Source organism: Rutilus rutilus, assembly GCF_951802725.1.
Source record: "Rutilus rutilus genome assembly, chromosome: 24".
NCBI lineage: Eukaryota > Metazoa > Chordata > Actinopteri > Cypriniformes > Leuciscidae > Rutilus > Rutilus rutilus.
Genome location: NC_140228.1, coordinates 1,069,399 through 1,141,487, shown reverse-complemented (window position 1 = coordinate 1,141,487; position 72,089 = coordinate 1,069,399). Strand labels below are relative to the sequence as shown.

General features: G+C 42.4%; 1 protein-coding gene and 1 long non-coding RNA gene across 5 annotated transcripts; one reads left to right on the top strand and one right to left on the bottom strand.

Moving 5' to 3' along the window:
• The first annotated feature begins 22,215 nt into the window (after window positions 1–22,215).
• Window positions 22,216–23,616, top strand: LOC311284301. Its single transcript, XR_014626185.1, has 3 exons — window positions 22,216–22,878; window positions 22,971–23,085; window positions 23,251–23,616. It is a non-coding gene; the product is annotated as an uncharacterized lncRNA (long non-coding RNA).
• Window positions 23,617–27,891: 4,275 nt separating this feature from the next.
• Window positions 27,892–58,513, bottom strand: LOC311284201 (uncharacterized protein). 4 transcript variants are annotated; one of them, XM_084399102.1, is made up of 8 exons: window positions 58,485–58,513; window positions 57,844–57,914; window positions 38,201–38,247; window positions 37,918–38,102; window positions 32,145–32,299; window positions 31,531–31,976; window positions 31,188–31,396; window positions 27,892–28,360 (listed from the first exon to the last, which is right to left on the bottom strand). In XM_084399102.1, exons 2-8 carry the CDS (start codon window positions 57,861–57,863, stop codon window positions 28,190–28,192), a joined length of 1,233 nt encoding a protein of 410 aa, XP_084255228.1. In that variant the 5' UTR covers window positions 57,864–57,914; window positions 58,485–58,513; the 3' UTR covers window positions 27,892–28,189. The 4 variants fall into 4 exon arrangements, with proteins under 4 accessions (XP_084255228.1, XP_084255231.1, XP_084255229.1 ...); XM_084399105.1 differs by lacking the exon at window positions 57,844–57,914 and adding an exon at window positions 39,000–39,087; XM_084399103.1 differs by lacking the exon at window positions 57,844–57,914 and having other exon boundaries at window positions 58,485–58,507.
• Window positions 58,514–72,089: the final 13,576 nt, after the last annotated feature.

Genomic DNA, 72,089 nt, shown 5'->3' with positions numbered 1-72,089 from the left:
GAGGAAGGGGGGGCAGAAGGAGAGAGGACATGTGAGGCACGCGGCGCGTGAGAGAGGTCGCGGGAGAAAGAGAGAGAGACAGAGAGACAGAGAAGACTTCAGCTTTGTTTGCACCGTTAGTCTGTTGAATTGCAGTTCTATTGTGGAAGGAGCAAGAGTGAAACCTTACAGTGTGTGGTGAATACACAAGTGTGGGAATTGTGTTTTGCTGTTCACTCGCAGTCACAGCTGTCCATTAACCTCTTCTCTGCCTGAGCCCTGTGAGTGTACAGCTGCGCTGGTGAAATACTATTAACCTCTTCTCTGCCTGAGCCCTGTGAGTGTACAGCTGCGCTGGTGAAATACTATTAAAGTCCGCGTGAACCGGAAGTGTTGTGACGTATTTCCAAGTGAAACGGAATATTGAACAGAGGGCAGGGTTTTAGTTTCAGCGCTCCTCCTCTCCATCTCTCGCTCATAGCAGACTAACGGTTTGAGGGGAGTGGTTAAGCGTTTTTCAACCCAAGCCATCAAGCCTACGTCATCAGAAAAGGAACGCCATTTCAGTCACAACAGTTATTTGCAACTTCCGGTTCACGGGGACTTTAACCTCTTCTCTGTCCGAGCCCCGAAGAAGAGAACGCTGAAGCTGTGAATTATGTTTATTCCTCTCTCTGTCTGAAACTGCTGAGTTACGTTCATTTATGTCCATAGCTCTCTCTGTCCGAGTCCCGAAGAAGAGAACGCGGAAGCTGTGAATTATGTTCATTCCTCTCTCTGTCTGAAACTGCTGAGTTACGTTCATTTATGTCCATAGCTCTCTCTGTCCAAGCCCAGAAGAAGAGATTTTTTTAATTTTTTTTATTTTTATTTTTCCACAAATTGTGCTTGCCAAATTGGCCTATAATATCCAAGGAAAACATGTCTAGTAATTGTGCAGTTAATTCTCATACTGTATTTTCAGTTTTGGAATATTTATCCTCTCCCCAAATTTGTCACTAATAAAACCCAATAAAAATTATTTAAAGAAAAGGCTTATATTTACCTTTTAATAGTTTGTTTACATCTACCTTGTAAATATCTTTTTTTTAATTAAAAAGGTTACAATTACAACAACAATTCAAGTGTAATCTTTCTTTGTAAAAACTAAAGTATACATTTTATCATACATATTTCAAAGTTAAGGATTTGATTGATTATTTGATTACTTTATTTTTGACAAAACATACTATATTTAACATATGATCAAAAATTGGCAAACAAAAGCTTATTTGAGGTGGCAGATATTTTACAGTAAAAATGTATAATCTATCCAAAACTAATCAACGAAATGTTGTCTTTCATATGTCTGTAACATAGGTCTTTCATTTTTATTATAAGAAATATAAATGTTAATTTGCAGTTTAATACGTTGCTTATACAAATACATTTTATTTCAACATATTTCAGTCGATTTTTACTCAGTATAGCAATACAGTTTGCTAAAAGCGAAACATTCATTCACACACAGAAACGCCTGACTGTAATGTTGTTTTTACGAAATATTAGGGCATTTAAATGTTAATTTGCAGTTTAATACGTTGCTTATACAAATAGCCTACATTTTATTTCAACATATTTCAGTCGATTTTTACTCATCTCAGTATAGCAATACAGTTTGCTAAAACATCATCATTCATTCACACACAGAAAGGCGATTTAAATTTAAACTGTCTTTTTGCGAGCTGTGGTAAACAGCGCGCATCTCTGCGGCTGCCGTTGATTCATTCAGAGAAACGCGATTAACTTGAGAAGGAAAAAAAACTTACTACAGTATCAGCTCAGTCAGATCCTCGCTCCTCGCAATACCCACACTCTGAGGTAGATTTTCCATTATTATTATTCCTCACAGTGCTGCCAGATGGTGTAAACAAGTAGGCTACAATGGTCTGATTAAACTTGTCTCGAGCTGATATGGGGGGCGTTCACAGGTTTTCAGGATTGCCTCAGTAATTTGCGTTTGAATAGCACGCGCTCTCCGTGGGCGGAGTCACATTACATTTGAAAAAGCTCTAATGAGCTCAACTGGAATCGCTTTCTTTTAATACAGATTTCACAAGATGAGAATATTTGGTTTTTTATATAAATTACCTCATTTAAAAGAAGAGAATGCCTGTGTGTCTGTATGCCTGTTTGACTGAGTATTCGCTGATTTATGGTTCATTTTCGGACATGTTTCGGAATTGACTTCACTGACAGAGAGAAGGCAGAACTCACTTCGTGTTTATTTTTCTTTATTTGGCAAAAAGCACAACACTTTGTTTTTATTGTGAGTATACACAAAAAAATACACACTTAACAGGATCGATTGATGTATGAAAGTGGCTTGTAACATCAAAGTCAACAGAGTATTTCGGGTCTCAATTCAACTGATAAGGAAAAAAACAAGCAAATCACGCCGGCGTGATTGCCGACCTCAGAGGGTTAAGATTGAGCCACTGTCACATGGACTATATTAACGATGTCTTTAATACATTTTCTGGGCCAGCAAGTTTCAAACCCTTAGAAGCCTATGGAGGAGTGATCCAGCTCTCAGATTTAATCAAAAATGTCTTAATTTGTGTTCCGAAGATGAACGAAGGTCTTACGGGGTTGGAACAACATGAGGATGAGTAATTACTGACAGAATTTTCATTTTTGGGTGAACTAACCCTTTAATCTCTAGCACAGACTATATGACATGCTATTTACTACAGACCCTTCTTGTTTGGTGAGTTGACATAAAAAGTGGGGCAAAAAAGTATTTATTCAGCCACCAATTGTGCAAGTTCTCCCACTTAAAAAGATGAGAGAGGCCTGTAATTTTCATTCATAGGTACACATCAACTATGAGAGACAAAATGAGGAAAAAAAAATCCAGAAAATCACATTGTAGGATTTTTAATGAATTAATTGGTAAATTCCTCAGTAAAAGTATTTGGTCACCTACAAACAAGCAAGATTTCTGGCTCTCACAGACCTGTAACTTCTTCTTTAAGAGGGTCCTCTGTCCTGCACATGTTTGAACTCGTTATCAGTATAAAAGACACCCGTCCACAACCTCAAACAGTCACACTCCAAACACCACTATGGCCAAGACCAAAGAGCTGTCAAAGGACGCCAGAAACAAAATTGTAGACCTGCACCAGGCTGGGAAGACTGAATCTGCAATAGGTAAGCAGCTTGGTTTGAAGAAATCAACTGTGGGAGCAATTATTAGAAAATGGAATGACAGAGGTCAAACGTTTTCTGTAAGTCTACACAAGGTTTCCACACACTGTTGCTGGTATTTTGGCCCATTCCTCCATGCAGATCTCCTCTAGAGCAGTGATGTTTTGGGGCTGTCGCTGGGCAACACGGACTTTCAACTCCCTCCAAAGATTTTCTTTCGGGTTGAGATCTGGAGACTGGCTAGGCCACTACAGGACCTTGAAATGCTTCTTACGAAGCCACTCCTTTGTTGCTCGGGCAGTGTGTTTGGGATCATTGTCATGCTGAAAGACCCAGCCACGTTTCATCTCCAATGCCCTTGCTGATGGAAGGAGGTTTTCACTCAAAATCTCACGATACATGGCCCCATTCATTCTTTCCTTTACACGGATCAGTCGTCCTGGTCCCTTTGCAGAAAAACAGCCCCAAAGCATGATTTTTCCACCCCCATGTGTAACCGGTCTGCTGCCAACCGCTGTCACGATACTCTTTTCTCTGCGTTGTGTTTAATAAGGACCAGGACACTGTTACTGCGGTTCATCACAATGACGATGTTTATTCAGTCACACCCAACATGGGCTTTCACCAACTGTGGATCTGTGGATTAAGTCAAGTCAAGTCATCTTCATTTATATAGCGCTTTTAACAACGCAGATTGTCTCAAAGCAGCTTTACAGAGATAAGCGTATAATTTAAGGTAACAGAGATTGTTTCGGCTTTACAGCAGAGTTAAGTTATTTCCATCTAAAGTTAGTTTTAATTGATTTGGTTCCGTCGCAATGATCATTTGTTATTAAATTAGGGGCCGCTAAGACGACACCATTCTCTCTACACAGACTTTAAACGCGAACCTGTGAGAAACGCTGATGGCGGTCACATGCGCATTTAGAATGGGTTCTATAGTTATGTGCGTTAGAATATACGCAGGTTTGGAATTCCCTACAAGCCAAGCCTAAACAAAATACTTGTCTTTCCTTATAAATTTTGATAAGGAATTTTATTTTATTTGTTGCTTTGGGGTAGGACCGCAAGACGAATTTTCCCGACAACGCCTTATCTGTAGAGTGGTAGTGGGATCCTCCATAGGGAGAGACTAGTTGGCACTTCAGCACTGCGTTGTCATCGGTCCAGGTGAAGGTCCTTCGTCAGATCTGGATACGGCCTGGATCCGGCAGGCTGCAGGAAAAACCTTGGGATAAACACAGACACTAAAATTAGCGTAGATGCCATTCTTCTCATGATGTAACGAGTACATCAGGATTTTTGGGAAGTGTTCCCGGTTCCAGCTGACCTAATCTATGCAGCATAACATTAAATTATAGAAGTCTATAATGTATGTAGTAATGTATTATGTGAAAGCTAGGTCAAAGAGATGTGTCTTTAATCTGGCTTTGAACTGACAGAGTGTGTCTGCTTCCCGGACAATGGTAGGAAGACTGTTCCAGAGTTTTGGTGCTAAATAGGAAAAGGATCTACCGCCAGCAGTCGATTTTGATATTCTAGGTATTATCAACTGGCCGGAATTTTGAGATCGTAATAGACGTGACGGACTATAATGCGTTAAGAGCTCGCTCAAGTACTGCGGAGCTAAACCATTGAGTGCTTTGTAAGTAATCAGCAATATTTTAAAATTTATGCGATGTTTAATAGGGGTTTACAGCAATAAAGTTGATAAACGTCGTGTGAGCATCTCATTATTGCATCACCTCTCCCCAGCATGTGCAATGCGAACTCAATGCAACAATTATGCTAACTACACAACATTAACACAATATAGAAAATAAAACACAATAAAAGTGAAATACCTGTGGATTACAGCAATAAAGTTGATAAACGTCGTGTGAGCATCTCATTATTGCATCACCTGAATGATACAACACTAGTTTAGCTGATTAATGACTCAAAACCTAGCTAATTCAGATTACAAAGCTCACACGATATATCTTCAAATTATTGATCCACACACACATATAACATACAACAGAACATACTAGACAGTCTCCGTACTGTTTACAAAGGATTATCAAATCGATTTACACACTTTACAAACTTAATTTGCTCACAAATCGAAGAGCTCTGCAAAACGCTTACCTCTCCCCAGCATGTGCAATGCGAACTAAAGAGAGAGGTGCGCGCGCACACTCAAAATGGCACCAATGCAGCAACAGAAAAACATGTCAAAATAAAAGTCTCTAATGTGAATAGCAGAAACAACATATATTGCTCAAAGAAAATAAGGATTATTTAATAAGGATAAAATATAAAATAAGGATTTTAGTGGAAAAGACAACAATACATTAAACTTGAATTGTACTTATAACTCGTTACATTCACCCCTTCCAGATTTCACTAAAATCCGTACTGGATCCAAATCAAATAACAACTGGTACAGGTCTGCAAATGAAACATTCATTAGTTCAACTTGTCAGTTACCCACAAATAGGTCAAGAAAAACCCCAGGGTGATCAAACCTAAGATTATCTTGGAACAATACGGTGCCTTGTACACCATAAAATGACCTGACCCTAGTGTTTCATATTTGGAATCAAAATGTGTCTTCGCATCATACAAAAACAAAACACAGCAGAATACTCTTTAAAACAAAGAAAGGAATGACCCAGTTCTCTTTTTCAGATTACTTCCTACACCTTGGAGGTAAAAGGGTTTCTGAGCCATCGACTCGATTAATCTGTTCACTTTCTTAACAACTCTACCTGCCCTTGTCCTAACACCCTGAACGTCAGTAACTGGAACTTGGATGTCAGTGTCAGTCTGAATGTCAGTCAGAACTTGTGGTTGTGTATGTGTATCTGTGTCACAGTCAATGTTAACATCAAGAGATGATGGACTGGATTCAGCTCCACTCTGAGAGAAATCTCTGCTCTTATTCTCTTCAATGTGCAACTGATCACTGGACTCCATTTCATTCGGACTGCAATGGTCTGTTTCCACAGCTTCCTCATCATCAAAATCTGAAACTACAGAACTTTCAAAGTCTACGTTCACCCATCTCCTGGTTCTCTCCTCCAGATCTGTTGGTTCAAAGTCATCCGCACAAGACTCATTTCTGACGCTACGTGACTCACACTCTGAATCTTCCACAGAGGGCGGAAGACTTTCCTCCTCATCAGGTTTTTCAACAGGTAGGAAACTAATGTCTAAAACCAGGTTCCTGTGCACAATCTTCACTTTCCCTTTCTCATCCTCTAGCTTGTAAATGTGCTTCTGCAGATTCCTGTCTACTACAGTGTACACCACAGGGTCCCACTTATCCGCTAGTTTCCTCTTTCCTCTTTCTCCTTTATTCGCCACCAGCACACGGTCCCCAATATTCAGACACATCCCTCTGACTTTCTTGTTGTAACCTTTTGCCTGTTTCCTCTGCTCTTTTTCAGAATGTCGCTGCGCAATCTCAGCCGCCTCATGGAGGTATGACATCAATGACTTCAGGTAAGTACCATGATCAACAACCACAGGGTCATGCAGCACCTGTCTGAACATAACATCCACCGGCAGCCTTGGTACACGACCAAACATGAGTTGAAATGGAGCAAACCCAGTTGTCTCATGGACTGTAGCGTTGTAAGCAAAAGTTAGCGTTTGTATTTGCTCTGGCCATTTGTGCTTTTCTTTTAGAGGCAGGGTTCGGAGCATACTTCCCAAGGTCCGATTAAACCTCTCTACACCTCCGTTTCCCATGGGGTGGTATGCAGTGATGTGAGACTTTGCGACTCCTGATAGCTTCAACAACTCCTTTAGAAGGGTACTCTCGAAGTTGGCTCCCTGGTCGGTGTGGATGCGACTCGGGAATCCGTACACACAGAATACACGATTCCACAGCTTCCTTGTGTTGATTTAAAAATCTGGCTTTCCCCTGTTGTTTAATTTCATGGAAACAGACACCAGTGATTTTGCCAAGAGATCTCTTATTTATTTATAAGACATATAAGACATAGGAGAGACAATGGACTGATCTAAGGTCTTGATTCAGCTTCTCAGCCATCTTCTCTGATCTTTCGGACAACAGGCTTGGTTTTTATACGGTGACCATAAAAAAACTAAATCTCCATAGGAACACATGCTTTCAGCAAAAGAACATATGGTTTCCATTAATGTTGGAATGTATATCCCCTGCATGCACATTACAGTCTTTCCAGCACACAAAGTCAGCACACACTCAAAGTCCCCCAAAGTCTCTCTCCCCACATCTTCACAACATAAATTGAGTACAAATGATTATGAATGTATATAAAAAGTATATAAAAGAGACACATAATACTACTGATTATGATTATTAATAAAAAGTAATAATAATACTAAAAACAACAGTAAATGATGAAATTTGAGTCTTCAGTCCCTCCACTGGAACTACGGCCGATAGTTCCAAACCATCATTCCCAGGTTGCGACCCTATAGAAGTGATAGTGAGGAGGAAAAGCAGACCAAGAAATAGATATAAAGAATAGAAGACTAGAAACAGAAAAGAAGAGAAACAAAACAAAACAAAGAACAATACAACAAAGAACCCCCATGTCATGTCCCCGTACTATGTGTTAATTTAACATCTATGTGTAAGCATTTAAAAATGAACCCCAATCATCTAAGAAAAGAAAAACTAATAAGTCTTCTGCCAGTGCCTTGACTCGTTAATTACTTAACTCCTCAAGTTCCTGGCCAAAACAACAACTAAAATAAACGTTGATGTTAAAGGATCCTATCCCTTGGGGTAGAAAATCAGTAAGCGAGTGTTCATTGTTTGTGAGGTTGTGTTTTGTATGTAGTGTAGAGTGTGTAAAATCTCTTTTTTTTTTACACAGAATTCCCATTCTTGGTTCTATCAATATGTCTCGTATTGAGAATAACTTACAACCATCTCTAATCAATGTCAATGGACTTGATCCCTGAAATGGAAGCAGAGAAATAATTAAACATCACTTCTTTATTCCCAATCTTTAAAGCTAATGGATGAACAGTGTTCAATATCAGGCCACAAGCCATCATTATCATTTTGTTCATTCACTAAGCAAGGTTTAACTTGTGACCAATGATACCATCTGTCTGTTCCTACACCCTTTCCTTTAAGGCAAACACTTGTATCAGTTGTTAAAAGTATCTCATATGGTCCCTCCCATCTAGGCTCTAAACCTTTCCTAGCAATGCGTTTGACCATAACGAAACTGCCTAACTCAGGAATGTGTGGAATATCAGTAGTGGTATGTTTTTCATCCCATTGCTGTTGAGCTTCTCGCACTTTCTTATTATTGTCTTTGGTAGCTTTGTCCAGCATTGTTAGATAGCGTCGTAACTTCTCTTGGAACAAAGTAGAATCTCCTCCTGTTCCCGCAGGTGGCGGAGCATCAGGAGGTAGGACCATTGCTCTTCCAGTCATCAGTTCAAAAGGAGTTAGTCCTGTTACTCTGTTTGGAGTTGCTCTCAAGTTCCACAGAATAGCCGGTAATAACTTATGCCAACCTTGGCCAGTTTGCAGAATGGCTTTGGTAAGAGCGGTTTTCAACGATCTGTTCATTCGTTCTACCATGCCTGAGCTTTCCGGCCTGTATGGAATGTGAAACTTCTGTTTGATCCCCATCAATTTCATTGCTTCCTTCATCAATTTTCCAGTGAAGTGAGTTCCATTGTCAGAATCAATTTCATATGGAAGACCCCAGCGAGGAAAAACTTCTTCCACCATTACTCGTGCTGCCGCTTCAGCAGTGCAAGTTCTCGTAGGGAATGCTTCCACCCACCTAGTAAATCTGTCCATGATTACTAGGATGTATTGGTACCCTCCACTGGGTGATAAAGGTCCTGTGAAATCGATTTGGAGGTGTGTCCATGGACCTGTTGGTCTGGGTGCATGTGACATTCGCACCTTTACAGATTTTCCCACATTTGCTTTCATGCAAATTAAGCATCTCCTACAGTAGTCATCAATGTCTCTCATCATTCGTGGCCACCACCACGTCTCGCTGATTTGAGCTTTCATTGCGTTTGCTCCAGCATGCACTTTTCCATGATACAGCTGCATTAGTTCTCTTCTTGTTCCGATAGGCATCACCACTTGTCCGGTTGGAATTCTCCAGATACCTTGATCATCCTCTTTCGCTCCCGCTTTTATCCATTGTTCTTTCTCTTCATCTGTCTCTGTTTGATATGACAGGAGATGGTGCTCAGGATTATCTTTGCTGTTTTCCTGTACCATGGTAACCGGAGTAAGAGGTAGTAAAGCTGCTTCTCTAGCTGCTGCATCTGCTGCCGCGTTTCCTTGACTTTCTTTGGACTTGTCAGATTGATGTGATTTTACTTTGATCACGGCTGCTTCTCTTGGTAAGTGGCATGCTGCAATCAAGCGACGAATTATGGAAGCGTGTTGTATTTCGCTCCCACTGCTAGTGATAAGTCCACGCCTTTTCCACAGGGCAAGATAGTCATGGACCACGCCAAAAGCATAACGACTATCTGTGTAGATGTTGACTCGATCTCCTTCTGATAGTTCAAAAGCTTCCGTAAGTGCCGTGAGCTCAGCTACTTGTGCTGAAAATTGCCCTGGAAGAGCTCCTTTCTTCACAACAGTTCCATCAGCTTCCACTACAGCCCATCCAGTATGTCGTTTTCCATCAACGTAATAACTGGATCCATCAACCCATAACTCCTTATCTGGATTCTCAAGAGGGATTGGATTAACAGGACCATGGCTTTCCTCTTCTACTTGTTTTTCACACTCATGTGGTGTTCCCTCATGTGGTTCTAGCATCATTGTTGCAGGGTTAAGGGATGTGTCTCTGATTATTTCCACTCTCAAATCCTTGTTCAACAAAGTTGCTTCCCATTTTGCTCTTCTTGCGTCAGTTATGGTCTTGATGTTTGTGTTGTTCAACAACGTCACTATACTGTGTGGAGTGTGAAGTATGATGGTTTGTGCTCCTATCAAATTTTCCACAGCACCCACTGCCCATGTGGCACCATCGAGAGCTTGTATACATCGTGGTTGACCAATCATTGTGACAGGAATCTTTGTGGAAAAGTATCCAACTGGTCTGTATCGATCACCTGGTTTTTGGCACAGTACTGCTGTGTAGGTCTCATTTCCCACCCTGGTCCACAAATGGAATGGCAATCGTCCATCGGGAAGTCCCAAGGCTGGGGCTGATGTCAGTTTCTCTTTCATAGATGTAAATGCTTCCTCAGCTTCTGGTGTCCAGGTTATCTGCTCCACTCCAGGCTTTCCTCCCTTGTACAAGTCGATGAGAGGACTAGTGATGCTGGCAAAATCTGGTATATACTGGCGACAGTAATTGAAAAGTCCCATCACCTTCCGTATTCCTGTAACTGTTAGAGGTTTTGGGAGTTGCCGTAATGCCTCTACACGCTCTGTTGTCATTCTCCTTCCCTCGACAGATATTTCTTGGCCCAAGTAGATAACCTTGGTTTTGGCCAACTGTGCTTTGTCGGGGTTGACTTTGAATCCTCCTTTCTTGAGGGCTTGTAGGACAACATTTAGAGCAAATATATGACTCTTTTCGTCTGGACTTGCAATCAACAAGTCATCCACGTATTGGAGGCAAACACTTCCTGAACTCTCAATTTCAGCTTTTCGCTCTGTTAAGAACTGATCCAAAGTTCTATGGAATACCACAGGAGATAAATTTAGCCCTTGTGGGAGTCGGTTCCAGGCAAACTGTTTTGCCCCCACTGTGAAGGCCAATTTCTCTTGAGATTTTTCGTCAATAGGTATAGACCAGAAAGCCGACAGTACATCTAGTACCGTAAAAATTCTTGCATTTCCTGGAATATCATTCAGAATGGTGGCTGGATTGGCCACAATAGGATGCGGTTTTGGTGTTACACTGTTAAGTCTTGTATAATCGATGGTTAATCTCCATGAGTTATCCGATTTCTTGACAGGCCATACAGGACTATTAGTGGTTGATGAAGTTTGTCTGATGATTCCTTCAGCTTCCAAGTCTGCCACTATCTCTTCCACAGCTTGTCTTGCTTCAGGTCGGATAGGGTATTGTTTATGAGGGGCATGTATCGGTCCCTCAATAACAACAGGGTCAATGTTGGCTTTACCACAATCCAATTTGTGTTTAGCCCAAACATCTGGATATAAACTGCACAGAAGTCCCCACACACCGTCTTTTCCCCAATCTCTGATAATTGGTTTTGCTGTACCAACAGACGTTAGATTACATGTGCGATCTTCGTGTGGTATTATCCCAGCTGTTGTAGCGATTTGACGACTGTCAGTGAATATGATCATGTTCAACAATGGAAGAATGTCCATGCCAATAAGGCTTCCTTGTGAATTTGGACCCACCCAGAAGGATGTCCATAAGACTTCATCTTCATGTATTTGCAAAGGAACTTGTATACTTTTGCGAAATTTAGTGATACCTCCTCCAACTCCTTCAACTTCCATAGTTTCATCTGTTGTAGGTAGGTTCAGATCTGTTATTGAAATCGCCGCTCCTGTGTCGAGCAACACGTCACATGGGTGGCCCCCTATTAATGCATTAACGAAAAGGCGATTGTCTCTTTTCTTACTAATACAGGGGGCCGCTGATTCCTATTGCGGACGCATAATTCCCTCTATGAGCTGACGGACTTGAGCTTCAGTAAACAATTTCCCTTGAGGGGTTTCATCATTTTTTTTCGCACCGACTTGTTTAAATGATGGACCTTGACCTTCTGCTCCACCTCCTTTAGCCCAACAATCTTTTATTGAGTGGCCACGCTTTCCACAGTTGGTGCAGAAAATCATCCTCTTCTTTGTGTCCATGTTGTACTGAGCTGTTGCCACTCCTCTTCGATTTGGCTTGTTTCCTTCTTCCTTGTTTGATCTCATAGCCATCTCTAAGCGGCCAGCCCATTGCATAATTTGATCAAATGTCTCGCCTGGATTAACTCCAAGTGATAAAGCTTGTTGGTATTTTGTACTAAGTCCATCCACAAGTGTGTCAGTGAACTGTACATCATCTCTGTCCGGTTGTTTTTTAGCACAGTGAGCCCATCTCTCGTAAGCATTCCACTTACGCAGAGCATATTCATCTGGAGATTCATCATCCTTTTGCTTAATCAATGTCACTAATGTGAATGGAATTTTTCCGCTTCCCAAGATTTCTTGGATTTCTTTTCGAAACACATCTAATGCTTGCCAAAGACCCAGGGGTCGCCCCTGGTCATCAACCCACAAATTTATCCATTGGGCTGTTGTTATCGAAGCTGGCAAGCGTTCCCATCTGTCTCTTGGGATTTTAGCTTTCACAATGGTGTGTATGTCTTTTAATGTCATTTGATGTGCTTCAACCAGAGAGTCTAATTCTCGCCAAAACTCTGTGTTTGGATCTTGTCTCTTCAGAGGAGGCAAGGCTGTGAGAATGGCTTGACGTTCTCCTGGTGTGAATGGTCTCTCTTCTGTCATCATTTCAGATTGTAAGTCTTCCCTTTTAACAACAGGTGAAGAAAATTGAGGACCGATCTTGTCAACTGTGATCATGTCGTCATCTCTTGTCTCATCACCCCAGTCAGATCCATAATTACGAGCTGGTGTACATCGTAACATGTCTCTGTTCGGCTGGGCTGATTTAGATCTTGTTATTACTGGAGCTGCTTGTGCAGATGCAATGTACATTTTGTCAACTGGACCTCCATTTGATCTCAAAGCTTGAGTCTGTGTCAAAGGTTTAGATGAACTTGTATATTGTTCAGGCAAAGTTGGATAGATTGGTTTGTAAGGAGGAGGCGTTACTGTGGCAGCGGATTTCGCTGGTGGTTGTGAATATTTCCTTTCAGCTTCAGTTATTATGTTTGTCCAATCTGGATCAAACAAATCATCATTGGTTTTATTTTCTCCATCTGAACATTTAATGGACATGATTTTGTTCAACTTGTTAAATGCTTCAATTTGAGGCTTCATTACTTCAACAAGTGGAACTGGACCGCCATTTATATCACAACAAATTCCTCCTTGCTTCACAATCCAATGCGCTGCTAATATTGGAAATGCTTGTGATTTTATCTTGTCTTTTTGAGACTCGAACCAGTGTAACTGTGCATCGATATTTGCATTTATGTCAAGTCCTTTTTTCAAAAGCTTAGCTTGTTTCTTGCTCTTTCTTTCAAGGTACCAAGTTGAAATTGATCTGCTGTTACAGTCTCTTTCTGCCATCTTGCAAAGTTTTGTCACTCTGTGCCTGTGTTCAAACAGCAGGGCTATGTGTCTGTGAGTGTGAGTGTGTTTCTGTAAGGGTGGGGCTATGGTACTCTGCTTCTCTCTCGCTCTCTCTGTATATTATGTGTGTGCGCTCAGAACTGCAAGCCTATGTATGTGTTGTGTATGTATGCATATGTGCATGTATGTATGTGTGTGTGTGTGTGTGAGGTTTCCCTTCTTCTCTCTCTCTCCCTCCCTTCTCCAACTACAGTATATGTGTGTGTGAAGGTATGGAGCAAATTCTAAAGGGAGGGGCTGTCTCACTCTCTTTTCCTCTCTTCACTTCACAGAACAAAAGAAAATTTTAAAGAAAAGTTAACTTCAATGTTTTCTCGTATTTTGTTTAGTTTCCACTTAACTCGAAACAGTTTTTTTTTCTTTTTTTTTTTAATATTTGTGGATATTCTCTCAGATTAATTTCTTGTTTTCTTTTTCCTTTTTTTTTCTTTCTTTCTTTAAGCTTACTCGGATCAGTATCCTCAAAAATTTGAAAAGCTTTACGGTCAAAATTGGAAATGCCTGCGATCTTATCTAGTTACATCGGCACCTTCATACTTGTATGACTCTAGTGTGTTAATGCTTTAGAGACTATTTTTACCCCTCTGGAACTCGCCACTATTAACCACTCCTGTCATCAGTATCGCTGCCTTTTCATACTTGTATTACTCCAGCGTGTTAATGTTTTAGAGACTATCTTTACCCCTTTCTCTGGGAACTCGCCACACTTAACCGCTCATGTCTAACAAGTATCCTATCAAATTTCCTAGCTTAACCGTCTTACAGCTAATTTCCCAAATTTTTGACTAGATAGTCTTCTTTCTAAAAAAGATCTATCTCTATCCTAGCATATCAAATACTTTTAGAGGTTTACTTTTCAGAGAACTTAAATAAGCCAAATTAAATTGAATTATTTTTATTTATTATTTTACTATGTTTTATATTCTCTGGCAAAACCACAGGTCCCTTAAACAGCACAGTTCTTTTTAGCAGTTACAGTCATTGTCCAATCATCAGGCAGACTTAGAACTTTTTATATAAAGGAAAAAGTCTTACCTTAATGATTTAGACCAATGCCTGGATGCTATCCTGCTTTTCGTGACGCCAAGCTGTTGATTTAAAAATCTGGCTTTCCCCTGTTGTTTAATTTCATGGAAACAGACACCAGTGATTTTGCCAAGAGATCTCTTATTTATTTATAAGACATATAAGACATAGGAGAGACAATGGACTGATCTAAGGTCTTGATTCAGCTTCTCAGCCATCTTCTCTGATCTTTCGGACAACAGGCTTGGTTTTTATACGGTGACCATAAAAAAACTAAATCTCCATAGGAACACATGCTTTCAGCAAAAGAACATATGGTTTCCATTAATGTTGGAATGTATATCCCCTGCATGTACATTACAGTCTTTCCAGCACACAAAGTCAGCACACACTCAAAGTCCCCCAAAGTCTCTCTCCCCACATCTTCACAACATAAATTGAGTACAAATGATTATGAATGTATATAAAAAGTATATAAAAGAGACACATAATACTACTGATTATGATTATTAATAAAAAGTAATAATAATACTAAAAACAACAGTAAATGATGAAATTTGAGTCTTCACCTTGCAACTTGTTTCGCACACTGATTTGCACAAGGGAAGGCATGTGCCAACTTCGTGAAATGGTCCGTCACAACGAGCACATCCACGGAGCGTTTCTTCCCATCCTCCGCAGACCAGAAGTCCAGGCATACCAGCTCCATGGGCATAGAGGTCTTAATACTTTCGAGAGGGGCCCGTGCAGATGGTTCAGGAGCCTTGGCTAGGATGCATCTTTGACAGCACTTGATGTATTCACACACATCGTTTCCCATTCCTGGCCAGAAGAAACGTTGGCGGGCTAGATGAATGGTTCTTGCTTGCCCCTGATGACCCGCAAGATCATGTACACCCTTTAAAGCCTGCCCCTTGAGGCTAGAAGGTAAGACCAGCTGATACCGCTTCTGTTTACTGTGTGGATCTTGTGTGACTCTGTACAGTATTCCATCCTTGAGCTTTAATTTGTCCCACTGCCTGAAAAGAGATAGAGTTTTGGAACTCATGTTGGCCTTCTCTCGCCTCGATGGTTGACGCTTCAAGTTCACAAAGAACGTCACTCTTGAAATGACTGAATCAGCCTCTTGCATTTCACGAATTTCATCCGCAGCAATCGTAGGAAGGGTGTCAATACCAGCTGGTATTAAATCTTGGTAAGACTGAATTAGCTGCACGGCTCTTGCTTGAGAAGTCTCTTCCCACTGATCATGTAAACTTAAACAGGCTTTGATAGTGGCACTGTCAGAAGGTAAGTCAAGACAGGACTGGAGACAGATCTGTAAGTTCTGAGCTCTTTGACGAAACGCATCTCGAACTCCATCTCCATCAACCGCTTCAGCCTCCACAAGTAAATCATGATATCGCTCCTTCATTAGCCTGCTGCTCACGGTCTTGACAAAAGGGTCTCTACTCAGAGCATCCGCCACCACGTTTTTCTTCCCTGCTATATGCTTCAGTTCAAAGGTGTAAGATGCCAGTTTGGACACCCAACGTTGCTCACATGCAGCGAGTTTTGCCTTGGACATGATGTACGTGAGCGGATTGTTGTCTGTCCATACCGTGAATGTTTGACCTTTCAACCAATGGCTAAACTTCTCGCACACGCTCCATTTGAGTGCCAGAAACTCGAGCTTATGAACTGGATAGTTCCTCTGTGATTTGCTCAGAGTCTTGCTTGCAAACGCGATTGGACGAGCTCGCTCTTCACCCGCAGGCACTTGGGATAATACAGCTCCCAGTCCGTCCAGTGAGGCATCAATCGCCAGGATCAGAGGCAGAGTAAAGTCAGAGTGCGCTAAAACCACACTTTGAAGCAGACTCTCCTTGAGGCAAAATAATGCGCTATCACATTCTGAAGTCCAATCCGTGGGCTTGAGCTTCCTGTAAGTTCCCACTTTAATGTCTCCCTTGATCCCTCTTTTCCTCCTCTGCCCAGCCGTAAGGGCAAAAAGCGGCCTTGCCAAAGTAGAACATCCAGGAATGAAATGTTGGTAATATAAGATCATCCCAAGAACTGATTTGATCCTCTGCACTGATGGAGTACATTTGTCATCTTCCATAAGATCTGCCTTAGACAGTTTCGAGATAACATCGACTTTGGCAGGATCTACTGAAACTCCATCCCTGTCTATGATGTGACCAAGGAATTTTACAGAGGTTCTCAGTAGGTGGCATTTCTTAGGGCTCAGCTTAAGATTGTACTGCCTCAGACGACTGAACACGATCTCCAGTCTTTCTAAAGCTTCCTGCTCATTCGGAGCGAACACCAACAGGTCGTCGAGATAACATAACAAGCTGCTGAAGTTCAAATCTCCGAAGATGCTTACCATCATCCGCATAAAAGAGGCTGGACTGTTGCATAGCCCTTGCGGCATCCTATTATACTCATGCAGCCCTACAGGAGTCGTGAACGCAGTGTATTTCTTGTCCTCTTCAGCCATGGGGATGTTATAAAACCCTGATGTCAGGTCCATGGTGCTGAAGAGTGTGTTTCCGCCCAGAGCAGCTAAGCAGTCAGATTGGTGTGGAAGTGGGTGTGCATCCTTTATCGTTCTTGCGTTTAACCATCTGAAGTCTGTGCATAGCCTCAGACTGCCATCCTTCTTCCACACTAGGACTAACGGAGAAGCATACTCACTAACAGACTTCCTAATTATCCCTTGTTCTTCCATCTGGGACAAAACCTGGCGCAACTTTTGGTAGTGTGCAGGCGGCACTCTACGATAAGGGAGTCTGAATGGACGCTCATCCATTAGCCGAATGCGATGAACAAAACCCTTTACTTCTCCACAGTCCAATGCATGCTTAGAAAACACGTCGTTGTATCTCTCCAGTAACTGTACTAACTTCTCCTTTGTCACATGGCTGACAGAAACAGAATGAATGTCAAGATCAACGAGACCAACATTTTCCAATCTCTGTTTGAAATCCTCTGATGATTTAGAGGAATACTGACTCTCCTCTGCAGACACTTCAGCTCGACTCAGCCCTTGGAAAAGTTCGAAATCTTCCATGGCAACACATGGGAACACGTCTGCTAATTTGCGATTCCTCTTAAGGGTGACTGGCTTATCAGAGAAGTTAGTGACTTTTACGGGAACCCAGCGATCACCCCATAATGGCGTGACAACCCGCCCGACCATAATGTCTCGTGACACAGACCTTGAATTTGTAGGTTCCACTACAACTGTGCTCCCGGGTGACATCGGGACATTTTTTGGCAGTTTTCCCCAGACAAGATGTTCCTGCCTTGCTAAAAGAGTGACACACTGCTGTAGCTTGATTGTTCCCACCTTATCTGGTAGCTCAGAACCCTTCCACCGACACGTGTTGGCCATTACATCCAGGAACTGCTCACATCCTGCCATTGGCTCCACTCTATGATTAGAAACAAGTCTCCAAAAATCATTGCTACCTTTCATCCGATGCGCAAGGAATTTTATGACATTTGTACCAATGATCAGATCATCCCGCTGGCCGGGTACAACGAGAATAGGCACTAGGCAGCTCTCTCCATAAACTTTCAACTGGACCTCATACATGCATTTTGGTCTTGTAACCTTGCCACCACATCCTACTAAGATGACTTCCTCTTGAAGTGGTGTGGGTGAAGGCAATACATTCTCACTTAACATCCTTTTTTCCACTTTGTCACTAAAAGTGCAGGCCATGGAGCCTGTATCAAGCATCCCCTTAATCGAAAACACATTATTAACACTGACTGGTGCGTAGAACAAATCGTCGAATGCCTCAACTACCTGGACATTTTGTGCGATCACCTTGGTCCCAGTGGGAGCCTGTGCACGTGCATTCTCATAAAACTGGTGAAGATCAACACTCTCTAGGGGTTCTTCACTTATGCTCACGCATCCCCCTTCCGAACGTGAGCCATCTAGTTTAAACCTGATGGACCCCAGAATGGTGATGGGCCGGGTCCGGACCTGTCACTTGTACAGTCCCTTTTACTGTGCCCAGGCTGGAAGCATGCAAAACACAGACGTTCTCGTCGACAATGTGTTACAGTAGAGTGATCGTGAGATTGGCATACTCTACAGAGCTTGCTTTGGGGCTGGCGAGATGGCATTTGAACATTTTGACGCACGGTCAAGGAGATTAATCAGAGTTCTCATACAATTGTTGTCATCCTGTATAGTGTGTGCATTACTAACTTTGCTGCACTCACCCGGCTCTGTTGGAGAGCCAACATCCACTTCATCCTCATTGAGCGTCTGAATGTGAGCGGTGACATGCCTTGTAGCAGGGTGACGCTTAGGCTTGGCTGACATCTGCTCTTTTAACTCTGTGTGGTACCTGTCAAGCTGTTCTTGGATTTCCTGTGCAGTCCATTTTTCTGGAGCTTTGAAACGGAAAACTGCAGCAAGAGTGGAATCTGGGCAGTACTTCACGAACATCATTGCAGCTTCTTGACATGGATCTTCCATTCGCCGCCCAAGTCTCTTTAAAGCTTCCTCCGCAAGATCCACTGCTTTGTTCAACTGCACCCAGTACTCGACAGGATCCTCTCCTACTAATGGAACAGTTCCATAGAAATCAGCCAAAGGCATACATGAATAATTAGCATCGCTAAAATGTTGTTTCAGGATGTCAATGATAACCTTCGGGTTCTCAACTGGGTTTAAAGCTGAATTACAGCGAAGAGTGACTTTGACGACATCTTTAGCTTTACCCATCAATCTGCTTAAAATCTCTTGATGCTGCTCTGCTAATGGTATTCCTCTCTTCCTCAGATATGTGTCCATCAGCTCCTCCCACTCACGCACACCAAACTTGTCTGATGCATCACCACGGTAGACTGGGGGCTCTTTTGCTTCACTTTGCATTACTAACCTCACTCCAGTCAAGTTAAGTGAAGGTATGTCTGAGAATGTCTTACTGGTACCTAACCCTGGTGTTTGTGCACTCTTGTTCTCTCCTTCACCGTAACTAGCCTCTTTTTGAGATGCTAACATGGTCTGCCCCACTTGTTGAGCTATGTGTGCTATCAAACCTTGCCAATTTGGATCTGCTATGTCTGGAACAGCTAAGGGCACAGTATCATGATCAGTCACACGTGTGGAGCTTAATACACGGGGGGTTCTGTTCACCTTACTCTCTCTCACAATTGGAGTTTCACTAAAAAACTTCCCCCTCCCAAGACCTAAACCAGTCATTGTCTCATAGGCGTCAATTTCATCATCTTTTAAACTGAACGCCATGTTTACACTTGAAAATCAAATTTCAAATAAAATAAACAAATGAAAAATGTCAGAAAATGTGAGAAAAATAAATCACTTAAATGAGAGAATGCATTAAATCAATATTAGAAATCTCAAATGTCCATTTGTATTCTCACAGTTCTTTTATCAACAAAACTGAACCTCAATGCAGCGTCCCTCTGTGACCCAACTGACGTTGATCCTGAAGCAAATCTTCTGATCCGGGTCACGGCACCAATGTAACCGGTCTGCTGCCAACCGCTGTCACGATACTCTTTTCTCTGCGTTGTGTTTAATAAGGACCAGGACACTGTTACTGCGGTTCATCACAATGACGATGTTTATTCAGTCACACCCAACATGGGCTTTCACCAACTGTGGATCTGTGGATTACAGCAATAAAGTTGATAAACGTCGTGTGAGCATCTCATTATTGCATCACCTCTCCCCAGCATGTGCAATGCGAACTCAATGCAACAATTATGCTAACTACACAACATTAACACAATATAGAAAATAAAACACAATAAAAGTGAAATACCTGTGGATTACAGCAATAAAGTTGATAAACGTCGTGTGAGCATCTCATTATTGCATCACCTGAATGATACAACACTAGTTTAGCTGATTAATGACTCAAAACCTAGCTAATTCAGATTACAAAGCTCACACGATATATCTTCAAATTATTGATCCACACACACATATAACATAAAACAGAACATACTAGACAGTCTCCGTACTGTTTACAAAGGATTATCAAATCGATTTACACACTTTACAAACTTAATTTGCTCACAAATCGAAGAGCTCTGCAAAACGCTTACCTCTCCCCAGCATGTGCAATGCGAACTAAAGAGAGAGGCGCGCGCGCACACTCAAAATGGCACCAATGCAGCAACAGAAAAACATGTCAAAATAAAAGTCTCTAATGTGAATAGCAGAAACAACATATATTGCTCAAAGAAAAACTAAAATAAATCAGTAATAAAATAAGGATTTTAGTGGAAAAGACAACAATACATTAAACTTGAATTGTACTTATAACTCGTTACACATGCTTCACAGTAGGTATGGTGTTCTTTCTCCTCCAAAAACAACGAGTTAAGTTTTTACCAAAAACTTCTATTTTGGTTTCTTCTGACCATATGACATTCTCCCAATTCTCTTCTGGATCATCCAAATGCTCTCTAGCAAACTTAAGATGGGCCTGGACATGTACTGGCTTAACTCTCTGGTGTCTGAGGGGTTTTCTGGGGCCTGGAGGTGTTCTGACATGCTCTGACATTTGTGCTTTTTTCAGTTATTTATAAACATATTAATGGAAAAGGTGTAAATTCACTCTATATAGCACAAACAGGGCTACCATAATATCTGATCAACATGCTTGTAAATCTTTGTATTTTTAAGAGAATAATGTTTATGCATGGTTATTTGAAAAAATAAAAATGAAAGTTGCTGAAATAAGACCACAAAAACATACTAAATATGTGTCCTCAATACTTTTGACTAATGTATGTTGTCGCTTCGAGTTCTGACATCAAAATTGTGTGAAAATCATCCTGCCTTATCGTTCTCATAAAACAATACATTGATTTAAACGTTGTAAAACAGTTTTTTTGTCAGAAGAGGTATATGCATGGGAGGGGTAATGGACCATCAATATTAAAGAGATTCAGACCAGGGGTGTGACACTCCCCCAATGGCCCATCAAGTAAAGCAGCCTTAACAAAAATTGTGTGATAAGTTTTAGCTGAGTTTCAGTTCATTTTCCAGACTTGTTTCAGAAAGATTTTTGCGGAGACAGAGTGAGCTGAAAGCACACCCTGTTTATTTTATTTATTTAAAAATAAAAACAAGGTTTTGATGTTAATGTGTGTGTACACAAAAAAAGAAGACCCTCTATAGTTTATAATCATGTATTTATTTTATTTATATGACCACAAATGACGGATTTTTTTAAGTTTATGTTGCTGCTATGTGAAAAAAATCCATCAAAACGCGCCGACGCGTTTGTCGACCTCAGAGGGTTAAGCAGGGGGACACGTCTGGCACTGCAGGATTTGAGTCCCTGGCGGCGTAGTGTGTTACTGATGGTAGCCTTTGTTACTTTGGTCCCAGCTCTCTGCAGGTCATTCACTAGAGCCCCTTTCACACAGAGATTCCGGAAAATACACGGATAAAGTGACCCGGGATTTGACCCGGGTTCGTTTGAAAATGGTTCATTCACACTGCCAGTGATTTGCCGGAATCAGAGAGCGCGTTCACACACAACCCGGGTATGTCCCGGATAGACGCGTGACGTTATGATGTGACGTATAAGGTACGCGTCGAAAAGCGGAAGTGTTTGCATTGCTTTGAACAACATGGCAGCTGATCAGGCATTAGATGTTGCTGTTCAAACTTTGTTGTTTATGTACAACATGTTTCGTGGTCAAATCACAATTTTATTTTCGATTTTGAGTTCTTTTCAACGTGTTAATTCGATACGGAATACGCTGGAAGTTAAATTGGCGGAGAGTATGAAAGAAAATGAAGCCGCGAGACGTAAAGCACGGAGACGCCATCGGATGCTAAAAGCTACAGTTCTTTGTACACGGCTCATGCAACTGGGTGTTTCGAAGAGAAGACTGTGGATGGTACGAAGACCTCAAGGGGCTGTGTTTTGGTCAAATGTCCTGGAAAACTTCAACGAAGATCAGTGGCGGCAGCACTTTCGGATGTCACGGGACACGTTCGAGTTTGTTCTGCAACTTGTTGAGCTAAGCCTGAGACGCAAGCTTACGAACTGGAGAAAGCCCCTTGAACCACGCCGTAGATTGGCTATTGTTTTGTGGTGGTATGCTACCCCTGGCGAGTACCGTACAATCAGTTGTCTCTTTGGTGTGGGGCTATCCACTGTTTGTACACTGGTTCACGAAGTCACTGCAACACTGAAGAGAAAGCTTTTGAAACGTTTCATCTCCTTGCCCAAAGGAGAAGCTCTTCAAAAGGCTTTAAATGGGTTCGCTGAACGTGGGTATCCTTTGTGTGCTGGTGCCATAGACGGTAGCCACATCCCTATAATTGCTCCCCAAGAAGATGCTACAGCTTACTACAATCGTAAGGGATGGCATTCGATTGTACTTCAAGCTGTTGTGGACCACAATTTCTGGTAAGAATGTAGTTCCTAAGCTATTGTGTTCATTACAGAAATTCGATTAATTTTTATGTGTCCATATTTTAATGCCATGTCTCTTGAACTAGCTTTACAGATGTATATGTGGGCTGGCCTGGGCGCACGCATGACGCTCGTGTGTTGTCCAACTCTCCCATTTTCAAAATGGCAGAGCAACAGGGTGGATACCTGTTTCCTCGTGAGGTACGCAGTATTTGTTTTACTGGCACATTTTATTTGTCATGTTTTGATATCTAGATGCAAGTGTATTAAACCATGTATGACATTAACATTAACAGCTGCATTGTAAAAAAATTGCATTGTGATTTATTATTTGTACATTTTGTTTTTAACAGAACTCAATGACAGTGAATGATGTCGAGGTTCCTGTCCATTTAATCGGCGATGCGGCATACCCCCTCAAGAACTGGCTTATGAAGGGTTTCACAAACCACCATGCCCTGACCCCTCAACAACGACACTACAACTACCGACTGAGCTCAGCACGGATGGTTGTGGAGAACGCTTTTGGTCGCCTTAAAGGTCGTTGGAGGTGTTTGCTTAAGCGCAACGATGTCGATACAGCTCTGATGTCTGATGTTGTTGCTGTTTGTTGTGTTCTGCACAATATTTGTGAGCTGAACAAAGAAGTTTATTTGCCTGACTGGAACATCACAGATGATTTGCAAGAGCCTGATCAAGATATGTTTCAGGGGGTGGGAGGACATAATTGTCAAGGAATTCGTGAGGCTATGATGACTCTCTTGTCATGACTCGTGTTACTTTACCTGCACAACCAAAATACACCATGTCAAAGTTTTTCAATAAAAATTATTTATTGTAAAACTATTCACTACGTTTGTCAGTCACTTTTTTCATAACTGAAATAATGGAGTGTGGTCACAGATGATAAATAAACAATTTGAAATATAATTTGAAAAACATTTTATGTATATTGAATCATTTAGCAGCTTGTCCAAGTTAGCCCAGCATTTTTTTTTTTTTTAAGATATAGAAAAGTGACTTCAGTAGTTTGTATTTCAATTAAATGAAATCTATTTAATATTTATCTTTTTTTAAAATACATTATGTATTTTATATGTAATTGTAGTAATATGGCACTGTACACAGTTATATTGAAAAAGCAATAATGAAGCACACACCAGTATGTTGAATGCAAACTTTTATATTTGCAAATAAAACATATAAACATATGAAACAATACAAAGTGTTTAATCTAGATTGCAAATATAAATTAGAGCACAAATGAAAACACTTAAAGAAAAAAAAAAAAAAAAAACACCTTTAAATTATACTATATACTATTCCTAATCCAGCTGTAGAAACGAATAGGATGACAACAGCGTGAATGTGCTGTTTTCCGTTTCTTCTAATGTGCTTGGGATATTGAAGCGGGTATGACGTGGAGGCACATAATAATGTGTGGGTGCCGGAGCTGGCATGTGGCGTAGGAGTTCACCCAAAAAAATGGGTTTGGGTCTCTTGTAGCTCGCACAGCATTAAAATATACTATGACTTTATACTATTCCTAATCCAGCTGTAGAAACGAAGAGGATGACAACGGCGTGAATGTGCTGTTTTCCGTTTCTTCTGATGTGCTTGGGATATTGAAGCGGGTATGACGTGGAGGCACGTAATAATGTGTGGGTGCCGGAGCTGGCATGTGGCGTAGGAGTTCACCCAAAAAACGGTTTTGGGTCTCTTGTAGCTCGCGCAGCATCGACATCTGCCTTGCCAGTTCATCTTCCCTTGCCAGACTCGCCTCTCTCCTCAGTCGCTCCTCGTATTCCCTCTGCTCTGCCAAGCGAACACGCTCCCTCTCCTCAAAGTCTCTGTCCATTTCAAAAAACAGGTCCTTCACCTCTTTCATAATTGTTTGAGTCCTGGAAAGGGGCTTTCTGGCCTTTTTAGCAGGAGGTGGTTGAGGCGATTCTGAAAAGACAAACCCAAAAGTTGTATTATTAACCAGGAATACACACGTGATGTATGGCAGACAAAACACAAACTAAAGACTACAACCATGGGGACATTTTAAAACACTTAAACTAGGATTGATGCATGAACACAGTGATATTAGAGGGCCTAATTTACTATAAAGCTTATTTATTAATACTGTATACTATACAGCGAAGAATATACTTAATATGACATTTTTCACGTTAGATTTAAGTGCAATTCTGGCTTCATGAGCTTTTTTCACGTTCATCGTTTTAGAATGTCCCCAACAATATAGTTAATGGTTATATAGCTCACCTGAACGGATTTCTCTAGGGTTTTCTTCAATGGTCTCCGGACTGGAGGCAACTGAGGGCAAGGGAGAAGCAGAAGAAGAGGAAAATGCGGAGGAACAAGACGGTTCTGGTGATAACTCCTCTTCGTCATTTGTACACGAAGGCGAAGACGAGTCCATACTACCCAGTAGTGCCACTGGGTTTGCCGAGTGGCTCGTTCCCCATATGCCGTAGCACAGGTCGTAGAAAGGCCAGTCTAATCTTCCACTACCGCTCTTTCCATTGTAGTCGTGAACTTGGTGGAATTTTTTACGCAGCGCCTTAAGTTTACTTATGATCTGCGCTTTCGATCTCGAGAAACCACGCTCGATCATTTTTTTTCGGATTCGGTCGTACACTAACGCATCACGTACCGTTCCACAAAGCTGGCGAACGATCTCAGCTTCGGCGCGGATTGCAAGGAGCTCTCGGGTCTCTGCTTCAGTCCAGTTTGCAGACATCTTTTCGTTCTTTCTTGTATCGATGACGAACACAAACTTTCTTCTAACAGAGTAACAGAGTCGCACGATAACTACGTCATTGCGAAGGCTCGTGCATCATCACTACGACACACCCCTTACGGCATTTGTCCTGGCTTTTGTTCACACAGCGCGCGTTCCGGGTCTGAACACGGCAATGTTACTAGGTCCCCAACCCGGCATCGATCCCGGCATTAAACCCGGGTCGTGTTTGCGTTCACACAGAAGGCGTTCCGGCAATTTGCCGGCAATTTGCCGGGTTCAAAGTGCTGTGTGAATGGGGCTTAGGTCCCCCCGGGTGGTTCTGGGATTTTTGCTCACCGTTCTTGTGATCATTTTGACCCCACGGGGTGAGATCTTGCGTGGAGCTCCAGATCGAGGGAGATTATCAGTGGTCTTGTATGTCTTCCATTTTCTAATAATTGCTCCCACAGTTGATTTCTTCAAGCCAAGCTGCTTACCTATTGCAGATTCAGTCTTCCCAGCCTGGTGCAGGTCTACAATTTTGTTTCTGGTGTCCTTTGACAGCTCTTTGGTCTTGGCCATAGTGGTGTTTGGAGTGTGACTGTTTGAGGTTGTGGACAGGTGTTTTTTTATACTGATAACGAGTTCAAACATGTGCCATTAATACAGGTAACGAGTGGAGGACAGAGGAGCCTCTTAAAGAGGTAGTTACAGGTCTGTGAGAGCCAAAAATCTTGCTTGTTTGTAGGTGACCAAATACTTATTTTACCGAGGAATTTACCAATTAATTCATTAAAAATCCTACAATGTGATTTTCTGGATTTTTTTCTCATTTTGTCTCTCATAGTTGAAGTGTAACTATGATGAAAATTACAGGCCTTTCTCATCTTTTTAAGGGGGAGAACTTGCACAATTGGTGGCTGACTAAATACTTTTTTGTACTTGTACTGAAAGCAGAACAGTTTTGTTGGGTTTAAAACATGAAAATTATTATAAAAGTTAATGATTATAAAAACTGACTTACCTTTGTTGTATCAAGTGATATGGAGAACAATGTATGTGGTGCTTTTATACTATCTATGCCCACCCTCTGCCCTCAGAGAGAAGGACTTCCAAAGAAACTGATATTTAACTTCTGTTTTTGTGGTCGCTTGAGTCATGGAGGTTAATGTGGTTCAGGTTAATATGTTCAATAAGTGGTTTTGTTAAAGGTCCCGTATTATGCCCCTTTTCACAAGATGTAAAATAAGTGTCTGATGTCCCCAGAGTGTGTATGTGAAGTTTTAGCTCAATATACCCAACAGATAATTTTTTACAGCATGTTTAAATTGTCATTTTTTGGGGCTCAGAAAAAGTTTTAGTGTGTGCCCTTTAAATGCAAATGAGCTGCTGCTGCTGCACGGCACAGGGGGCACCTTTTAGGAGCAAATCAGTTACTCCTAAAAATGGTCCCAAATATTTTTCAGTTTCAGAGATTGAATGCTTTTTATGTCTTGATTAAATTGTTTCACATAATCCTCTGATACTATTCGCATTGCCAGTAGAATATAAGCCAAATAGGATCTACCTTTCCATCCTTAGGAAGGAATGGATAAACTTTGTTATCATAAACAAGATGTGTGCCATTAGAAGCAACAAGTGTTTCGTTTGTCGTTGTTAGAATAGTTTTGTCACATTTGGAAAATTGGAAATGCATTTCTGGCCTAGCTTTCACTACACTGTTTCCTTCAATACACCAGGAAGAATTCCCTTCAGATTTAACAATAAGAGCCAACTGATAGTTAGAATCAATACTGTTGAATGCTGGTAAAGGCCATGAACTATAATGTGGATGCGAACAATTTCTGTAGTGACGTACACAGCTTGTAAACAGCAGCTTGTCTTCCCATGAATAATCAACTGCCTTAAAAACACATCTGTAAGGATTTGATGTCATCAACGGTTTTAAAATTGTGCATTTGGCACCAGCTTGACCCTGTAATTTGATACTAATCAGTAAGGAGACCAACACAGTTAAGAAAAGCCTCATGTTAATTTGCTACATATCCTTCAGTGTGATAGTTGAAAATTGTCCACTGGCCTGGCAACTACATGTCAACTTATTCTAACCCTAACTCTTCCAGTCTACTAATACTCTAATAAGTCTCAAATGATATGTCAGCAACTATGTTAATGGGTTTGTAGCATACTTAGTATGAAATAAATGTATTTTAAATACATTTTGGTATAGGTTTTTTTTTTTTCACTAGGGATGTAAGAAAACAAAAAGTCAATAATAATGTTATCAAACTTTATTAGTAGAAGCATTCGTCCATTTTTATCCATTCAACAAGAGTCTTTTAGCAAGAGCTCATAAGAGATGATACATACAGAGAGGAGTATATAAAGAGTGTTTTAGGCATTAAGTAGAAAAGATTACAGAACTCTAGTTTACAAGTACAGTGTTTAAAAAGGCTAAACATCATCATACCAGGTTACCAGCATCATGAGGCAGAAAACTCAAAGAGGACGATGAGTGTGTCAGCGCTCTGTAGATCATTCAGTAATGGCAGGTGTAGCAGAGGATGACACACTTTATTGTGGGTCTATTTCCTCCAGTTTTTCCTTTACACTTTCGTACTCAATTTGCCACTCCTCCTTGGAGAGAGAGGAAGGACTGACCTCCAAAAACTTGTAGGCATCTTTGGTCTGGAGCTTAAAGATGACAGATGCTTTTTGACAGTCTGCACCAAAACAGCCCCAAGCCTGTGGAATTAAAACATTTATAAATCAAGTCACCTTTATTTATAAAGCGCTTTTTTACAATACAGAGTGTATCAAAGCAGCTTCACAGTGATAATATGAAAATAAAACAACAAGTTTGTTTCTAGAAGAAAATTGTGTCATCGTCCACCCTAAGAAAGGCAGATAAATAATATTGTTGAATATTAAATGTCCCCAACTAAGCAAGCCAAAAGCCAAGGCAAAGTCACATTAGACATTTAGATGAAAAAATGAGACTGCCATTTAAACGTAAAATATGGAATTTTTCTCCACTAGGGGTCGCTAACCTATTTACAATAACAAAGGCGTAGTTTGATGACGCAACACATGCTAAGAATTATGGATGTTGTCGTCAACGTCAAGCCAGCCGTCGGCTGATCTAATAATGTTTATGGATGACTGAATACATCAATGCTTTTATCATGGCTGTGATATGAAGCAGTTCGGGATTGCTAAGAGACAGCTATCAGCTCCAAACGCGACACGAGCTCCCGATTTTCATTCTACCTAGTGATGGCAAAATGAGGCTTCCTGAACCACTGAGACCTCGCAGTCCATTGCTTCAGCCAAAGGTTCATTACTCGAAGCTTCATTCAGCATTGCTCACTAGTGACACCTAGCTACTGTGCAAAGAAATAGCAGACAAATTCATTCATTCTGAACCAGTGTTCAGAGCCACGCCCCCCCTCCCTCCCTAATTTTATTAAAAAAAAAATATTTTTTAAAAAATAAATGTATATTTTATAAAATACTTTTAGAAATAAAAATATTTATTTGTAATGTAAATAAATATTTATATTTATTTGTATATTTTTATTTAAATGTATATTTTATAAAAATATTTTTATAAATACAAATATTTATTTATTTATTTTGTAGGCTACTCACTGTTGATGTCTGTAACCTTTCATTTGCAATAATAAAAAGACATGATCAGACATTTGTCCATTACTGTGTATAATATAAAATATGTATCTTTCTCTGTCTGAATTTACTTGTGCAGAGTCACACACACAGTTTATTAATTATTCATAAATTGTTTGGATAGTGACAGTATGAACAACAACAGTGACACTGTGTTGAGTGCAGTGCTTATGTTAGAGGGGGTGTAATAAAGTAAATTTATTCATTTAGCAGATTATAGATAACAGATTAAAGTAAACTGCAACAGAATAGTCCGGAAGGAAGTATTACAATAGATTTTTTATTGAGAAACAGAATTATTTCAAGTGTGTTGGGGTTTAGACGATTCCTCTTCTTGGACAAAATCTCTCTAGCCTTGGAAAATATCCTTTCACAAGGAACAGGGGATGCAGGGGAACGTAAAAATGGCAGTGGTACAAATGAGGACACTGATGCTTCTGTTGAGCCCAGACAGGGAAGGATCTCCTCTTTCTTGCTCGTCCATTACCAGGAAAAAGAAGAGTCACAAAAAGCAAACAAATCCAAAAGGGCAATCCAAATCAAAAAGCAGTCCAGTCCAGATGCAAAAATCCAGAGCAATCCAAATAATATTATCTAATTAATATAACAAGACTATAATATAGCTAGGCCTACTATAATAATAATATACTATAACTATTCTAACCTGATAATGTAATAATATACAGCCCTCACATATGACACAACAGTTATCATCTAACTCTCTGACTCTCTGACACTACTACAACTGCTTCTACTACTCCTGCAACGCCCACAAGGAGGCGCGAGTTTCGAACCGCCTTTTATCCGGAAGCGACACTCAGACCGAACCGATGACGTATCCACACAAACCGAGGCCTCGTTTGTCATTAGTCACGTGATTTTCACGTTAACGACACAAGCCTCGAATCGCGGCTTCATCTGGCACGCCCACTTTTTCTCGACACACGCTCCGACGCCTCGGTTCAAATGTCACATCACTAATTCTACCGAACTACACGAGTGCAGAATTACTGCTCACAGGTCAGTTTATTAGACAAATTAAACTTGTGAGGTAACGCAGCGCTGTTTCACCTGGTCTAACATTAACGTTACATTAGCACACTAAACTGCATCTGAATGTGTTGAAATGTTAGTTTGTCTGTATGAGACTAGCAGTAAGCTAGATCAACATTCGAATAACATACAGATCATATTCTAACATTTTATCATTGTTGATCTATATAACATTGATTAGTTTTATGTAAATGTGCTCACCTGTTTAATAAAGTACATGTAGGAGCAGTCGAAGTCTCGGACGTGGAGCTCTCGCTTATATACTGTCTATGGGAGCTCTAGGCACCTCGAAAACACCGCGCTGATATTGATTCTCCTTTTAGTTCTGCTTTTTTATCCAAAGTTTGCTTGCCATGGTCCATAATGTTTGAAAACAACAACAACAGCGTGCAGATAGACATTGCGAACTCCACAGTTGTCTGCGTCTGTCGCCTTGGTTAATCAGAGGGCTCTGCTCATAGCTCTGGTTACCATGGCAGTACGAGTGGAAACCATAGGCGGAAACCAGGCAACGCGGATATGACGCCATTGACTGCGACAAAACGGAAATAAAGACACGGTCCGTGTCTTCAAATTAAAATATTAATTTCTCTGGATTTAGAAATTAATTGGAACTGTCGGGATAATGTAAATACACAACTTTAAAAAATATATAACATAGATATATTAATTTCTTTATATTTTTAAAGCAAAAAAAAATACATATTGTGCCTTTAAGAGGGAACCCTCAAGCCTTCCCTCAGGTACAAATAAAGATAATAATAATAATAATAATAATAAGAAGAATATCTTCCTGGAAATGTTCTTGTAATCATGTAAACATTAATTTTACCTCTGTGGCTGTTTTGATTGAATCAAGAAATTCATCTTTTAGGTCGGCAAGGTCTTCGATAAGATCTTCTCCAACAAAGGTCTTCTGTTCCAGGGAGACCAACAACACACGAACACTCGCCCAGAAGTTTTTGAGCTCACCCAGAATGTCATGAATTTTTGTCAAGCTTTTCTGAACTTCAGGTAGATAGATGGGGTCGGGTATGGACTCTGCAGAGGGGAAATAAAGGTTTCAACAAGCCACACATTCGCTCCCTGTCTTAAACTAGACTTGAATCTTGGCACAGTCTTAAGCATTACTTGTCATGTAAGTATACTTAAAACATGAAAGAAAACAGACTCACTCCTGTCCTTCATCTGCAGATCCATCGTCTGGAGTTGGATCTGCCACTGCTTCTGTTTCAGAGCAGTCTTATCAGCGATGAGGATATTCAATTCAGCTTCAAGAGCCTTCAAATGTGCATCTTGTTCAGGATCATGGGCAGCATCATAAATGCTTTTAACAATTAGCCCGATGAATGGAACGATTGCAGCGAAGACGCAGAGGCATCTACTTGTTTGAGTTATGGATCTGACAAACTCTTGAATCTCATGGTTTTTACTGTTTATCTTTTTCTCAGTTTCAGCAAGCTCTTCTGTGTTTTTTTTAAATTCAGCTTTCATATCATTCAGGGATTTTTCAGTCAGCTCTAACTCGTTGTCTTTTTCTTTAAACTTTTTATCTGTATCATCTTTTTCCTTGATAACATCACTGGTGGCCGATGTTACATCTTTAATGTGTAAATCATACCTATACAATGTTGAAGAAATGTTGCTGTTAAATTAGCATGTTATACCAATGGGCTTATTGGGCTGTGTAACTAGCTTAAAAGTTTATCTTAAAATTTGTTCATACTTTTGCCTGATTATAGCAGTTGCATGTAGAAGAATAATGTTTTCATGAGGAAAATATTCTTACCTTTCCACTATCTTTTCCACATTAGTGATAATGTCTGTGATCGAGGCTTGTGCTTTTCCTAGGACTTTGACCACCAAAATCGGCTTATTTTTCTCCACAGCTGACACCAACATGGGAAACAGCGACTTAACCAGGTTATCACTGGTCAAAATACACTAGAATTAAGAGACAAGTATCTTAGAATTTAAAAACCGACAGTCACACTGATGGCGACGAAACGTTCAGAACTCTTATTGCTTGTATTTTTCCAGTAAATCTTTCTGAAATGCATTAACTGTTGTCATTATAATTTAAGTTAAAATTTAAGTTGTAAAAATGTGAGAAATGCATTTAAAATTTATAAGCATATAAAACGTACTCGGTTACTAATGTAACCTCGGTTCTCTCTAGAAGAGGGAACGAGTATTGCGTAAGGTTAGCTTACGCATCGGGAAAGTCTTCTTTCTTCGAGATCTGAAGCCAAAAAATTATCCTTAATTTTGTATACATTGTCAACGCAGTTCAGCAGCCGACAGACCTAGGCAGGCTGTATATGCGTGCTCATTGGCTGCTCGGCGGCAACTGCTTAAGCCTATCGGTGAGCGCTCTGAACGCGGCAACCAATGAGGGCGCTTCGCGCCCTCCACACCCTTCTAACCGTCAGAATGGGTGTGGCCAGCGTGTATATATTCAGCGCTCATAGGCTAAAATTCTGGTTTTCGTAGTCTGAAGCGCAAAAGCTCGTGGCGCGACACGGCAGGTTACGCAATACTCGTTCCCTCTTCTAGAGAGAACCGAGGTTACATTAGTAACCGAGTACGTTCTCTTACGAGAGGTCTCTCGTATTGCGTAAGGTTAGCTTACGCATCGGGAACCCTTTGTCAACGCCGTGTGCGCCGAGCATCGAGCCCATGAATCCCAGGGAAACCAGGGAAAACACTCTGCTGGGAAATGTGGCCGGTCGGAGAGATGGGCCAGCGCAGTACAGGCACTTCATGCAGCATATGAAATAGAGCGGCGCGGCCGGTCTATAAACATATAACAGTACAAACAGTAGGGCCGGCAGAGCGAGCCCATACAGTACATAAGCACTCATAAGGGTAGGAGAAAACGACATAGTCGGTCTCACATGAAGGGAAAAATTCCCGCGCGACAGAGAATAATACGGGCGGCCAGCAGCGCGGGCCAGCACCGACAACAGCGCGTAACGGGAAATAGGAAACAGAGCGGATCAGCCGGTCTGAGTCAAACACTTCACCCTGAGTATAGTACCAGAATAGCGCCAGCATATGAACTAGGGATGTGCACGAATATTCGAATTTTCGAATATTCGATCTGTAATTATTATTCGAAAAATAAAATACTATTCGAATTTTATCGAATTTATGAAGCCGTAAATACTTTGCGGGTCGTAAATGCAGTGAATCCCTGATAAATCCCAAGCACTAACTCGCAGTTATAATTAAATGCACTGGGTGGCACTGTGGCGCATGTTTAACAAGTTGTTTGTATTTTATCATAATGTCGTCGTCTGCCTCGCGAAGTTTAGAATTACTAGTCGAAAATGAGGTTACTAAATGATTTTACAAAATGTAATTACTTTTGATCAAATTAATTTATTAATCTGGAGTTATAATATCATCACCACAATGAGAAATCACATGAAATCCAAACAGCAGCAGTCGACTGAGGAAAGACAGCTGTCTATCACTGACTGCATCACGACTGCAGGTAAGCGCAGCTGTAGTGCGAGTGATCCGAGATGATAACTTATCTAATAGTAAAATGATATTGAGGTATATTCTTCCTTTAAGTTTTCTTTGAGAGAGAGGTTTAAGAACAGAAAACGCAAGGTGCTGTTAGAAACTTAGAACTAGAACACCGTTATCTTTGTTTCTCTGAAACGTCTGTCAGCGCAGCGCGTTTTCTCACTCGAGCATAAATTGCTCGCCGCGTCCCTCCATGTGGATATTATTGTTTTTCTCAACATAAACGTGAAACAATATAAACACGATAATCATATGCTGACTCGAGTGTATGTGTACGTTCTGTACGATAACTGGCGCAATCTGCTACTCTGCTTTATTAGGCGTTTTTTTCCGTTCGCGCTGCTTGAGCATATAGGCCTATCCTTTTGTTCTTATATTTTTTTGTTTACACATAGGCCTACTGTTTAATGTTTTCAATTAAAAGAAAACTTTAACACATGTTGTAAGCTTGTTGTGTATATTGCCTAATCATAAGCTTCTTCAGAAATGGTGACAAAACGTAAGAAAAAATTACCTTAAAAAATAACGTATTTTTCGTTAAACGTCATTTAAATAAACGAATATTCGAATATTCGAATTTTATGAGCCCGAATATTCGAATGCAATATTTTAAAAAAATGCCCATCCCTAATATGAACATAGTCTGCACACGAGAAATGGGCAGAGCATACATGTTACTTATGCTGACAGTATTTTTGCCTGTAGGGCAGGAACTTCCAGGTTATAAAACCTCATGAATGTTGATGGGGAGGCCCAGCCCGCCGCCATACAAATACCGTGAATAGAAATTCTGCTGGACCAGGCCCACGACGAGGCCATGCCTCTAGTGGAGTGGGCTCTGATGCCCAGAGGGCACTGCAGGTGTCTGGAGGCATAAGCTGCTGCTATCGCGTCCACTATCCACCTGGACAAGCTCTGCTTCGAGGCGGCAAGAACCTTGGTGCATCCGCCGAAGGAAACAAAGAGCTGCTCTGAACGCCTGAAAGCGGCGGAGCGCGTGATGTAAACTCTCAGCGCCCGGACAGGGCATAGGAGGTTATCACTGTCCCCACTGTCGGATGCTGGCAGAGCCGAGAGGGACATAACTTGAGCCCTAAACGGGGTTCCAATCGCTTTGGGGATGTACCGTGTCTCGGTCTGAGAATGACTTTCGAGTCATTCGGCCCGAACTCAAGACATGCAGGGCTAACAGATAGCGCGTGCAAATCACCCACTCGTTTGACTGAAGACAGAGCTATCAGAAAAATGGTTTTAAGTGACAGATACTTTAGATCCGCGGATTCAAGCGGTTCAAAGGGAAAAGCCTCTAGGGCCGCTAGGACCAAGGACAGATCCCACGAGGGAACCGAGGGGGGCCGCGGGGGATTCATCCATCTAGCTCCTCTGAGGAAGCGGATAATGAGCTCATTCCTTCCCATTGCCCGGCCGCGCGTCGTCTCAGCGAACGCTGCAATAGCGGCCACATATACTTTGAGCGTGGAAGGGGATCTGCCCTTTTCCAACAGCTCTTGTAAGAAGGAGAGCACCCGCGGGACCCCGCATGCGCGCGGATCCAAGTTTTTAGTAGTGCACCATTTAGAAAACACCGACCATTTAGACGCGTAGAGCCGTCTCGTGGAGGGGGCTCTCGACTGTGTGATCGTGTTCACGACCCCTTCTGACAGGTCAACGGGTATCCGTTGATCACCCATGCATGCAGCGACCAGCGGTCTGGATGGGGATGCCAGATCGATCCACCGGCTTGGGAGAGGAGATCCTTTCTCACCGGGATCGGCCATGGGGGTGAGTGCGACAGCCTCACTAGCTCTGGGTACCAAGTTTGGTTTTCCCATCGTGGGGCTATAAGCAGCACTGAGTGGTGCGTTTCTCTGATCCTCGAAATGACCTGTGGCAACAGGGAGATCGGAGGAAAAGCATACAGCGGGAGGCTGGGCCATGTCTGGGACAGCGCGTCCTCGCTCTTCGAATAAAACTTCGGGCATTGAGCATTGTCTTTCGACGCAAAGAGGTCGATTTCCGCTCTGCCAAATAGGCGCCAGAGAAACTGGACTGTCTGGGGGTGCAGAGACCATTCTCCCGGGGGAATGTTGTCCCTGGACAGTCTGAGCGGTAAGCCCACACGAGAAGGCGTTCTGTCAGCCTGCACAGATTCCTGGATCTGACACCGCCCTGTCGGTTCACATAGGATACCACGGAAGTGTTGTCCGAGCGGACTAGCACATGGTGATCCCGTATGAATGGGAGGAAGCGCCTGATCGCGTTCTCGACCGCTATCATCTCCAAACAGTTTATGTGGAGGCATTTTTCCCGGTCTAACCATAGGCCAAAAGCCAGTTTGCCCTCGAACAGAGCGCCCCAGCCTGAGGTGGAAGCGTCCGTCGAGATAACTTTGCGGTGTGAGATAGCTCCCAATGTCACTCCCCGCTGGTACCAGTCGGCCGCTAACCAGGGCTTCAGAGCTGAAACGCAGCTCTGAGTCACTCTGATGCGAATACCCCCGGAAGCCCATGCTCTGTGAGGCACTCGGGCATCCAGCCAGCGTTGTAGCGGGCGCATTCGTAAAAGACCCAGCCGAAGCACTGCTGCGGCTGAGGCCATACAACCCAGTAACCTCTGAAATGTTTTGAGAGGTACGGTGCTGCCCGGCCGGAGGGACGCGGCCAAGCGTCGAATGCAGCGCGCGCGCTGTGTCGACAGGCGGGCCGTGTACTGATATACCTGACCGTCGAAGGCGAATCTCAAGAATGGCCTGTGACGGGGTATTATCTGGATCTGAAAAGCACGCGTCTTTTAGATCGAGAGATATAAACCAGTCCCTCGGGCGAGAATTTGCGAGAATTTGCGCGAGAATTTGTCTGGTTGTGAGCATTTTGAACGGTCTTCTCATAAGAGCCTTGTTCAAACGTCTCAGATCCATAATTGGTCTGAGAGCTCCGTCCTTCTTGGGAACGAGGAAATAACGGCTGTAAAAGCCCAACTCGCTCATGGAAGGGGAAACCGGTTCTATAGCCCTTTTGCACAGAAGTGTAGCTATTTCTGCTCGAAGTAGATGTGCTACTTCCCCATTCACTCTGGTCTCGATACGCGCTTGAAAGCGCGGAGGGCGGCGAGCGAAATGCAGAGTATAGCCCTGTTTTACTGTGCTTAGCACCCGTTCTGATGCGCCTGGAATAGCTTCCCACGCTTTTGCGTGTGCAGCCAGGGGCAGAATGGCCTCCGGGCTCCGATCGCCGCGCATCGCGGGCTCGAGAGCTAGAAAAGGAGGGGCGGGCGCGGCGCGCACGCTCTTGGAAACAGTAATAATGTAAAGGATATGTCGCCGGATAGCGTAGCAGGCACGGATGGCTGAAGGCGGCGAAGACGGCCGGCTTCCTCAGGCGCTGTCCTAAGCTTGCTGGTCGCTGGTTTCAACGGCGGCGGCTCTCAAGATCCAGCGATGCGAAGAGCGTCGCTGAAGACAAGAAAATCAGAATTTTAGCCTATGAGCGCTGAATATATACACGCTGGCCACACCCATTCTGACGGTTAGAAGGGTGTGGAGGGCGCGATGCGCCCTCATTGGTTGCCGCGTTCAGAGCGCTCACCGATAGGCTTAAGCAGTTGCCGCCGAGCAGCCAATGAGCACGCTTATACAGCCTGCCTAGGTCTGTCGGCTGCTGCACTGCGTTGACAATGTATACAAAATTAAGGATAATTTTTTGGCTTCAGATCTCGAAGAAAGAAGACTTTCCCGATGCGTAAGCTAACCTTACGCAATACGAGAGACCTCTCGTAAGAGAACCAAGTACACTTATTTTACCTAAGATTGTTCAGGGCTCACATTATGATATTATGACACATTATTGATTTATTTCCAGTGAGGGGAGAGACTCTCATAACCAGTTTAGCTCAATTTAATCTCTAGCTAAAAGACAGACTATATGACATGCTATTTACTACAGACCCTTCATGTTTGGTATATTGACATACTTTTTTTTCTTTCTAGGAGGCAAGATAATGAAATCAAGAGAAATCTTAAACTGTACTTTCAACATAGTTGCATCAGAGGAGCCAAACAGAAGCTGGGTTTCCACAGCGCGACTCCTGATGGTTCTCTCCAGGTTGGGGAAGTTGACCAGGCACAGGTAAGAGAGATGGTAGAGAAGCGCTGTCTTTTCAACAACAGGGAGAAGCTCTTGTACAAACGCCGGGCTCCACTGGGACACAGCCACTGGTGAAAAACATATTGTATATTTTTAAAGACTGAAAACATCACATTGATGGCTGTATTGTTTTCAAATTTGTTTGATGAAATAAGATAATACTTGCTTTTGCTATCAGCCATCCTTAGTAGGTTTACACAAAAATGTTGTGTACTGAAAGCAGAACAGATTTTTTGGGTTTAAAAACATGTCTCAGAAAATACAATATGTAACTGGAAGGATATCTGACAATTATTATAAAAATGTTATGTGAAACTGACTTACCTTTGTTTTAGTAAGTGATATGGACAATGTATCCGGTTATTTTATACTAAAGCTATAACCATCCTGCCTCCGCCCTCTCAGAGAAGGACTTCCAAAGAAACTGAAATTTAACTTATGTCTTTATTTAAGAGAAAGGACCACAGGTGCTTAGGAAACTATAGGCCTAGTTCTCGCCCTGGAGTGTCGGTCAGAACGCAGGACAGGAGGCAGGAATCAGTCCGAACACTTTACTGAACTTTCTTCGGCAGCACAGACATTAGACTGCAACGATGCCACAATTTTCACATTACAGGGCAGATTTGAATATAGTAGTTGCCTCTTAGCTTATATTGATGGAAATGGTTGGTTTACATTATGTACTTAAATGCATTTGTGTAGCTGCAAATAAACAAAACTGTAAGAAATGTTACATATACTGTATAAAGTAGCATTATTGATGAAGTCTATCAGCTTAACATTATATCTAACACAATACACCAGCTTAACCCCCGGGGGTTGACAATCATGCCGGCGTGATAGGCTCACTTTTTTTCTTATCAGTTCAAACGAGAGTCCAAATAATCTGTTGACTTTGATCTTACAAACCAGTTTCATACATCAATCGATCCTGTTAAATGTGTATTATATTTGTGTATACTCACAATAAAAACAAAGTGTTGTTCTTTTTGCCAAATAAAGAAAAATAACTTGCTTCGTAGTTCTGCCTTCTCTCTGTCAGTGAAGTCCATTCTGAAACGCGTCCGAAAATGAACAATAACTCAGCGAATAGTCAGTCAAACAGACATACAGACACACAGGCATGAAGCTTGAATTCTCTTCTTTTAAATGAAGTATTTTTTATAAAAAACAAATATTCTCAGTTTATGTAATCTGTAAGAAAAGAGCGAGATGTCAGTCGTTCTCATCTCAGTGAATTATTTTTAATGTGACCCCGCCCACGGAGAGTGCGCGCTATTCAAACGCAAATGACTGAGGCAATCGACGCAAACCTGTGAACGCCCCCATATCAGCTCGAGAAAACACATCAAGTTTATTCAGATCATTGTACTTGTTTACACCACCTCGCAGCGCTGTGAGGAATAATAATAATGGAAAATGTACCTCAGAATTGCTGGTATTTCGAGGAACAACGGATGCCGCTGAGCTGAGGAATACTGTAGTAATTTTTTTTTTATTCTCAAGTGAATCGCGTTTCTGTGTGTGAATGAATGAACAGAGATGCGCGCTGTTTACCACAACTCGCAAAAAGACGGTTTAAATTTGAATCGCATTTCTGTGTGAATGAATGATCCGCTTTTAGCAAACTATATTGCTATACTGAGATGAGTAAAAATTGACTAAAATATGTTGAAATAAAATGTATTTGTATAAGCAACGTATTAAACTGACTTATATAAACGAAAGACCTATGTTACAGACATATGAAAGACAACATTTCGTTGATTAGTTTTGGATAGATTATACATTTTTACTGTAAAATATCTGCCACCTCAAATAAGCTTTTGTTTGCCAATTTTTGCCCATATGTTAAGTATAGTATGTTTTGTCAAAAATAATCAAATAATCAATCAAATCCTTAACTTTGAAATATGTATGATAAAATGTATACTTTAGTTTTTACAAAGAAAGATTACACTTGAATTGTTGTTGCAATTGTAATCTTTTTAATAAAAAAATATATATTTACAAGGTAGATGTAAACAAACTATTAAAAGGTAAATAAGACTTCCGGTTTAAGGGCTAATGGAGTAGACGTGTTGTCTCTTGCTCCCGTATCTTTCAGTTTAACCCAACATTTTAAGCCAATTTGATCGTTTATTTAGTTTCAAAACTGAACTAAATATACTACGCACGCTGAAACTTTGTCTAAACATGACTTCTAAGTCGGCTAAGCAGAGCAAAAAAGAAACGAAAACGGACTCTGTAGATGACACTGCTAGCGAGCTTAACATGGCGGCGATGGTCAAGCTCCTTGAACAACATCGCCAGGCCTTATCGACCGAATTCAAAACAACCATCTTGACGCTCGAAGAGAAGATTGATCGCATTCAGACTACACTGTCGGACCACACACATAAAATTGCCTCGCTCGAATCGAGTACCAATGATCTAGACGAACGGGTGCGGGCGCTGGAAACGACTTGCGTCACAATGGCTGAATGTAATGCGAAATTACAAGATAAAGTTGTGGACCTTGAGTCACGCAGCCGCCGAAACAACATTCGGATTGTGGGCTTACCGGAATCACTCGAAGGGCCACGTCCTTCAGTTTTCTTCGCGCAGGTCCTCGCAGACATTCTGGGAGAAGAAATTTTACCCTCTCCGCCGGAGATTGACCGGGCACACAGAGCTCTTGTTAGTAAACCAGCGACCGGGAAGAAACCGAGGCCAGTTATCATCCGGCTCCACCGCTACCGTCAAAAAGAGTTGATCATCCGAGAGGCTCGAGCCAAAAGAGGCAAACTGGTTTACCAAGGCAACCCGGTCGCCATCTACGAGGATTACGCGCCTGAAGTGGCTACTGAACGCGCTAAATACCGGTCTGTTATGGCAGAACTATATAACCTTGGATATAAACCAACTCTGTTTTTCCCCGCTCGGCTCTCAACTGGACCAAAGACGGAGGTAAGAAGATGTTATCTTCAGTGACGGAGGCCGAGAACTTTGTTGCAGCTGCCCGCTCCTCGGATCATGTGCCATAACTGTCCAACAGTCAACCAGCCGGCGGGGTTAATTGCTGTTCTCAGTTTTCTAGCGGTTAAATTGATGCAAGTTACAGAAACTATTTCCAATGTTTCCACTTTGTGCTGAGAGCGGGGTTATTTTTTGCCTTTTTTATTTATTTATTTTTTGGGGTGTTTTTTCTTCTTTTTTCCCTCCCTTTTCAGTCACACCAGAGAGTCGGAAATTATAGTAGTCTTTCTATCCGCTCAATGCCGTCTATAGTAACTGTTTGGTTGGCTTGACATGATTATTGTATCGATTATCTTGTTAATTCAACGTATTTAGGTATGCATACTTGAATGTACTATACATTGTTATTATTTCTGGCATTGTTTTGTTCGACTGTTTTCACGTTAAACTATATAATTGTACAATTATAGGGCCAACTCTTACATGTACATATGCATGCGGAGACTAGGCATTTATTTATCTAGACATTTATTTATCCTAAGGTTTATTTTTTTCTTCATACTGTTGTATTGCAAAATCACATGGGTTGCCTCATAGCTGGCAACTTCACCTTAAAAACTATTACTATTATTATTTATTTATTTTATTTTGGCACTATATGTGTATATTATGTATAATATTTTTATTTATTTTATGTATACAATTATTTTTACTCAACTTATTTTTATTTATTTTAGTTTGTTGAGGCTCTTCCTTTTTGTACTTTTATGCTATAAAAAGTTATGTTTTAAACTTCAAGTTCAAGTTTTATAGGGCTTACTACTGGAACGGGAATGAGATCCAGAAGGATAGAAGCAGTAGCGGAAGTCGAGACTAAGTGCTCAGGCAAGTGAATTGTTAAAGGTGGGTGGGGGGTGGTTAGCTGTGGGGTGGGGGGGTGTTGGCTATATTGGTCTCCTTTACCTTTACCTTTTTTTTTTCTCTCTCTCTCTTTTTTCCTTTTCTTCTTTTCTCTTTTTTTTCTTTTTTCTCTCCTATATGTGGATCCAGAACGATTTCCAGTCCAATGCGATCCTGTTTCGTTAAACTCACAGTATGGTTAATACCATAATGTTAAGTGATGGAAACCTGCGCTTAGTGTCATGGAACACCAAGGGGATGAACAGTGCCGTCAAAGCTAGTAAGATTTTAGCGAATATTTTAGCGCATTTACGGGATCTCAAGGCAGATATTATGTTTCTACAAGAAACTCACCTACGAACGGTAGATATACTGCGTATTAAGAGATCATGGATGGGTCACCTGTTTCATTCCAAATTTTCTCAGAGAGCTCGCGGGGCTGCTATCATTATCCATAAAAGAGTTATGTTTGAGCACACTGATACTATTATAGATCCAAATGGACGTTTTGTTATGGTCTCGGGCAAACTAAAAAACATACCAGTAATTTTAGCTTCCATTTATGCCCCCAACTGGGACAATGATGAGTTTTTCGTTAAGTTTTTTTCAAGCTTACCCAAAGTAGATGAACATCATATAATTATTGGAGGGGATTTTAACTTGGTTCAAGACGTATCCATGGACAGGTCTTCCTCTAAACAGTCTACTCTAACAAAATCAGCTAACGTGGTGTTAAACAACGCCTCTCAACTGGGACTCTCTTACCCTTGGAGGTTTAAAAACCCTCAAGGCAAGGCTTTTTCATTCTTTTCTCATGTTCACCATACATTTTCTAGAATTGATTTCTTTTTGGTAGATAATAAATTGTTACACTGTATTTCCACGTGCACTTATCACGCATTAGTGGTCTCTGATCATGCCCCAGTATCTATTGACGTAACTTTGCCAACTAACAGACCGTCACCCCCACCCTGGAGATTCAACTCCTCCGGGCTATCAGATAGCGCATTCAAAGATTTCCTTTCCTCGCAGATTAAGTTTTACTTCGAACTCAATCAGACTCCAGATGTTAGCAGTCACACCTTGTGGGAGGCTTTCAAAGCATTCATTCGCGGCCAGGTAATTTCATATTCCTCACAAGTAAGGAAAGCCAAAAAGCTTAGACTATCCGCAATAGCTGATGAACTGTCTAAGTTAGATGTCTCTTATGCCGCTTCCCCTTCACCTGTCCTCTATGCTAAAAGAGTTCAATTACATTCAGAATTCAACCTTCAGTTGACCGATTTAATAGAGAGACAGCTTAGGCAATGTAGACAGCATTTTTTTGAGCATGGAGACAAGGCTGGCAAGCTCTAGGCCTATCAGGCTCGATCAGCTAGCACTTCAAGATGGATTTCTGGTATCAGATCCCCAACAGGTGAATTAGTTACGGAACCAGCTGAAATTAACCTGGTTTTCTCAGACTATTATGCTAGACTGTACACTTCAGAAAGCCCTCCCAATAATACTACAAATTTAGATCTTCTCAACTCTCTTGAATATCCCACAATTGATGAAAACACTGCCAAGAATCTAGGCAACCCAATTACAGAATTAGAGATACAGGTAGCAATTAATTCCATGAAACCGGGAAAATCTCCTGGCCCTGATGGCTTTACAGTTGAGTTCTATAAAGCTTTTGCTCCCCTTTTAGTTCCTACTTTAGCATTGCTTTTCAATGACTCTTTTAAGGTGGGCTGCCTTCCTCCTACTTTATCCGAGGCCTCTATTTCTTTGCTCCTTAAAAAGGATAAAGATCCTATTTCTTGCGGTAGTTATAGACCAATATCACTTCTGAACGTAGATTTTAAAATTTTGGCTAAAGTTTTATCTTCTCGCCTCGAACATGTATTACCATGTTTAATTTTTCATGACCAGACAGGCTTCAGCCCAGGAAGACACTCTTTTTTTAACACTAGAAGGCTTCTCAACATTCTCTTTTCCCGCCCATCTGACTTACCCGAAATTATTGTGTCTCTGGATGCTGAGAAGGCCTTCGACAGGGTGGAATGGGGTTATTTGTTTTTTATTTTGGGAAAGTTTGGGTTTGATTCTAATTTTATTTCCTGGATCCGACTTCTTTACTCCTCCCCAATGGCATCTGTTCATACTAATGGCATACGATCACCCTATTTCTCGCTTCAGCGTGGGACGCGACAGGGATGCCCCCTTTCTCCCTTAATTTTTAATCTAGCCATAGAACCTTTAGCTATCTGGCTCCGTAGCCACAATGGCTTTGAGGGAATTTCTCGTCATGGTTTAGTTCACAAACTCTCTCTTTATGCTGACGACCTTTTATTATATGTCTCAAACCCTGCTGCCTCCCTACCCCCAGTTTTGGATATCCTAGACAAATTTGGTCAACTATCTGGCTACAAGATAAATGTTCAAAAAAGTTAAGTTTTTCTGGTTAACTCTGAAGCTAAAAAACTTCCACGATCACTCTTACCCTTCAAGATTGCGCCTGATGGTTTCAAATACTTGGGGGTCCTTTTTACGAATTCATATAATAATCTTTTTGCAAAAAAATTTCAACCGCTTGTGGACAAATCAAAACTTGATATGTGTAGGTGGGCCTCGCTACCTCTATCCCTTGTAGGTCGAATTAACTTGGTCAAAATGGTTATTCTACACAAATTTATGTACCTCTTTCAACACTTACCTATTTGTATTAGGAAATCTTTCTTTACTGGCTTTGACAGTATTTTGCGGTCATTTCTATGGGGGAATAAGCCTGCTCGCCTTAAGAAATCAATTCTCCAACTTCCTAAAGCTAAAGGAGGCCTTGCACTTCCCAACTTTCAGCAGTATTACTGGGCCTGTAACATCAACAAGCTTCTTTTTTGGAACAAAGATATCTACTCTGGCAGCCCTCCTTGGGTGCATACAGAAACATCATCAATGAAAAGCACTCTCTATTCAGTTGTCTGTTCTCAGCTTCCCTTAGTTGTAAACAAAGTCTCAGATAATCCAGTAGTCACTAGCTCTCTTAACATTACGGTTTGCATAGAGGCTCCACTTATATGCCCATCCTCAATAACTACTTTTCCCCTCCGTCTAGTTCAGACCCTGCATTTCGTCTCTGGTCATCTAATGGCCTTCTCAAGATTAGTGACCTCTATGATGAGGGAGTATTTGTCTCTTTCTCTTCCTTATCTAAAAAGTATAACCTACCCAGTCATCACTTATTCCGGTTCTTTCAAATCCGACACTTTGTTCAGAAGCAGTTCCCCTACTTTCCCAATCGTCCCCCTGAAACAAAAATTGATCACTTTCTTGCTTTAAATGCCAACCACAGGCATTTAATCTCAGTCATTTATAATTTAATAAATTCTATTAATTCTGACACTAATGCCACTCTTAAAGATACCTGGGAGCAAGACCTCGGTGTTACTATTACAGAGGACCTATGGAATAGCATCTTGAACCAGGTACATACCTCTTCCATATGTGCGAGGCATGGCAATTCAATGTAAAATACTATTCCGAGCGCACTTAACCAATGCCAAATTGGCAAAAATCTTTCCAGACAAAAGTGCTGCCTGCAACCGTTGTAAACTTTCTCCTGCCGACCATCTACACATGTTTTGGACTTGTCCGCAGCTGGTGTCCTTTTGGTCTAATGTATTTCAGACGCTTAAAAAAGCTATCAACACTAATATTGTCCCTGATCCAATTATAGCCCTATTTGGGGTTTCCCCTATGCCTGATTTAATTTTTTTTTATTTTTTTTTATTAATTTCTTTTTAAATTATTATTATTATTATTATTATTATTATTATTATTTTCTGAACTATTGGATGGTGGTGGGGGGGGAGAGATCATGTAAGGGGTTAATAATGGACAATATATTACTCTATACTGTTTATGATGTTATATTCTGTACTGTCGTTGAAAACCAATAAAAAAGATTTGGAGTAAAAGGTAAATATAAGCATTTTCTTTAAATAATTTTTATTGTGTTTTATTAGTGACAAATTTGGGGAGAGGATACATATTCCAAAACTGAAAATATGAGAATTAACTGCACAATTACTAGACATGTTTTCCTTGGATAATATACAATTTGAAAGCACAATTTGTGATTTTTTTTTTTAAATAATTAGATGCTTCCAACTGTGAACCAATTTGGTGTACAAAAAAAAAAAAAAATAAATAAATAAAAAATTATATATATATATATATATATATATATATTATATGCATATATGCATTTTTTCTTGTGGCTCAGTGACACACCTGAATGAATGGCTCATTATGTCACATGCCTGTCCTGTCTTGTGCTGCACATGGGTGTTTTGTTATTTTGGGCCATGTGCTCTTGTTATTGTCTGATCCCTCCCCCTTGTTATCTGATTATTGTTTGAGTTCATCCACCTGTTCCCTCCTGATTAGTTTCCCTTTATTAGTTCCCTCTTGTTTGCAGTCTGTGTCGGTACATTGTCTTTTGTTTCCTGTTTCCCGAGACCTGCCAGAGTGTTCTGAGTTTGTTTATTGTTTTTGTATTTACTTGGTTCTATTTTTCCCCCTCGTGGGTTTTGTTTTGCATTTTTGTTATTAAATACTTATTTTTCTCCAGCGTTTGAGTCCTCACATTTTTGTTCTTAGTTTGCCGTGACAGAATGTACCGACCATTATGAGGACTCAGCGGAGAAGAGAGGCGCCACCAGTCTCCTGTCCGCAATGGGAGCGGATTCTCCGTTTTCAGGAGTTGGTCTCCCTCCGTCAGCAGGGGATGGAGGTGAGGGAGTTTGGTCAGAGGTTCCGTCGCGCTGCTGAAGGGCTGAACCTGGGCGAGGAGGCTTGCAGGGATCTGTTTAATTATGCGCTGGATAAACCGATGGACTGGCTGATCTGTAGGGCTTTTGACCATGTCAGCTTTGAGGCGATGGTGGAGGGTTTCATTCGCCATCGGGAGAGGATCGCCAGGGGAGTGGTCTCTGTTCCGGTGATCCAAGTTCCAGTGGACCCAGTTCCGGTGGTTCCGAAATGGAGGAGGAGAAGGAAGAACCCCTCCGTGGCTATTCCGGTGGACCCAGTTCCGGTGGACCCAGTTCCGGTGGACCCAGTTCCGGTGGACCCAGGTCCGGTGGACCCAGTTCCGGTGGACCCAGTTCCGGTCGACCCGAGTCCGGTGGTCCCAGTTCCGGTGGTCCCAGTTCCGGTGGTCCGGGGACGGAGGAGAAAGAGAAAGGCCTCCTCAATGACCTTTCCGATGGCTCCTAACCCGGAGGCCATCCCGGAGGTGACTGCCATCCCTGACGCGTCGCCCTGGTACCTCGCCCTGCCGGCCCCGCCCAAGCTGCTCGCCCTGCCGGCCCCGCCCAAGCTGCTCGCCCTGCCGGCCCCGCCCAAGCTGCTCGCCCTACCGGCCCCGCCCAAGCTGCTCGCCCTGCCGGCCCCGCCCAAACTGCTCGCCCTGCCGGTCCCGCCCAAGCTGCTCGTCCTGCCGGCACCACCCCAGCGACCAGTCACGTCTGCAGAGCCTGGGTCTTCGGACAAGATGGCCACCGCCAAACCTGTGTCTTCGGACAAGATGGACACCGCCGAGCCAGTGTCTGTTCCTGAGCCGGAGCCAGTGTCTGTTCCTGAGCCGGAGCCAGTGTCTGTTCCTGAGCCGGAGCCAGTGTCTGTTCCTGAGCCGGAGCCAGTGTCTGTTCCTGAGCCGGAGCCAGTGTCTGTTCCTGAGCCGGAGCCAGTGTCTGTTCCTGAGCCGGAGCCAGTGTCTGTTCCTGAGCCGGAGCCAGTGTCTGTTCCTGAGCCGGAGCCAGTGTCTGTTCCTGAGCCGGAGCCGGTGGTGCCAGTTCCAGTGCCTGAGCCGGTGGTGCCAGTTCCAGTGCCTGAGCCGTTGGTGCCAGTTCCAGTGCCTGAGCCGGTGGTGCCAGTTCCAGTGCCAGTTCCAGTGCCTGAGCCGGTGGTGCCAGTTCCAGTGCCTGAGCCGGTGGTGCCAGTTCCAGTGCCTGAGCCGGTGGTGCCAGTTCCAGTGCCTGAGCCATTGGTGCCAGTTCCTGAGCCGGTGCTGTCGGTGCCAGTTCCTGAGTCAGTTCCTGAGCCGGTGTCGGTTCCTGTTCATGAGTCGGTGTCGGTTCCTGTTCCTGAGTCGGTGTCGGTTCCTGTGCCATGGCCGCCCGAGGGGTCGTCTCCGCCATGGCCGCCCGAGGGGTCGTCTCCGCCATGGCCGCCCGAGGGGTCGTCTCCGCCATGGCCGCCCGAGGGGTCGTCTCCGCCATGGCCGCCCGAGGGGTCGTCTCCGCCCTGGCCGCCCGAGGGGTCGTCTCCGCCCTGGCTGCCTACACGATCTTCTCCGCCCTGGTCGCCCGAGGGAGAATCTCTGCCGTGGCCACCTGAAGGGTCGTCTCCGCCCTGGCCACCTGAGGGAAAGTCTCCGCCCTGGCCGCCAGATGGACTGACATTGCTGTCCTGGTCTCTCGAACCCTGTGGGCCACTCTGGTGTCACAATCATTTTGTTTCTCCCGTCCCACCCTGGTCTGTCCCTCCCGTCCCGCCCTGGTCTGTCCCTCCCGTCCCGTCCCGTCCCGTCCCGTCCCACCCTGGTCTGTCCCTCCCGTCCCGCCCTGGTCTGTCCCTCCCGTCCCGCCCTGGTCTGGGTCTTATGGAGCGTCTGGTAGCCGCTCCATAGGGAGGGGGTAATGTCACATGCCTGTCCTGTCTTGTGCTGCACATGGGTGTTTTGTTATTTTGGGCCATGTGCTCTTGTTATTGTCTGATCCCTCCCCCTTGTTATCTGATTATTGTTTGAGTTCATCCACCTGTTCCCTCCTGATTAGTTTCCCTTTATTAGTTCCCTCTTGTTTGCAGTCTGTGTCGGTACATTGTCTTTTGTTTCCTGTTTCCCGAGACCTGCTAGAGTGTTCTGAGTTTGTTTATTGTTTTTGTATTTACTTGGTTCTATTTTTCCCCCTCGTGGGTTTTGTTTTGCATTTTTGTTATTAAATACTACTTTTTCTCCAGCGTTTGAGTCCTCACATTTTTGTTCTTAGTTTGCCGTGACACATTAAGTATGCAGGCCATTGTCTCCTCAGGTGTGAACCACTAAATATGCATGATGGTGTTGGATTGTTGACGCCCACTCGCATATTGCCTTTCCAAACAGACAGTGTTTTGCAAAATTTAAATCAATGTATTGTGTTATGTGAATTAGGCAGGATGATTTTCACATCATTTTGAAGAAAAAACTCTTATTGACACATATGTGTTTTGTGGCCTTATTTCAGAAACTTTAGTTTTTAGTTTTTTCAATAACCATGCACAAACATGTATATTCATGTTTCTCACATATTATGGTAGCCCTGTTTGTGCTAAATAGAGTGTAATTACACCTTTGCCATTAATATGTTGATAAGCAACTGAAAAAAGCACAAATATCAGGGCATGTCAGAACATCTCAAGAACCCCAAAAACACCTCAGACCCCAGAGGGTTAACCAGGTGACTAATAACTCATGAGTCACCATTCCTTAATGTAATCTGTACAGAATAATGATATATTTGTGTGAATAATACAAGCGCAACACTTAAATCAGTTACAAACAACATGCTTAAGCATTCTACAATGACATTCGTTCTTTGCTAACTACACGGCATGACTCGTCATTTATCTTGAGTGGATTTATGACCCAAAAACTCGATTATTCCTAGATATTCACATATATAATCGATCTTAAACAAGTATTGCGTCAAATGAAACTCACTTTTCTCACATAAGGACATACACAGTTATTGATTTTCAACACAACCACTGCACCGCAACTTCTGGAACAGTCTTACTGTGGAGAGCACAGCTGTTTAGCACCCATATCACCCTGTAGCCCAAGACTTGTTGGCCACTGAAGCTAAGCAGGGTTGAGCCTGGTTAGTACCTGGATGGGAGACTCCTGTGAAAAACCAGGTTGCTGCTGGAAGAGGTGTTAGTGAGGCCAGCAGGGGGCGCTCACCCTGTGGTCTGTGTGGGTCCTAATGCCCCAAAAGGACACTATACTGTCAAAGAGCACCGTCATTCAGATGAGACGTAAAACCGAGGTCCTGACCCTCTGTGGTCATTAAAAATCCCATGGCACTTCTGGTGAAGAGTAGGGGTTGTAACCCCAGTGTCCTGGCCACATTCCACCCATTGGCCCTTCACAATCATGGCCTCCTAATAATCCCCTTACATTGAATTGGCTCTATCATTCTCTCTCCTCTCTCCACCTGTAGCTTGTGTGTGTGTGTGTGGGTCATATACACCTCAGAGAGCGACGGGTCTGTGTGTGTGTGTGTGGTGAGCGCACTGGCGCCGTTGTACTGTGGCTGCCGTCGCATCATCCAGTGGATGCACACACTGGTGGTGTTGAGGAGAGATCCCCTGATATGATTGTAAAGCGTTTTGGGTGTACAGTTGTACATATGAAAGCGCTATATTAAAGCCTCATTCTATTCTATTCTTCTTCTGTTCTTTATATCATGCGCATTCCTCTGGCAGGCTAATGTGGCTTAATGCATTAGACTGAGGCCTTGTCCACACGGACACGGGTATTTTTATAACCGTGACTTTTTTACGCGGTTCGTCCGTTCGTCCACACGGAAACGCAGTATCAGGTCACTGAAACCGAACATTTTTGAAAACCCCTGCCAGGGTGAGTATTTTCAGAAACGCCGGTTGCAGTGTTGTCGTGTAGACAGTAAAACCGGGGGTTTTGCTTCTGATTCAGGCTTCTGATTGGCCAACGTGGCTTTACGATCGCCGCCTGCTGGTGTGGTATGCTCTTGACAGGGCGTGATAGCGTGTTTTTGTGTTTTCATGTAGGTGGAGATTTCTTTTAAACCGAGCATGTGTGGACGGGTTTTTTTTTTAAAACGCAGAAGGAAAAAGTCAGGTTATAAAAATACCCGTGTCCGTGTGGACTAGGCCTGATATATATATATAAAAAAGATATTATCAAACTCAGTAAACACCATACTAATAATGTATGCTACAGAAAAGCAGATGAGCACAGAATATGACGAAAGAAAGCACATTTGTGTTCAGTTCAAATAAACCTGCTGCCTGTGTTTTATTAATTATAATGAATTGTGTTTTTTATTTTATTTTATTTTTTTTTATTTTTTTTATAACTGTTGAATCAGAATCAGAATCAGAAAGAGCTTTATTGCCAAGTATGCTTGCGCATACGAGGAATTTGTCTTGGTGACAGTAGCTTCCAGTACACATACAATATAAAGTGACAAGACAAGTAACATAGGTATAAATAAAAAATAGAAAAAATAAAATAAAAATAAAAAGATTATAAATTATAAATATATATAAAGTTATAAGGTGCTATAATGAAATGTCTGAGGGAAGTATTGCACATGTTTGTTCCACAGTAGGGGAACATTAAGTGTTCATGAGGTAGATGGCCTGGGGAAAGAAACTTTTCCTGTGTCTGGTTGTTTTTGTGCTCGGTGCTCTGTAGCGTCGACCAGACGGTAACAGTTCAAACAGAAAGTGTGCTGGGTGTGACGGGTCCAGAGTGATTTTGCGAGCCCTTTTACTCACTCTGGATGAGTGCAGTACTTTGAGTGTGGGAAGGGTAGTGCCAGTGATTCGCTCAGCAGTCCGAACTATCCGCTGTAGTCTACGGAGGTCGGTTTTGGTAGCAGAGCCGAACCAGACGGTGATGGAAGTGCAAAGGATGGACTGGATGACAGCTGAGTAGAACTGTACGAGCAGCTCCTGTGGCAGGTTGAATTTCCTCAGCTGACGCAGGAAGTACAGTCTCTGCTGGGCTTTCTTCACAATAGAGTCTATGTGAGTGTCCCACTTCAGATCCTGAGAGATGGTGGTGCCCAGGAACCTGAATGACTCTACTGCAGTCACAGTGCTGTCCATGATGGTGAGTGAAGGGAGTGCAGGGGGGTTTCTCCTGAAGTCCACGATCATCTCCACTGTTTTGAGCGTGTTCAGCTCCAGGTTGTTATAACTGCACCAAAGAGCCAGCTGCTCCACCTCCTGTCTGTACGCAGACTCGTCACCGTTCCGGATGAGTCCGACAACAGTAGTGTCGTCCGCAAACTTCAGGAGCTTGACAGAGGTGTCTTTAGAGGTGCAGTCATTTGTGTACAGGGAGAAGAGCAGTGGTGAGAGAACACATCCCTGTGGAGCACCGGTGCTGATGGTGCGGCTGTCGGACGTGATTTTGCCCATTCTGACTAGCTGTTGTCTGTCTGTCAGAAAGCTTGTGATCCATTGACAGACGGAGCTAGGGACAGAGAGCTGGGTCAGTTTGGTCTGGAGCAGTGATGGGACGATGGTGTTGAAGGCAGAACTAAAGTCCACGAACAGAATCCTTGCATAGGTCCCTGGTTTGTCCAGATGTTGTAGGGTGTAATGCAGTCCCATATTGACCGCATCATCCACAGACCGGTTTGCTCTGTAGGCAAACTGCAGGGGGTCCAGCAAGGGTCCAGTGATGTCCTTCAGATATGCTAACACCAGTCTTTCGAATGACTTCATGGCCACAGATGTTAAGGCAACAGGTCTGTAGTCATTGAGTCCTGTGATCTTTGGTTTCTTCGGGATTGGGATGATGGTGGAGCGTTTAAAGCAGAAAGGGACTTTGCACTGCTCCAGTGATCTGTTGAAGATCAGTGAGAAGATAGAGGCCAGCTGGTCAGCGCAGGTTTTCAGACAGGCTGGTGAAACACCGTCTGGGCCTGGTGCTTTCCTTCTCTTCTGTTTCCTGAAGATCTGACGCACATTATCCTCACTGATCTGAAGTGCAGGGGGGGAGGGGAGGGGGATGGCTGGAGGTGTTGATGGCTGTGTAGAGAGATGGTCAGGGCGGGTATGGGGTGTCTGATCGGGGGTCTCAAATCTACAGTAAAAGACATTCAGCTCGTTCGCAAGATGCTTATTGCTGTCGATGCTGGGGGATGGTGTCTTGTAGTTGGTAATGTCTTTCAGGCCTTTCCACACTGATGCAGGGTCGTTGGAGGAAAACTGGTTTTCCAGCTTTTTGGCATAGCTCTTCTTAGCCACTTCAATCTCCTTTGTCAATGTGTTCCTGGCCTGATTATACAAGATCCTATCCCCACTCCTGTAGGCATCTTCTTTGACCTGACGAAGCTGTCTGAGTTTTGGTGTGAACCATGGTTTATCATTGTTGAATGATAAGTAAGTCCTGGTAGGGATGCATAAATCCTCACAGAAACTGATGTATGATGTTACAGTCTCTGTGAGCTCGTCCAGATCGCCGGCAGCAGCTTCAAAAACACTCCAGTCAGTGCATTCAAAACAGGCTTGTAAGACCTGCTCTGTGTCGTTGGTCCATCTCTTTACAGTCCTTATTACTGGCTTAGCAGTTTTAAGTTTTTGCCTGTAAGTTGGTAGAAGATGAACCAGGCAGTGATCGGAAAGTCCTAGAGCTGCTCTGGCGACGGAGCGATATGCATCCTTTGTTGTGGTGTAGCAATGGTCCAAAATATTATTGTCTCTGGTGGGGCATGTAATGTGCTGTTTGAATTTAGGCAGTTCACGTGTGAGTTTTGCCTGATTAAAGTCTCCGAGAATGATAAGAACAGAGTCCGGGTGTTGTTGTTCTGTTTCTGTGATCAGATCAGCCAGCTGTTGCAGCGCCGTACTCACGTGTGCTTGCGGTGGAATGTAAACACTGATGAGAACGAGCGAGGAAAACTCCCGCGGCGAGTAGAACGGCTTACAGTTAATGAAAAGCACTTCCACATCAGGACAGCACATCTTCCTTAACACAGTTACATCAGTACACCACCTTCTGTTGATGTAAAAGCATGTCCCACCACCGCGCGTTTTCCCCGTTGACTCCATATCGCGATCCGCTCTGAACAGCTGAAAGTCCGGTAGATGTAACGCGCTGTCCGGAATGGCTTCGTTCAGCCAGGTTTCCGTGAAACACAGAGCAGCAGAGTTGGTAAAGTCCTTGTTTTTGCGTGAGAGCAGAAGTAGTTCGTCCATTTTGTTAGGGAGAGAGCGGACATTCGCCAGATGGATGCTAGGCAGCGCCGTTCTGAATCCGCGCTGCCTGAGCTTAACGAGTGTGCCGGCTCGCTTCCCACGCCTGCGCGTCTTATACTGTTTCCACAGTGCAGCGGCGCAACCGACGACAATGTTCCGCAAAACGCCAGAAGAATCAAAAACTGGTTGGTGATCAGTTGGTGTGCACTGCCGAATGTTCAGCAGTTCGTCCCTGGTATAACTGATAGCGAATGACAAACATAAAACAGGACAAACTAACAAAAACAGTGTAACAACTGGAGAGCTCAACACCGAGGCAGCCATCCGCGGCGCCATCTTGGATCTTAATTAAAGGTCCATTAAAGGGATGGTTCGGAGTAAAATCAACCTAGGCTCCTTTGCCTTTAAATCATTATTTTTTTTCTGAAGTGTTAACAACTCTGTGTTAACTAATAATTGTTGCAAACTGGTACTACCAAAAAAATATTAGTGCATTCCTGGAACTGGGCGTCATTACTCAACATGCTTATGCATCGCTTTCTGACAGGACTTTTACAGGCTTTTCCCAAATAACGAACTCTGCCATTGCCGGTCCCAAGCCCGGATGAAAAAGGAGGAGGGTTGGGCGTGGGGTTAGCAACCCCACCCAGGAAAAAAACCCTAACTGCTACAGAAACGCCAAATAGAAAAACAGAGACTAATTTCCTGGAAACGGGAAGATCTCCGACAATTCGGGGACGCATGACACTAGGTGGTGAAAGCCGAAAGGAAGCCACCGAGCCGATTCTTCTTTCAACCAGAAGAACCCATATCGGCACATGGAATGTCAGAACCATGTACGAGACAGGTAAAACAAAGCAGGTAGCTGCCGAAATGAAGAAAAACTGTATGATCTTACTTGGCATCAGTGAAACCAGATGGACGCAAGCTGGACAAAGGAGACTGATGACAGGAGAGCTATTGCTTTACTCCGGGCATGAGGAGAGTGACACACATCACAATCAAGGAGTGGGCTTTATGCTATCCAGGCAAGCACAGAGGGCACTAATTGGATGGGAGGCACATGGCCCCAGAATCATCACAGCATCATTCAGAACCAAACAGAAGAAGGTCAACCTCAACGTCATCCAGTGTTATGCTCCAACCAATGACTCCTATGAAGAAGACAAGGATGAGTTCTATCACAGACTGCAGAAAGTCGTGGAAATATTCAGAGCCAGAGACATCGTCATTCTTATGGGAGATTTCAACGCCAAGGTTGGACTTAACAACACAGGATATGAACAGGTTATGGGGATACATGGACTAGGGGTGATGAACGATAATGGAGAAAGATTTTGCTCAACAACCTGGTCATCGGAGGTAGCGTCTTTCCTCATAAGCGGATCCACAAAAACACCTGGGTATAACCGGACGGTATGACAGAGAACCAGATTGACCACATCTGCATTAGCAAGAAGTTCAGAAGATCCCTTCAGGATGTTAGATGTAGAAGAGGAGCAGATGTGGGGTCCGACCACCATTTAGTAGTAGCCAGCATGCAGCTGAAATTAAAAAAGAACTGGATGGAAACAACACCATATAGAGTGAAGTATGATGTCAGCCGCCTAAATAGTACCAGCGTTAGAGACGAGTTTGAACTTCAGTTAAAGAATAAGTTTGAGGTGCTACATGAGCTGGACAAGGAAGTGGAAAGGAGCAGTGTACAGGCCAACTGGCAAATTATAAAAGAGACACTGAGAACAGTCTGTCAAGAAGTGGTCGGGACACAAAAACACCATCACAAAGAGTGGATCACAGCCGAGACTTAAGATAGAAGAGAGAAAACAGAAGAAGGTGGCAATAAACAACAGCAGGACTAGGACAGCAAAGGCCAAGGCCCAAGTTGAATACGCAGAAACCCACAAAGCAGTCAAGAAGAATATTAGGAAGGACAAGAAAGATTACATAGATGGACTGGCAGCTATAGCGGAACAGGCAGCATACAGTGGCAATATGAAACAGCTGTACGACACGACAAAGAAACTGTCTGGGAAGTATAGCAAGCCAGAACGACCCGTCAAGGGTAAGGATGGAAAGGCCACCACAGGACTAACGCAGCAGATGGATAGATGGTCTGAACACTCTGAAGAGCTTCTTAACAGACCAGCACCACCAAATCCACCAATCATCAACCCAGCGGACGAAGATCTCCCCATCAATTGCGACAAGCCGACCAGAGAAGAGATCAGGACGGCCATCACCTTGCTGAAGAACTGGAAGGCGGCTGGACCTGATGATATACCAGCAGCGGCCCTGAAAGTAGATCTGAACTTGTCAGTGGAGATGCTGTACCCACTCTTTGAGAAAATCTGGGAGAACGAAGAGATACCGACTGACTGGAAGGAGGGTTATCTAATCAAGCTTCCAAAGAAAGGTGACCTCAGCAATTGTAACAACTACAGAGGTATCACACTCCTGTCAGTGCCAGGCAAGGTCTTCAATCGGGTCCTCCTAGAGCGAATGAATGACGCTGTCGATTCACAACTACGAGATGAGCAAGCTGGTTTTCGGCCGAACAGATCATGCACTGACCAGATCGCAACGCTGCGCATCATAGTGGAGCAGTCTTTGGAGTGGAACTCACCATTGTATATCAACCTTGTCGACTACGAGAAGGCATTTGACAGTGTGGATCGAGAGGTCCTATGGAAGCTCCTCCGGCACTACGGCATCCCATCCAAGTTGGTAAACCTGATAAAGAACTCATACGAAGGCATGACCTGTCGAGTGATCCATGCAGGACAGCTCACCAACAGCTTCCGGGTGAACACTGGAGTCCGACAAGGATGCTTGTTATCCCCGTTCCTTTTCCTCATCGCCATCGACTGGATCATGAAGACTTCTACCAGTGAACGCAGGAATGGGATTCAGTGGACCTTACGGAATCAACTTGATGACCTAGACTTCGCCGACGACCTCGCACTTCTCTCCCACAGCCAGCAGCAGATGCAAGAAAAGACCAGTGTGTTGGTAGCCACATCAGCACAAGTTGGACTCATTATCCACAAAGAGAAGACAAAGATCCTTAAGACCAACTCCGGCAACGTCAACCCAATCACACTGAGCAGAACCTCTGGAGGAAGTGAAGTCATTCACCTACCTGGGCAGCATCATTGCTTGCCAAATCCCAGTGGAAGTAGAAATATGGAAGAGGAGATGGGGTTGGATAGGGCACACCCTCCGCAAACCGCCAACCAACATCACCAGGCAGGCTCTCAGGTGGAATCCTCAAGGCAAGCGAAAGAGAGGCCGCCCAAGAAACACATGGCGACGCGAACTCGACGCAGACATCACTAGGATGGGTTACAACTGGAGCCAACTAGAAAGAATGGCCCAGGACAGAAATCTCTGGAGATCTATCTTTGGCGGCCCATACCGCCAGGGGTGGAGGGCATAAGTAAAGTAAGTAAGTCCCAAATAACAGAAGTGACCTCGACGTCCGGGTTAACGGTAGCATGAGCCATCAGGCAAGTATTATTTAAATAAACTCCTGATTCCTGAAACTACTTGTCTGCGAGTGCAAATTTCAACATTCAACTTCAGATTTTTATTTTACCGGTTTTCACATTAAGTTTAACTTCGTTCAATAGAGTGCCAGATTTCTATAGAGAAAACCCAGCTAAAACACACAATAAACCGGCCTTAATATGTAGCGGAAAAAACACCCAATCTGGCAACACCAGCCGCCAGTGTCTACTGACTCTGTTGTTCGATCTCGTTCATCAAAATGAACAAATCTTTTTTCAAGTCATTTCGTTCATTTAAGGGGCTTTAAATGTTATACTATTAACTGTCAAATTCCCAGAACACATCCACCTATGCAATCTTGATCATATTCTGAATTAAGAAATCATTATAATGCAGTCAAAAATCGTTTACAGGGAACATAAATAATTACTTTACCTTCCGAGTCTTTCGTTCATTTGTCACGTTACAGACGCAATGAATGGATTGTTCAACGACTCATCACTTACCTTACAAATCAAAACAAAAAGCAGCAAGGAGGCGTCGTATGATAATTTAAACAAGTTTTTTTTTTACAGTCTATGGTTTTATGACAAGGTCGGTGAGGATGGGACAAATCTGACACAAACACATTCAGTGTTAAAACTGATAAAATAATTGTCTGTGGTTCTATATGGGCTGTGGCAATCATTTTGAAAAATAATATCTCGCAGCAACATGGAAAAAAAGAACTATGAACTAGTTCATTTTAAAATTTGTGAACTGAACTTTGAACTAGTTCATGCAGAAAGTGAACTTTACCAACACTGCCTATAGTATATCAGATAATAGCCTAGTTTATATACAGATATGAACTGTAAAATAAAGCTACAGGCACCAAATGCCTGAAACATGTCATCTTTTATTTTTTTAAGTTGAACATTTAAAATAATTTATTTTCAGTAAACATGATGAGAGATCATATCACATCTTAGATTTGAATAGAAATAAGTTATTTTATATTACGATGTATTGTAGGCCTAGGCCTAAGCAGTTGTTACAAATTGTATCTTTTATAAAGGAATTGATGGTGTACTTACATGTTCTGTTTCTGGTTCCTTCTTCATCTGGCCTGCAGCTGCTGCCTCAGTCATATATATAGTGTGAGATTCTTCCCTTAAATCACGTGCTTTCAGAACATTCTTAACATGGGTGTTGGAAGCAAAAGAATGTGAGAATGTTTTACTGGAGTAGATTAGGGGGTTTCCCGAAGCCAAATACCTTATCTAACCTTTTGCAAGCTGTGCCCCCCCCCCCCAAAGCTGGTTCACACACACACACACACACACACCCACACACACACACACACACACACACACACACACACACACACACACACACACATATATATTCCAGCATTGCAATCTTGACATCGCAGCCTGTTCATTATAGCCTTAATAAAATATAATAATAAAATAGTCAACCTAACATATAAAAATTACACTGCTCTAAATAGTCAAATTTAGAGCAGTAAATGTAAAAATGTAATGAATTATTACAATTCGTACATTCACAGTAAGCACCGCTCCACTGTGATGTTTCCAAGCACATTTTTTCCGTCGATATTAGAACACGAGTGAAGAACAAAGCCTATAATAAAGAATAGTTTAGCATCCAAATACATTGCAAATGTTGAAACATTTTTATTCTAATGAGAGGGTTACGTGAGCCCAACACTGCTTTACTTTCATTTTTATTTTTACATAAAATTTAAAGGATTTGTTGTGGAATATTTTGAGTGTATCATAAAATCAAAATAAGGTAAGTCAAGTAATATTTTCTGTCTTTTATATATTTATGTATGTGTGTATATATATAGCTGCGAGCAGCGATGAAGGGCCAAAGCCGGCGTTACCGCCACCCCAGTGCCTTAACTAAAGGCACCGGGGTTGCGGTGCCACCGGCTTGGGCCCGTAATCGCTGCTCGCAGCTATATTTCTTCTTCTTCTTCTCCAAAGTGAATCGCTTTTTAGAGGGCCTTAACATGCTCGAAAACTCATGAAACTTTGCACACGCTTCAGAAGTGGTGAAAATTTATGCGTGATATGGTTTTCACGCGTAAAGATATGGGGGGGGGGGGGTACATACATGTAATGACCCAATACCTACAAAAAAGTATCTTGGAGCATAGCCCTAAACACAACAGGAAGTCAGCTATTTTGAACTTCCTCTCAGATTTTGGGCATTTTCCGCCATTTCCAGATGTTGTACTTTAACAAACTCCTCCTACAGTTTTGATCTGATCCTCTTCAAATTTGGTGAGTGTAATCGGGGCTCTAGGTGACTTTTTAACCTTAACTGAACACCTTTGGAGTCAGTGGAATGGTTATATTCCTTATTTTGGGTTGAATTGTGGTGGATTCGCACCCCCCTGGTGCCCGAGAGTGGAAAAACTCACTTGCAACTTTGGGCCGCCGGGTCGGCGTCAGGAAGTATCGCGTGATATCAGGTCTCGCGATGTAACGAATTGCTTGACGGCACTGCACACGTACACGCCCCCATTCAAGCACTGGCGGGCTAGCTATAAGCAAAGGGCTACGATTGAGTTATGGCTGAGCCTGTAAAAACTAGCAGAAAGCTAGCAAATCTTTGTCGGAGGACCAACGAAAGAGGAAACGGGAGACTGACCGAGCAAGAAGTCAGACTCGAGTAAATATCGGACCAGCTTTTTCAGAATGGTGAGAACTGAGAGAAACAGAAGCCTGCAAAACAGATGCTGACCTGGCTGCTGTTGCAAGTATCTTTGGAATAAACTGTGTTTAATATAAAAATTTCAAGTAATTGTGACCTCAGGATGTTTGCTATTGTCTGTAAAGGTTTTTATTATTCATGATCGCTGTCTGTTACGGGCTTACTAGTACGCTAGATATAACTTTGATGTTAGCATTGTCATTAGCAAACACGTTTGATTTCTGTAGTTGTTTGTCCGTTCCTCTGTCGGTTTTATTTGTGTAACTTACACTTTTATTTTATGTCACTAAGTCAACGCGTCTGATAATAGGCAATAAACATGGTGCACATATCATGATTGAGCTAGAATGTTTTCTTAGACAGGCAAAGGTAAACCGTCAATCTACCAGATGAACGTATAGACCTTGCTAATATAACTTTAGACAAATATTAGCCTCCGATGTATATTTTTTTTATGCTCATGCCCATTTTTCCAATCAATAATCATCAAAAAAATTCAAAATTTCAATTAACGGTCGATAAGGGGAACCAAAATATTTGATGGCACTAGGGCCACTTTTACTAAAACGGTTATAAATTGTGAACGGAAAGAGATTTTTTTTGCTAAAGTTGGGATACATCTTCCTGAGCTCAATTTGAGATCACTTGAAAAAAATCGCAACAATTGGCCACTTGGTGGCACTATAAAATGGTTATAACTTGTGAACAGAAAGAGATATTTTCGCAAAACTTGGGACACATATTCATGAGCTCATTCTGAGGTCACGTGAAAAATAATCTTAACAATTGGCCACTTGGTGGCCCTATACAGTGAAAAAAATCATGAAAATAGCTATAAGCGCACCCAACCGTTAGTTTACTGAAAATTGGCACGCAGTGTCTTTGTCCAGGGTTCCATGATAGTCTATGAGAACATTGGTGAACATCTAAAAAAACTCAGTATACGTCATTGGCACAATGCCTTGAAGGAGCCTTAGAAGTTTCAAGCCAGTGTTTTTTCACAGGAGTGACCTCCTAAGACTCCTGAATCCTTGCCGAGTCCAACAATACCAAACATGCCAGGTTTTGCCTTATGGTTTTTGTAAGTGTCACTTAGAGCTTTAAAAAATTGTGGTTATCTTCAAAGCCGTTAGTCCGATCGAGACAACAACAAAAAAACAAAATTTTAAAAATTTTTAAAACATAGGTAAATAGCTAAACAATAACGCCAAAATGTTAAAATTATGATAGGAACTGACAAAATTTTTTTAATTAAATCCAATCAATTTCACCCATGGATCATTTTGATGCTCTCACATGTTTGAAACGAACAATGATGGATTGTGATGAAATTTGTTTTGAATTGGGACTGGCGAATCCCCGTCCATACTGTCAATGACCGGTCGCAAAGACCCGCCCACTTTAGTTACTGTTGCTATGTCTGACAAGCGACACCACTCTCACACCACACCAAGTTCTCACACAGTAAAAAATACATTGCGGATCAGAGAGGAGACTGCGCGCTGACAGACAAGTACTTTTGATATGAAACAAACTCTCACCTTTCAGATGTAGTCATTTTTTAGAGAAGTTTAAGCAATAAATACCATTTTGTGACTCTTTAATGTGTCTGACAGATCGCTGTAGACTCAAGGCTCAGTTAAAGCTGCCCGTGAACCGATCATCTCTTCCTTCTAGTTAATTTGTAGCATTAAAATAAACATGAATGAACATAAAAGGAATGTTGTTTTAAAGTGCTAATACTGTTACGGAAGCAGACGGACAACAAGGTAAGTGAAGCAGTAATGTTTATTTGAACAACTGAATGTCAAGAAGGATCAACGAGTTGGATATAGGTGAGTATCAGAGTTCAGAGGTTGAGAGTTCTGGAATGTAATTCGCGATGACTGATAGTAGTATCTTTGCAGGAACGGCAGGATGAGACTTCAGAGTGGAGATGAACTTTGGCTGAAGAGGATGACAGGTGACAGCACACACTCACGCACCACTAGATGATACTGACAGGCTTACGGCTCGGACACCACTCGAGATGAGATCTGGACAGACTGGAACAGACTGGAATCTTCGTAGAGAACTGGTAAGTAAACACAGGTAAGTTTAGTAGTGAAACTCGCAGAGAGAAGCACTAGAGTCCGCTTCGGATTAACGAGCCCGGACAACGAGGAGTGCGTGAGGTGTGCTTAAGAAGCAGTGGTGATTGAAGGGGTGCAGGTGTGACTAATTAATATTCAGGTGACTGTGATCGCTGGGTGATTGTGGTGGATGAACCTGGCCAATCCGTGACAAATACGTCAGTACACTTTGTTTTTCAAATTTAAATCCTCCAATGTTAATCAACTAACTCTCCTGACTGCTTTGTGGGACAAAATGGCGGATTATGATTAGTCAGATCGCCTGTCAATCAAACTCCCTGCGAAGGGTCAATTGAGAATGCCTGTGCGCACAATCCTGATCAAATCGACAACTTTGCAGTTGCACATAGGAAAGCCTGGAAAATCCCGCTATAATTTAAGAGAGCATCTTTTTTATGTATTTGGACCTAGAACTAACAATGTGTTATGGTGCGCTGTCACCAGTGTTTTTTTTTGTTGTTTTTTGTTTGTTTTTTGGTGAGCGTAGGCTCCTCCTGATTTTTTTAGTCATCTCATCTCTTATATGCTGTGTATGATCATATCCTGCCCTATTCATGGTAGCCTACTTGCGGACATTGCGTCATCAATGTTATCAACTGCGTCATCAAGGGGCCCGCCTTGATAATCCTACTTAAGGGCCCGGTGTTGGCCCGTTAAGCCACTTAATATAATTGTCCAAACTCCTTATCAAAATGACATATTTACAACAAATTTGACACATATATATGGACACACTTTGAGTACGACTAATAAAAGTGGTGGAGATCAGGCAAGACTGTAAGAAGACTCAGTCAAAAAGGTGCTATAACTGTAAAAACGCTTTAAAACCATATATTTCCTATGGTAGACTGCCTGTATTGGCTGTAAATTGACTTTTTCATCTATGATGGCAGTTGTTAAATGCTTTCTAAATAAAACTTAATGTCTTTTGATGCTTGTGTGCTTAAAGGCCTTAAAGGCCTTAACTACTTGAACCCCGATAAATGCTGCTTGCAGCTTTAATTTTTATTGTATTTGTTACTCTTGAATTTTTGTAATTCAGTTTTTGCCATGAAAATAGCCTCAGATACTGGCATGGCATTAAAAAAATATATAATATACTATACGAATACAGGTTGTCTCCCCAAACCCATATAACTTTTTATCTTCAGAACACAAGGATGTGTTCGTGTGAGTTTCCGGTCACTACATTGGAAGTCCAGGTAATCAAAACGTATACCCATAGGTCGTAAAATGAATCTTTATAAATCGAGCAGTTTAATCCAGTGTAAGCAGTTCAAGATAAAATGTGCGTAGGTGGTGCATGCGAACCAATGAGGTTTGTTTCTCATGCATCAAGCAAGCACAGTGGATTTTCTGTTTTCCATATTTGAAGTAGGGGTGTCGCAATATACCGGTGTTGACGATAATCGTGATATTAAAATCATGAAATATCGACATCGTGTTAATTTAGAGGATGACAATATACCGGTATTGGCGATAACCACGATGTTTAAAATAAACAGGACTCTTATGATAACATGACACGTAAATACTCCAGCGCCAGTACCTGGCTGACCTCTCAGGTGGCTGTATTGCACCCGCTGACACCTATCAAATAAGAAGACGACGCAGCGCGCGCCCACGTTAATCTGAGAAGAATGTCGTCTGAGCGAGAGAGTGAAACCCGAAAAAATTAAGCTCACAACATATCCTAAAGAAAACATCTCCTTATAAAGGGTGTCACACACCGGACGAGAAGCGCATCTTTAAAATTCGAACGCATTATTCTCTATGAGTGTACACACACCGGCGGTGTGCATCTGTCCGCGGCGCCCAGCAACTGCGCCCATGGCTCAAAATCCGGCCGCAACCATTTTCAGGTGAGATTCTCACTTCATTCAGTTAACGGATGCTCTGAGGTAAAGTGTTCAGATCGCAGACTCAGCAACTTTTGTATTTAATTGTACAGTACAGTCATAACATAGTACACACAGACATTATCTTCATTTCATAATTTCCTAAACGTAACAATATTGCTGGCCATAAACTAAGAAAGTGTGCGTCCGGTGTGCGATACCTCGAGTTGTCCTTGACGCGTTGCGTCACTTCTCGTCCGATGTGCCGCGTGTGCGATCCCCATAAACCCAATCTGCATAATGTGTAGCCACCAACCTTTTTACCCATCTCCGTGTCCATCACTCTGCGTTTTACGCCATTTTACAGAGAGTAAATTGCGATTATTTTACTAGTCATGGAATGGAAAATGTGACATTAACCTGTTAACAGGGGGTTTCTGTGATCATATATCCCATTTCTTTACTCATCTTATTTTTGCATTTGTATTTGCACTTGATTTTTTTGTTCAGATCTGCTATATGCATGACTTGGCGCCAGCGCAACAGGTTTAAGAGCTTTTCAGTTCTTCAGGAAACATTCGCAGGAAATATGTTTCGCTTCAGTTTGAAACCAGATAAACTTGTCTTCCTTCACAAAAAAATTGCCATAGACTGAGTATACAAGAAGTAATGCATGTGCCTTGTGTTTATCAGTATCCTTATGTTTGTTGTGTAAAAAAGAAAAACTATAATCAAAGTAAAAATTTATTTAGCCGACCCCCCCCCCCCCCCCCCCCCCCAGATTCTATAGATATCGCGATATCGACAATAACCGTGGTGTGAAAAATCTAACATCGTGACAGCTCTAATTTGAAGCAATCTATCTTTGTGTCGATCATTGTTCAGGTGTAAATAAAATCTTTAATTAATCTATTAATTTAAAGGGTATCTCTCACAAGTAGGGCTGTGCCGGTAAACTTGACAACCGCACCACCGTGGTGGCTGAGTAGTACCGGCGGTGGTTCGCCTAAAAAAAAATTTTGTATATGAATGCTGTTTTACATTAATATTATGACACACAAAGCTTTGTTTACAAAATAAATAATAGGTTAGCAATTAAATGTTATATCGCAGCTATGGAAAAGTTAGAATTCATGACGAATGAGAGAGTTGTACGTGAGCCCATAAACTTAAGCTTTGTTGGCTTTGAATTCTGGTTTGCGATCACCCAATTATCAGCGAATTTAAAAATATTCCATTAGTTATTCCTTATAGAAAGCTTGAATTGTATACTTTTAAACAAAACAATTCAAAACGAAAATAAACCGACTAGCATATGCTTATGTATTCCGTATGAAGTGTGCATTTCTCTCTAAGCGCGTTCACTGCGTGCGAAGAGTGAGCATCGTCAACTTCATCTTTGCAGCCCGACACTGACACACACACACACACACACACACACACACACACACTTCTTCTTCGGCGGTCACTCGAAATGAGTATGACTGTCCTCTCCGTCGGGTCGCCTTATTTGTGGATCCGCAGGTGGCTGTAGAGGCCGATCTGTGATCCACAGATTCTGGTGCAATGTGGGCATTGGAAGGTTGAGGTGATGTGTGGTGGTGGAGCCTTTCTCTGTTTGTCTTTGCGTTGTTGCTGCTTTGCATCTGCGGCACGGTGGAGTTCTGTTTCGTGGTGTGCTGCACCTTCCTGCACTGCTTTTCTCCAGTAGTCCCTGTTAAACGCGAGATTCTCCCAGTTGCCGGACGTGATGTTAAACTTTTTCAGGCTGGTCTTGATATTGTCCTTAAAGCGTTTCTTTGGCCCATCAGGGGCTCGCTGTCCTTCTTTTAGCTGGCAGTACAGGATCTGCTTAGGGAGATGGTTGTTGGGCATGCGGATGACATGTCCTGTCCATCGGAGTTGGTGCTGCATTATGGTGGTAGTGATGCTGGGCATATTTGTTTCCTCCAGAATACTGGAGTTTGTACATCTGTCTTCCCAGTTGATCCTCAGGATTTTTCTTAAGGATCTATGATGGAATTGTTCCAGTGCTCTCAGGTGTCTGCTGTAGGTGGTCCAGGATTCCGCTCCATACAGCAGAGTTGGGAGAATCACAGCTCTGTAAACCAGGACCTTGGTTTGAGCCCTCAGGTCTCGGTCATCAAAGACTCTTGTCCTGAGTTTGGCATAGGCTCCGCTGGTACAGCTTAGGCGATGGTTAACTTCACAGTCTATATCAGCTTTGGAAGAGAGAATGCTGCCAAGGTAGGGGAAATGGTCCACACTTTCCAGAGTGGTGTTATCCACTTTGATGATGGGCTGGAGTGATGGCTGGTTGGGTGGTGGTTGATACAGAACCTGAGTTTTCTTGATGTTCAAGACCAAACCCAGGGCTCTGTATGCCTTGGCAAAGGCATTTAGGATGCCCTGGAGGTCTTCAGGAGAGTGTGCTGCAATGGCGTTATTATCGGCGTATTGCAGCTCTATGATGGTGGCATTTCTGACTTTGCTCTTGGCTTTGTTAACCCTCTGGGGACCAAGCTGTTTTTGGGGTCCTTGAGATGTTCTGACATGCCTTGATATTTGTGCTTTTTTCAGTTATTTATAAACATGTTAATGGCTAAGGTGTAAATTCACTCTATATAGCACAAACAGGGCTACCATAATATGTGAGCAACGTGTATGTAGATGTTTGTATTTTTAAGAGAATAATGTTTATGCGTGGTTATTGGAAAAAAATAAAATGAAAGTTGCTGATTTTAGAACACAAAACACATATTAAATATGTGTCCACAAGACTTTTGACTAATTGATGTTGTCCCTTTGTGTTCTAGCTTCAAAATTATGTGAAAATAGTCTTGCTTTATCGTTCACAAAAAAAAATACATTGATTTAAATGGTGTAAAACAGGTTTTGCTTGGAAAGCCAATATGCGAGGGGGAGGAGTAGTTTACACCTTAGATTACAGTGTCCCACCCACTCTGCATAATTAGCCATTCATTCAGGTGTGACACTAGCTGTGTCCCAATGTTGAAGGCTGCATCCTTCGAAGGACGCAGACTTCAAGGATGCAGCCTATGCGTCCTCTGAAGGACGCACCATGTAGCCTTCCTAGGATTTCCTAATTGTGCAACCAGGTGTTCCCGATCACCGCTCCTGGCGCCAAGCAACGGTGCGAGAGGACAGCTGCTATCCTGATCATTCATTTTGATAACTGAATAAACAGCTATGGAGCCAGAATTGGCTATTGTCATTTTTATGTTTTATATTTTACTGGAGGTCATGGTGTGCCCCGGCGCTGCCGAATCATGTATTTTCGGTTTAGCCCTGTTTGAATACAAAACCCAATTTAATATAAAAAGTCCAGTATTTCTCGCGCTCGTCATCTGCAGCTGTCACGGTTGCCAGGCGACAAGAACAATCCTTCGTAGGCTAGACCGGTCCGAACGCTTCAGATGCGCCCTTTGATATGGGACGCTGCTGTAGTTAGCAACAATTTGTTAATATTGTGACAATAAGCCTACATTTTGTTACTTTAATTTTCGGAACTGCATATTTCGTTTTCGTATTCACTTACAAATGTGAAGTAACCTGAAGTACTTTTTTCCCTCACATCACAATGTGATTACATTACACTACACAAAAGTATATAATGTAACAACCAGATATTACTGTATATTGAAAATATACAGAAGAAATATGCTCATTTTACATCTCCCCCAGAGTTAAACAGTTGAGTTTTACCGTTTTAGAATCCATTCAGCCGAACTCCGGGTCTGACGGTATCACTTTTAGCATAGCTTAGCACAGATCATTGATTCTGATGAGTCCAGTAGCATTTCTTTCAAAATGACCAAAGAGTTTCAATATTTTTCCTATTTAAAACTTGACTCTTCTGTAGTTAAACCGTGTACTAAGATCGACAGAAAATGAAAAGTTGCGATTTTCTAAGCCTATATGACTAGGAACTACTCTCATTCCAGCGTAATAATCAAGGAACTGTGCGGCTGTAACATGGGTGCAGCAGGCGTAATGATATGACGCAGCGCCTGAAAATAGGTCTAATAGGTTAGACAAACTTAGTCCCGGTCACGTTGGAAGAAGTTACCGAGCTGGGGACTATTTTCAGGCGCTGCGTCATATCATTACGCCTGCTGCACCCATGGTACAGCCGCACAGTTCCTTGATTATTACGCTGGAATGAGAGTAGTTCCTAGCCATATAGGCTTAGAAAATCGCAACTTTTCATTTTCCGTCGATCTTAGTACACGGTTTAACTACAGAAGAGTCAAGTTTTAAATAGGAAAAATATTGAAACTCTTTGGTCATTTTGAAAGAAATGCTACTGGACTCATCAGAATCAATGATCTGTGCTAAGCTATGCTAAAAGTGGTACCGTCAGACCCGGAGTTCGGCTGAATGGATTCTAAAACGGTAAAACTCAACTGTTTAACTCTGGGGGAGATGTAAAATGAGCTTATTTCCGAAAAAAGTGGAGTATCCCTTTAAAGTTGCATAAAAATAAATGTACATCATTTTTCTTTTAAAAAATAAAAGTGAAAAAAGTTAAACAAGAATATGTAGAAAATATATATATTTTTCAATCATTCTCTCAAGAAGAGAAAACAGCCTGTCCATCCTCTTCCTTCTTTCCTGTGCACTCCTCGCCTCTGCCTCCCTCTGTAGTTGCATTTCTTCTCTGATCAAGTCCAAAAACTCGTCCTGTCTCGCCGCCTTTGTGCTGGTGCTGCTGCCCCTGGCTCCTCCTCACCGTGGGCACCCACTACTGAACTCGGCCCTGGTGTGTCCTCAGGGATTGAGGCGATGAAGACAGCGGGGTTGGTGCAATGCATCTGTCCCAACACCTCATCCATGAGGACAAACCAGGGCCAAGCTTCAGCAGTGGGTTTCCCACTCACACCCTCTCCTGTCCCAGGACACTTGCAATCCTAAAGGCAGAGCAAATGAACCATGGCTTGTTAACAACAACAGGACAATACATTTCAGCAAAGATGTGTGTACTTTTCTTTATATATATATATATATATATATATATATATAGACCCATTTTTTCCTGAATTCTTCTAAAAAAGCAGAAAAGGGTACTTAACACAGAGGAGCAATCTTAAGTGCATTGTTAACACTGCAAAATATGACACATCAAGACATGCATACAAAATACTTAAGAAATCATATTTCTGTATACTAAAATTTGGTTAAAACCACATAGCTTGCATGACAGCACTACAAACACACATAAAAGTGAAACCCCATTGCCTTATCTACTGCTTTTCTTATTGTTTTGGGCTTTATTGGGTGAGTGATATTTCTTATAATACACAAGTGCAAATATTACAAATAGGTCGTTAAACTAATAACGTTATTACCACAAGTTTTGCCTAAAACTACCTAATAAATGAAGCCACGCAATGGTGACGAAGGAGTTAAGAAGAAGTTTATAAGAAAATTTAACTCTGGTTTCGCTAGCTATTTGAGTAAATGAAAACATAATACTTACATTTAAATGTGAATTTGCTGTCCACCACCGATCTCGTCTCGGCCGCCTTTAAAAATAAATAAATAAATGCTGTCTTCAACGGCGCGCAATGACTTATGGGGTAGGATAGGCCGCTAAGTGTCCATTTATGTATCCTTCTTTTCACGGGGAAACGAAGGGCGCATTTGGCGTCGCTTTTGAATCAGGGAAGCCTTCGTCGCGGCGCGATGACGCAACCGGCCTTCGAATACGGCCTTCGGAGGATGGAGAATTGAATTGGGACAGCCTTCATCGAGCCGCGGTGACGCAATCGGCCTTCAAATGCGACCTTCCAAGGATGCAGCCTTTGAATTGGGACGTCCTTCGTCGCGCCGCGGTGACGCAATCGGCCTTCAAATACGGCCATCCGGCCTTCAAATACGGCCTTCGAAGGACGCAGCCTTCACTTTGGGACACAGCTACTGACTGAGCCACAATGCAAAGACAAAAGATGTATTTAGAAGACTTATATTGACCATTTAAGATTTCGCTTACATCTCTCTTGTAAATATGTTTTGCTATTTTATTAAAAATGTTACAATTACAACAATAATTACAATTTCAACAATATTTCAAGTGTACTCTTTCTTTGTAAAAAAAAAAAAAAAAAGAAAGATTATAGGCCTACATTTTATCATTCATTAGTTTGAATATAGCCAACATTGGAACATCTAACATCTTAGTCTATGAATTTATTTTTGACAAAAATAGTATTTTTTTTGCAGGTTAATATGTTGCTTATACAAATACATTTTATTTCAACATATTCCAGTCAATTTTTACTCATCTCAGTAGGCTATAGCAAAGCAGTTTATTCTTTCACAAACAGACGCGCGATTCATATTTATGCTAAACAGTCTTTACAAATATGTCCCCTTCATTCATCTCACAGAAAGGCGAGTCATATTATAGAAATGCGATTCATCTTTTTGCGGTTTGCATAGGCCTACACTAACGTTATTCCATAACGTTATTCCACACGTGAGAAAAGAAAACAGCCTACCTCACTCCTCAGCGGAATCTGCTCCTCATATCAGGAGATATTGCTCCTCATATCAGCACTGTTCTGAGGAAACATTTCTCCATAAGGTAGGCTATAATGTCTCACTCGCGAGGAGTCGCGACGCACTTTGTTTACAGCTGATGTGGGCGTTTCACAGCTCTGAAATAGTTCTCAGAATTTGCGTTTGAATAGCACGCGCTCTCCGGGGAGTGGTCACATTACTGTGAATCATCTCGTAATGAGGTCGACTGGAGTCGCTCTCTTTTTATACAGATTACAGAAGCTGATAATATTTGTTTTTTATATAAATGACTTCATTTAACAGATGCGATCTCAAGCTTTATGCCCGTGGGTCTGTTTGCCTGTTTGACTGAATTTTCGCGGAGTTATAGATCATTTTCGAACGCGTTTCAAATGGGAGTTTACGGATAGAGAGAAGGCAGAAATCGCATCATGTTAAAGTTTCTTTATTTGTCAAAAAGCAAAACACTTTATTTTTATTTTGAGTATACAGAAAAAAAATAGAAACTGAACAGGATCGATTGATGTATAACACGAAAACTAAAGATCAAAATTAACAGAGCATTTTGTGTTTATTTTTCATTGCTAAAAAAAAAAACGAGCAAAACGCGCCGGCGCGTTTTTGGTCCCCAGAGGGTTAAGGTTGAAGAGCCTGCCGTCAGTCCTGCAAAGGATTGGGATCCCCTGTAGCAACTCTTGGCCAGTAAGGTGGAGTATGGCTGCAATGAAGATGGCAAATAGGGTAGGTGCAATGATACATCCCTGTTTGACTCCAGTTTCTACGGTAAATGGCTCAGATTCAGAGCCACTATTGAGCACTGTGGCTGGCATGCCGTCATGCAGTAGGCTCAGTACACGGATGTATTTGGCATGACATCCATACTTTGATAGTATGTTCCACAGTGTCTGCCTATCCACAGAGTCAAAGGCCTTTGTCAAGTCTATAAAGGCCATATACAGAGGCAGTCCCTGTTCCCGACACTTTTCTTGTAGTTGGCGAGCAGAAAAGATCATGTCAGTTGTTCCCCTAGATGGACGGAAACCGCACTGTGATTCAGGGAGTATCTCCTCAGATAGTGGTAACAGGCGGTTGGCGAGGACACGAGCAAGGACTTTGCCTGTTGTTGATATGAGCGAGATGCTCCTGTAGTTTCCACATTCAGCCCTATCCCCTTTCTTGAATATGGTAACAATTTGGGCATCCCGGAGCTCTGAGGGGAGCTCTTCCCTTTCCCAGACCTTGACGAGTAGATAGTGGATGTGGTGCCAGAGCCTTGGTCCTCCTTCCTTTAAGATCTCCACAGGGATCCCATCAGGACCAGTGGCCTTGTTGTTCCTGAGATTCCTGATGGCATTGTGAACCTCAGTTAGGGTAGGAGGTTCCCCCATGTCTTCTCTGATGGGACTCTGCGGGATATGGTCGGCGATGTCTGGTTTGGCTG

Excerpts from the sequence above, each read along its gene's own strand:
- LOC311284201 (XM_084399102.1), bottom strand. The coding sequence starts at position 57,863 with ATGAACGAAAGACTCGGAAG. Across the intron at positions 31,977-32,144 it reads GTGGAAAAGATAGTGGAAAG|GTATGATTTACACATTAAAG; the intron begins GTAAGAATATTT and ends AACATTGTATAG. Across the intron at positions 31,397-31,530 it reads TCTGCAGATGAAGGACAGGA|AGTCCATACCCGACCCCATC; the intron begins GTGAGTCTGTTT and ends TCCCCTCTGCAG.